The following is a 72,089-nucleotide window of genomic DNA, read 5'->3' as shown; positions in this document are numbered from 1 at the left end:
TTTTTTCTTTTTACATCCACACTAAAAATTATAAAAAAATTCAAAACTAAACAAAAATTACATTAAACAATTTAAAATTTACAAAACAGCCCCTAAAACCATAGGAATTACAGGGAAACTTTCTGGAAATGCAGAAACAGTGGCGAGGAAGGTTTCTAGTCTTGTGAACAGTGGTGGCGCGTGTTCTCCACACGCCACCACCACTGGCGGCGTGTGGATTCATGCGCCGCCATGAAAACAACAGGGAAACAGGGCAGTCGAGATTGGCTTCTTCTCCTCTTCCTTTCTACACCGGTGATGACGTCGTAACCTGCAAAACAACAAAAAACGCAACAACATAGTCGATTCTCTCCTTCTTAGATTTGTTTCTTCCTCTTTTGGATCTGCTTCTCTCTCCTTCTTCTTCATATAGCAAATCCGCTGCAAGGGGGAGGTCGTTGTGTTAGGCCAAGGTGGTGTGTCGCTGCTGCTGAAGGGTTCGGTTCAGTCGGGCAAACTGGTTGATGATGGTGTAGAAGGATGAGTGGCGGATAGATCTGGGGCCGTGGGCGCCACTGTGCTTGGGCTACTGCTGGAGGAAAAAGGCAGAACTATTTAGGATCTGTAGGCGCCACTGTGTCGGGCTGCTACCGGTCGATTATGGTAGAGGCAGGTAGCGGTGCTGAGGGGATAAGGAGATGAAGGAAACGGTCGGGGGGAGGGAGGCAAATCTGTTCTGGGGTTGTAGAGGAAAAGCTGGTGAGGTGAGGGGAGGAGATGCTCGAGCAAAGGGAGAAGGAAATGGCGTTGGGCAGGAGAAATGTGGGGACAAAGAAGAGATGTGTTGGTCTTGGGAGATATGGAAACGATAGGTGTTGTCTGTGAGGGGGAGAAAATAGGGGAGGGAGATCAAGTAGAGGGGCTGCTCTCCGGAGTGAAAATCCCAAGCTGGGGTGGGGGGGAGTAGGGGCGGCGGCTTTGGTTTTAAAAGAGATAGGTTTAGGTTTAGGTTTAGGGTTTGGGTTTTTTTTGTGTTTTTTTTTTCAAAATTACCCCCCTCTTTGTATGAGTTGTGTACCTATATTTATAGGTAAAATGTTGCTTGAGCCTCAAAATTGGTCCTTCAATTTTCTTTTTTTGTAAATTTTATTTTTTCTTAATTTTTTTGTATTTTTATGAAAACAAGCAATATCAACGTCAACTCAATGAGAAAAATCAATGATTTTAAAAATGATGCGTAAAAAGTCGAATAGTTTCGAAAGACTTTTGAAAATTTAAAATTTTTTTAGATGATGTTGAAAATGCTAAAAATGATGCAAATACACTAAAATGACATATTTTTTGGATTTTCGTTGTTTTTTGTTATTTTTGGATTTTTCAAAAATTTTATCAAAAAAATAGGTCAAAAATTGAGTAGAAAAAAGTATTATTAGAGTTTTTTTAGTTTTTTTTCTTTATAAAATGTTGAAATAGCTTTTTAGCAAGAGAGACAGAGATGAATTAATATTAAATATTTTGCTTTTATCTATAGTTGATGTTCTTGGTCTTTAAAAGCTTTGGCTAATAATAAACTTTTTTATCATTCTTCTTAGTTGCGTTATAGGTATTAGAGTCCAACGATTCCTAATGATTTTTATTAATTGTTGTCAAATCACCATGGTTGGAAGTTATAGAGAACATATATTAAAGTCCAACAATTCTTAGTAGCTAATTGTTTTGTGATGTTATTAGAAATTCTTGTACTGGGATCCATGGTGGAACAACATGATCCACATAAAAGATGATATAATTATATCGTGGGACAAAAGTTTACCCTTCATTACTTTTGAAGAAAATATATAATGCAAGAGTTGTTAAGAAAATAACAAAAGATCTTGAAGCTCAGGGAACAATTAAGATACATCTGCTGTAACTATCAAATTAACAAATAAGATAATAACAAAAATTCATAACAGTTGTCATCTGATAAAAAAAAATCTATAATATGCCTCTTCAAGATAGGCCACGAGAAGAGAGGTCAATATTGAGACAATGACTTTGTAAGAGCATCTCCGAAATGATCATCAGATGAGATATGAGCCACACAAAGAGAACCTGTCTAAACTTGAGTGGAACACCGGTTAGAACACAATTGAGTGTCTTCAATATTATCACAAAAGATTATAGGAACCTAAGATGGATCAATACCAAGATTAGTCAAGAGATAACAGACCCATTTAAGTTCAATAGCAAAATAGTTTTTGTATGTAAGCACTAATAAAAGAGAAATCATCTAGATTTTCAGCCCAGCCTGCAAGTAGGCATGAAGAGATAGTGGAAAATCATGATAAATGGTAACACCCTCATCTAAGGTACCATACAAATATCGCAAGAGACACTTGATAAGAGCCTAATGTTCAGTTGATGGTTAATGCATAAATTAAGATAATTTGTTAATCATTTATGAGATAAGTATCGTACACTACTAACAATAGAGTGGTATTTAGTAGGATCTAGAAGAGGTGTACCTGAGTGTAAACTAAATTAGGGGCTAGTAGGAAACTATATGGAAATTAGTTTAACACCTATTATAGTAGTCCAAGTGAGGATATCTATAATGTAACAATGTTATGAAAGTAAAATCCTATGATTGTAACAAATCACTTTAACATTAAGAAAATATGAAAGAGATTTAAGATCTTTAAAGGAAAACTATAAAGCAAGATGATCAATAAACGGATTGATGAGAGTAAGATTGTCATCTATAAAGATGATATCATTAATATATATTAGGAGATGGAGAATATTCGTGCCAATATTTAGAATAAATAATGAAGTATTTGCTACTCTAGAACTAAAGCAACAACAACATCTAAGAGGGATGAATTATGTGTTTTATTAATAATAATAATAAATATTTCAATTAACTCAATTAAACATAATTAACCAACAATATAATTAAAGTGTTTAAAGTAAATAGTATAGGAATAAAAATTGCATTGCAAACTCGATTTTTAATATGGTTTGGCAAGCCTACATCCACATCTCAAGCACCAAACCGTTCTTGAGTATTACATTCTTTACTTGTTGCTACCTAATTTTTGACCCATGTTTTAATAATTTTTCAAAAATAAAAAAATAGAAATAGAAATAAAAAAGGGTTTACATGTGGCGATAACATAGAGCATCATGGCTAATATTAATGAAGCAATATGTCAAGGAGATAATTATTGAATCATATATAATTACTACAAAATAAAATACCATAGATATATGATTTGATTCGTGCTGGTTATGGAAAATAATCAATGCAATATAAAATACCATATATATAGGATTTGTTGGTGCTGATTATAGAAGATAATCTCTGCAATAATTATTGTAATATTTCCTTGAATAGCATGTAGAGATTTATATATAAATGAACCCTTAGAGAGGGGTGAGAAAAAATATTCAGAAAGGGGCAATTTTTCAGAAAAAGGGAGCTAAACAAAAAAACCCTAAAGATAAAAAAACCCTAAACCCGTTTTCTCTCTTGGAGCTCTTCCTTCCCCTCTTAGCCAACCAGAGTTCCCCTGACACTTTTTTTGCCCTGCCGCCAGCCAAACAAACCAAGAGCTAACCTCCAAACCACAGCAGCCGCACACTCTCCCCTCCATCTCCCCGATTGCAACTCCCTTTTACTGTCTTCATGCACTGTCCCCTCTCTCTCGGAATCTTCAGGACTCTTTTAAGAAAAAAAAAACATCACCGTAACTTCCAAAGCAAAGCAAAGACAGTAACTGCAAATTACTTCAAACGCACAGCATTTGACACGTCAGAACACCCTCCTCTCCTGCATAATTCCATCTCTCCGTTTCACTATTCTTGAGCTACTACAAGAAGCGTGTTGCTTGCTGGACATTGTGATGTGGATTTGGTTTATTTTAGAGGCTGAAGGATTCGCAGCTGTCATATAAAGACGATCCTTGTGCTGATCATGGGATGCTTTTTCTTTGGAAAAGATGGTCTTAATCTACATGTGGTTCTGGGCATGATCATAGCCGTAGTTGGGATGATTTGGCATGGCAACGCCTCGTCTAAACCTGGAGGATAAATTAAGCATACAAGGGGAAAATGAGACGTGAGCAGCAACCAGTCGTCGCCCACTTCGCCTCCAGCTGCTGCCTCGCAGGTAAGTCTTTCTTTCTTTGTTTTTGCCTAATTAATTACCCTGCCACTGTAGCATGCATATGCATGTAACTGTGGCAGAACCGGTTACTGGTTTGGGCCAGTAACCGGGTTGGGTTTGTTGTCTTTAATTGGATTAACCGTGATGCTTGTGTTTTCGAAAAAAAATATAAAAAATATTTTTTTGTGTGTTGCATACGGTCAATATTCTAACATGTTTTGAATGTTTTTTTTTTACAAAAAATATTGGAAGTTTTGAAAATGTGTTTTCGTATGGATTTCTTAAACAAAAAAAATTGTTTTCTTGCATTTCTGGATTTTACAACATGTTTGTAAAACTCTAAAGGGTATTGGCCAATATTCCAAAAAATATAAAAATCTTATTTTGGGGGGAATTCATCTATTATTCACCACTAATGTTTGGATAAAGAAATCCTTAAAGGACGAATATTCAAAATATTATTGGGAATAATTTGTTATTATTCACTGTTAATATTTGGATAAAGAAACCCGGAATGGTAAATATCCAAAATAATTTTCTAGGAATAATAAATCCGCACACATCCTTGAAAGAAGCCTTGATTATAATTGAGGACATTTTAATTTTTTTACTCCACGGTTTACGAGCCGTGAGAGTATAAAACACTAAGGCAAAAATAGCCTTTTAAAGCGCCCTAGATTTCTAAATTTTTGTCCCTCCTCCTTGCGATTTACGAGTCGCAAAACTCTTGAAATACTAAGGGAAAAATGAGCTTTTAAAGCACATAGAATCTCCTTGGATTTCTACCTTAATAAATTTAGTCTGAATCAAACACAGATTTCAAGAGATCTGCATTGGTTCTCCTTGACACTTTGTAGACATATCTAAAGGTATGATCTATATTGACCAAGGACTCTTGCTTTTAGACTTTGAACCCAAATCCATTCATCATAGCAAACCTATCATAGGAAAACTAATTAAGAGAACACCAACACCATAGTAATTATAAAGCAAACCAAACACCAAGCAACTTACCTTAGGTAGGGCGTACTAGGGGTGCTAATACCTTCCCTTTACGCAACCAGTCCCTTGCCTTAGAATCTCTGAAAGACCAGTCAGGTTTCTTAGTGACCATAATACTAGGTGGTGACTCTCTTATTCACAATAAAACAAAGACCCCGAAACCAATCGAGGATCGCCGCGACGCCGCGCTCCTCCGCGAGGGTGCGACATTACTAATCCAAGCCAAAGATTACAATGTCCTTTTTCACCGCTTAAAGAAATATTGTCTTCAAGATTTTTCACCTTGGTGATATACCACACTAATAATCAAGATTTTTTCACTTAAACTCTTGAAGAATTTAAAATATAACAACACTCTCTCAAATAGTAGATAATATAATTGAAACTTATATCTCTATTGCTCACTCAATAGCTCTTAGAATGTATGAAGGTGTTTAAGTGTAGTGATTGTGAAAATTTATACTCTTGTGCAAGCATATGAAGGTTTTAATGCACAAATATGAGTATGATTTGAACTTATATGTATGTGTGTGTGTGTGTGTGTGTGTGTGTGTGTGTGTGTGTGTTTATAGTAAAAACTAGCCATTTTATAGTCATTACTGTTCCTTTGACAGATGAAACGGTCGACCAATTCATATTGGTCAAGCCAATTAGTCAACCGATTCACCTTGTATGGACAAACAGTCAACCAATTCAACTTAAAATCTAGTTTTAGTAGTTTTAAGCCAGATGAGTTTCGAACCGACTAAATGCATATCAATCCTATGATGCATGCAATTTGAAGTGTATAAATTCATTTTAATTTGTGTTATCATGTTAGATATAAAAGATTTACATAATTTGTACTAAAATGAATAATTAATAACTAAGTCTTCACTTGTTTTGCATCTTGAACTTGTTGATTAATTTCTTCATTTAAATCTTCATACTCATTGATGATCTTCATATAAACATGTTTAAACTTATTGTTAACAAAGCATATAATTAGTCCAATTTCATTTAATTATTATCATCAAAATACATAAAATATTAATATGTAACCCAAAAGTTAATAGTATCAATATGAGAATTCTTAAAGCTAGTTATAAGAAGAGATTGGCTTAACTCATGGTACTAAGCTCTTGGCACTTATTGAAGGCCATAAATGGCTTTACAAAGCTTGCAAATGTATATTGGATAATTAGAATCAATGAAGGGTAGTGGTTTAGCTCTTCTAATAATCAACAGAAAGGCATTGTTGACACCTAATTTGTTAAAGAGATTAACCACAACTAACATCAATCCTAAGAATGAGCCTCACAATAGTGGATTTAACAATTGGACTGAATGTTTTATAATAGTCAATATTGGATCATTCATGAAAATATTTGGCTATAAGGTAAGTCAAATATTAACCCTATTAGTCAATAGAAATTTTATGATACGTGACTGATTTCGTGAAAGGAAATATACTATCACCCCTTAAGCGTCCTACCTGAGACAAGTTGCATTGCTGATTTTATCTTAAATTGCTAAGAGTTTGTTTTTTTTTATTGGTCTTCCTATAATATTCCTGATTATGGTATCAGTGAATATTCACCTATGAATATTCGCAACTCTAGCGTTGTTAAAAATTGTGTAACCTAAAAAGTACGATATTTCTGACTCTTGCGTCAGAGAATAAAATCCGCAAAATTTGGATTAAAAGAAAAAAAACTATTTTTTTTATTTTTAAATTTTTTTAGAAAAAAAGGGAGACATGGATCACACATCACATTCACATTCACATTCACACTAAAAATCCACAAATCAAATATATAGCAAAGCCAACAAAAGAAAGTGCGAGAAACCCATAAATAAATTCATAAGACGGCTGAATTTTTATGAAATTTTCTGATATTTAAAAGGGATTGTTTCGCTAATCACACTCTTAGCCCAAAAAATTGGGCCGGTTGGGTCTGAGACCCAGGCCCAGGATGACTTCAATTTTATTTTTTTGAGTTGATCCAACCCAGCCATACAGGCTGGGCTGGATCCAGCGGGCTCAGCCTGATAATTGTCCCCAGCCACTGACCTGGCTGTCCGAAACAACTCGCATGCGGTAATTACTCCCGCATGCCTTGCACAGTGAACAGGTAATTAAAGATGGAAGGGGAGGGAAGGAAAAACTTACCTGATCCGCAGGCTCTGCTGGAGGCGAAGACTGGGAATAACGCTGGCTTTGGACGACGCCCCTCTGCTCCTGCCTCTTTTTTTTTTGCTTGCTCCTTCTCTCGTCTTTCTCTGGTTCTTTCTGGGTTCCCTTCTTCTCTGCCTCTCTCCTGTTCCCTCGGTCACTCTGTTTTCTCCCTGGCTCCTCCCCGGTTTCGGTCGCTTATCGCTGTTATGAAAGGAGAATGAAGCTGCTGGCCACGAAATATACACTACTCTAGCTTTGAGAGAGCAGTCAGTGTTGTTGCAGAATGTTGAGCTGGAGGGATAGGCTGGAATGCTACAAGAGCTGAAATGTTGCTGATGGTCGACGGTGCTGCTGATGGTCGGAAGTTCTTATGCAGGGCAGTGTAGATCCTATGTTGGATGTTGAATTAGTTCTAGGTGGAATGACAGCCATCACTTGGCCATGTGTCCTTGAATACCATAAATCTGATAGTGGCTTAAGTAAGGGCGTGGGGATGGGCGATTGCCACAGGGTGTTGTGCGGGGAATATAAAGTCACTGGAGGACATATATTGGACTTGTTAGATGAACGCCAGCCAGTGTTTCCAAGAGGGTTTAGAAGTCAATTATTGTTTTTTTGTGATTGCCAATTTGTGCTGGTCCTGTTTGTTGGGTTGATAGTGGTTGGAAAATGGGCAGCTTCCTTTGTTTTCCCTTGAAAAGAAGCTTCAAATAATGTTATAAGTTTCTCATAAAGCTCATTAAATAAGATCAGTTTATCACATGCTTGAACGACATTAACCAATTCTTTATAATCACCTTCCAGTCCATCTAGAATTTTGTCTGTAAGATCTTTCTCATCCATTGGTGCACCAAGTATAGCAAGTTCAATGCACAAGCTTTAATTGATTAAATGAAGTCAATACTATTTAGAGTACTTTTGGTATCATGTTTGAGAAGGGTTTTGACTTGTTTGATGTGTCCAGCAGATGGTTTAGCACAAGTATTGGTCAATACTAGTCAAACCAGGCTAACCCGTTAAATCCGGGATCCTTGCCATGAAAGTCTGATAACTAAATAAAAAAAAATTTGACATTAACAAACTAAATTAAAAAAAAATTATTAAAAAAAAAATTGACGGGTTAACCCAAAATTAATTGGGTTAACCCGTGAAACCTGAAATATGTGTCATGAAAGTCTAATAACTAAATAGAAAGAAATTTAACATTAACAAACTAAAGTAAATGAAAAAAATTAATTAAAAAGAAAAGAAAAGCAAAGCAAAAAAAAATCGGATTAACTCGTCAAACCATGTTAACCTGTTAAACTCGGAATCCGTGTCATGAAAGTCTGATAACTAAATAAAAAAAATTAACATTAACAAACAAAAAAATTTTATTAAAAGAAAAAAAAAAAAGAAAGAAGCAAAAACAAAAAACCCTAAAGGCATAAAAAACAAAAAAAAATGAAGAAAAAAAACAAAAAAAAAAGAAGCTCATCTTTTACTCAAAAACAAAAAACCCTAAAGACATAAAAAATAAAAAAAACAGATAAAAAATGAAAAAAAAGCTCATCTTTTACTGTGGACTGCACTGTGGAGTCCATAGTAAAAGACTGATCCCTTTTAGTATAGTTTAACTAGTTACATGACCCGCGCGATGCCGCAGGTTAATTATTTTTTATATTTTAAAAAAATTTAATATCTAAAAGTGTTAGGTCTTTCTACAAAGTTATACCTAAGAGTCTTAGGTTTGGTTGCAACGCCTGACCCAAGAGTAATATTAATAATATTAATAATAACATTAAACTTGCATGACCTAAATTTAAGTGGGTTTGGCTGTAATACCAGACTCAATAGAATTGGATGTGAGTCTGGCTGCAAGGTCGTGTCACAAAAGTGTGATAATTAAATAGATTAATTAAAAAGAAAAAAATAAAGAAAAAAAACCAACACGAAGAAAAAAATTAATGAAGAAAAAGAAAAAAAATATGAATTAACTGAGTTAACCCTTCAAACCAGGTTAACCCGTCAAACCTTAGATTCACGTCATAAAAGTTTGATAACTAAATAGGAAAAAAAATTAATGGGTTAACCCATAATTAACCGAGTTAACTCGTTAAATCAGGTTAACCCGTCAAAACCGGAATCTGTATCATAAAAGTTTGATAACTAAATAGAAAAAAAAATTTAACATTAACAATTTAAATTAAACGAAAAAAATTAATTAAAAAGAAAAAAAACTCTAAGTAAAAAAAAACTAAATAGAAAGAAATTTAACATTAACAAACTAAACTAAACAAAAAAAATAATTATAAAGAAAAAAAAGCAAAAAAAAAATTTCAAGTTAAATCGTCAAACCATGTTAACCCGTTAAACTCAGGATCTGTGTCATGAAAGTCTGGTAACTAAATAAAAAAATTAACATTAACAAACTAAATTAAACAAAAAAGATTTATGAAAATAAAAAAACAAAAAAAAATTAACGGGTCAACCTAGAATTAACTGGGTTCACTCGTGAAATCAGGTTAAGCTGTGAAACTCGGGATATGTGTCATGAAAGTCTAATAACTAAATTGAAAGAAATTTAATATTAACAAACTAAACTAAACAAAAAAATTAATTAAAAAGCAAAAAAAAAAAATTTGGGTTAACTTGTCAAACCAGGTTAACCCGTTAAACTCAGAAAACGTGTTATGAAAGTCTGATAACCAAATAAAAAAAATGAACATTAATAAACTAAATTAAACAAAAACATTTTGTTAAAAGAAAAAAAACAAAGAAAGAAGAAAAAAATAATCTCAAAAGGCATAAAAATAGCTAAAAAAAATAAGATAATTTTAAAAAAAAACTTAAAACATCAGTGTTTTATTATATACTATTGTACAGTCCACAATAAAACACTAATTTCTTTTAGTTTATGTTACAATGGTCCATACTTTGTGTGATGTTTTGGCTCTGCCTCTATGTAAATGAGAAGAAATCCATCAATGAATGTTGGAGAGTAGTTGAGTTTCTTGGAAAAGTTGTCGTGATTGTGGGATTGGTCTGAATAGTCATTGTGGCTATGGATGAAAAAAAAAAGAGTTCTCAACATCAAAGAATAATTTTCCGTCAATGTCTATATATTATTCTGAACAACTCTTTCAAACCACTTAATCTCTTCTTCAGAAAGCCTCTATGATATGACCTAAACATAGCGTAAACACACATAGATATAAACACATATGCGTGCAAGTGTCTATATAAGTTTGTTCCAGGAAAACCAAGCACTATTATTAGTTCATCTATATCAAAATTGATTAGGTTATCAAACAAATGAAAAAAATTAAAAATTAATTCATCAAATTAAATATCCAGGTTTCATCTCTTTATATCATCTCTTTATACAAATTTAGCCGAAAGTTGACGGATTGTATCTATTTCAAATTTCCAAATATCCGATATGATTGAATATTTATGGATTTAAAGTCTTTTTTTCTTCTTATTTAGCCTAGTTAGTTAGGGAAGACTATTTAAATTAGTTTTGTTGGTCTATAATCACATTTATTATCGATCAATAAAGTTTCATGCTTTCTAAGTATTTTCCACAAATTTATTTTATTTGTTATCAGATTTAATAAATTTCGTAATTTTTTTTCCCTATACTTTACTCTCACTCAATCCACTTAACATGTATTACTCGTTGGATACGACCCACACGCATTTCAAGCCTGTAGCCTGGGAGGCAAGTCTAGCCAGGGGGTTTGCTCATAAGACTTTAATAGGCTAGGCTCCAATTGTCGGGCTTGGAACAAACATTATCCGAATAGGGTTGAGCACCCCTCAATTATAATCATGCTGCTGCTTATGCTAACAACGTTTACTCATTTTCCATGTATACTTATATGAGCAAAGTATATAAATATCTCACAGAACTAGATAAACATGCAATAATAAAACCATATAATAATCACATACAATATTTACTCTTCTAAACTTTCGCTCTCTTGGTTGCATAATTCATTTTCCATGTATACTATTCCTCTTCTGCATATACTATTATCTCTTGTAATTTATTTACTTAAATATTAAAGCATCCTTCATTTTAATGGAAGACCTATTTTTTCAGGAGAGCATATAACGATAAACCCAGATTTTTCAGTCCAAGATCCAATTGTAAAAAATCTAAATCTAATTGAAAGTTTTTACGACTTAATCGATCATTACTTGTAGTCCTTGATAACATTATAGCTTTTAGTTCCTACTAATTCATTGGCACCTTATTATAGTTTCCTGCGCATTTTTTGATGTCTATGTTTTTCTTTTCTTCGCCCATATAATATTGTTTTTGACTTGTCTTCTGATCGTGTCTACATCTCCCGTCATGTCCGTTTTCATGAGCAGTCTTTTCCCTTTCTTGAAACTGCACATGTTTCTGCCATCTCTGACTCTTACTTGCAGTCGGCCCCTTCCTCCCATCTTCCTGCCTTAACACACTTCCCATCAACCAAAACACCATTAGCCTTGTTTAAACAGGTCCCTTTACCACCAGTTGCCGCTATGTCTATTGATCATTTTGCAGGTTTAGGTTCTGCAGCTCCGAATAGCACAACCCCTGGGTCTGTTGTGCCCTCTGTTATGCCCTCTGTTGTGCCTTCTGCTACATCTTATGGTGAGAAATTTGGCTCACCGTCTAGGCCTTCATCTTCCTCACAATGTCCTGTTGTGTCTCCGCCAGCTTTAGATCTTTGTGTTGATCTCTCCAGCTACTCCCTCCCACAGCAGCCCATGCCAAACCGATCTACTGCACCAGAGGTCTCTCGCCAACACCATATGGTGTTGCTTCCCCGACAGCCCAGGTCTGCCAACTTGAGTTTTGTTTCTCCGCTACAGCGAAACTCATAGGTAACATGTTCCTCTGATCACGAACCTTTAAATTTCAAAGATGCTAACTGGTTTTTGTGCTGGCAATCTGCTATGAGATCTGAAATTCCAGCCTTACATGCCAATAGTACTTGGTCTTTGGTTTTGTTTGAACCTTCCATGAATGTTGTTGGTTGCCGTTGGGTTTACAAAATCAAGCGACAGGCCAATGGTGCTATTGAACGCTACAAGGCATGCTTGGTTGCGTGTGGTTTCACTTAACATGAAGGAATCGACTACTCCAAAGCCTTCAGTCCTGTTGTTAAATCGACTACTGTTCGACTCGTTCTTGTCATTGTTGTATCTAACCATTGACAGATTCGTCAGCTTGATGTATATAATGCCTTCCTCAATGGTTCCCTTTAAGAGGTTGTTTATATGCAACAACCCACAGATTTGTTGACCCTGCTCTGCCTACTCATGTATGTCACCTTCACAAGTCCCTCTATGGTTTAAAACAAGCTCTGCAGGCTTGGTACACACAACTGAGTGACTTTCTTCTATTGATTGGCTTTCGCACTTCCAAGGTTGATACCTCCTTATTTATTCTGACTATGAATCATGATACACTACCAGAAAACTGATAAATACAAACGGAAATACCGAGAGAATATTTCCGTCGGTAAATTTCCGAGGGATTTTACCGACGGACATATTCCCTCGGTATATACGGAGGGAATTACGGAGGGACAAAAAAATTAAAACAAAACAAAAAAAAAATGATAACGTGTCAGGATTTACCAACGGAATTACCGATGGAATAAATTCCATCGGTAAAATCCGTTGGTAAACTTGTTTACACTGTTCATCATGTCAATTACAAAGGGAATCGCCGACGGACAAAATCCGTCGGTATTTTCCAGAGAGCTCCAGAACTGTTCACTTTCCAATTGCACTATTAATTGTTGTTCTTTACGGACAAAATCACCGACGGATTGAAAAGTCGTCGGTGTTATTTGGCGGTTTTCTGAAAAATTTCAATTGATTTAAAATTTTCATTTAAATATTACAGACGGAATCACCGACGGACTGAAAAATCGTCGGTAATTGTTGGCGGTTTCTGAAAACTTTTTACAAAATTGAAAATTTAAATTAAATATTACCGATGGAATTACTGGCGGAATAATTAAAAAATATTAATATTTAATTATCCGTCGGTAAATCCGTCGGTAAAGCGTCCCAATAAAAAGCCCGAATCCTTTATTTCACAAGAGACAGACTTATTTCTTCTTCTACTACTACTTCTTCTTATTCTTCTACTTCTACTTCTACTTCTTCTTCTTCTTCACTATATGTAAAAAACATCAATATCTATTTCTTTCTCTTCTTTTCTCTCCTCATCTCCTTCTCTTTTTCTCCATGCTCGGGTATGTCTTCTTCTTCTTTCTTCTTTTATCCTCTTAGTTTTTTTTAATTAATATGCTTTACGAAATTTTTTTTCTCTTCTTAGCTTCACTTGCAACTACATTAAGGTAAGATTTTTCTTTTTTTTTCATGATTTTTTTCACTATATTTGTTTTTATTTTATTTTTAATTGTTTTTTTTCTTAATAATTGTATAAATGTTGTTGTGAGATTTGTTTTTTCATATGAGATTAATTTTTAGTTGATTTATTTATAGGATTTTTAAATTTTTAGCAATTGCAACTTCATTTTTTTCATATGAATTTTTTTAGTTGAATTTATTTTTTCATTTTATTTATTTGTTGCAAATTTGTTTGAGTTGATTTTCTTCTTTTTTTCAAGCATTTTGAGTATATATTATACAGTGTTGATTTATGTTAATTTAATTATTTTATAATTTTATCAAATGATTTTTTTAATTTTTTTTTAAATAATTACCGATGGAATTTCCATAGGTAATTCCGTTGGTAATAAAAAATATTATTACTGAGGGATATACCGACGAAATGAAGCGGGTAATTTCATTTTTTTATTTACGACGGACAAAAAATTACCGATGAAGGATTCACCGACGGAGCATTTCCGTCGGTGATGTCGTCGGTAAATTAATTACCGATGGAATATGTGTCTTACGCCGACGGAAAAATACCGTCGGTAAAACTGTTAAATCTTGTAGTGATATCTGCTATTTGCTTGTCTATGTAGATGACATTCTATTCACTGGTAATAATTCTACTTTACTTCACCGCCTTATTAGTCTGTTGAGTTTAGAGTTTAAACTTCGGGATCTGGGTCATGCTCACTTTTTTTGGGAATTGAGGTCACTCCTACTAGCATGGGGCTTATGCTTAATCAACATAAGTATGCTCTTGATATTCTTAGTCGGGCTGGTATGCCATCCTGCAAGCCTGTTGATACCCCGACTTCTGTTTCCAAGGTTAGTCTCCAGCCTAGTGGTTTATACTCAAATCCCACTCGATATTGGCAAATTGTCAGGGCTCTTTAGTATCTCACCTTTACTAGACCAGACATCTACTATGCTGTCAACGAAGTCTGCCAGTTTATGCATGCGCCTACTGAGAGTCATTGGGCTGTTATCAAACATATTTTACGGTATTTAAAAGGTAAGTCCTCTTTTGGCCTTCACCTTACTCGAGGCTCCTCCTTATCACTGCATGGTTTTACTGATGCAGACTGGGTGGGGAGTATTGATGATCGAAAATCTACTGGTGGCAACATTGTCTTTTTTGGCACCACTCCCATCTCATGGAAATCTAGTAAGCAACGCACTATTGCTCGCTCCTCCACTGAAGCAGAATATAAGGCCTTAGCTGATGGTACTGCTGAGGTTCTTTGGCTTCATTATCTGCTTTTAGTTTATGCTTCTCTCCCAGTTATGTTACCACCATTTGGTGTGACAACTTGGGTGCTATTTATTTGTCTGCTAATCTGGTGTTTCATACACGTACAAAACATGTTAAGGTTGATTATAACTTTGTTCATGATAGAGTTTCCAAAAAGAAGATACAGATTCGCTCCATACACTCAAAAGACCAATTAGCCGATGTTCTTACTAAGCCGCTCCCTCACACTACATTTTTCTAGTTACAATCCAAGCTTTAAATGGACCACCCACCTTCAGCTTAAGGGAGTGTATTATGGAATGTGTTGTAGTTTAGGAAAAATTGTATTTTCTTTGTATAGAGTTATTTATATTGCGCACTGCACTACACAGTAACTATTGTATTTTACAATACTCATATAAATATAGAAGATGGCTACTGCATTATGTATACCTCTCAAATTATCACAAACCTTGTTTTAACTCTGATAATATAATATACATGTATGAACATTCAATTCAATCACTTGCCTCTTATTTTTATATATAAAAAAGCCACCGTTTAATCAAATTTCTTGCCTCTTATTTAATCAAATTATTACTAGATAATTAATTGTAATAGACTACATTCATATTTCATAAAAACTCTACAAACCCAAAATTCAAATTTCTTATTTAAACCACCTAAGGTCAGTTGTTGAACAAGGGGATATTTCTTCACCAATGCCCTCATTATAACATGAAAAATAATTTGATTGCTCTCCCATTCCAAAGTGGCAACCATGCACACTCTTGAAGCTAGGACTCCTTAAATTCTGACTGAAACTACTATTACTACTGTAGCCAATATTGCCAACACCATTTCCATTGGGTCCACAATCAGGAACTGGGAATGACAGACGTTTCTTTGCAAGTAGTACTGATCCACTACGTTCTCTCTCGGGTGTTGATGGTCTCTGCCTTGGTGCACTCTGTGACCTAACACGAGCCTTTGCTGCCTCAGTTGCAGCCATGTAGTTTGGCAATATTGTAGCACTACCCTCACCATATCGACCAAGACCATTGTTAATGCAATATCTAGAGCTCAAGCTTGGTGTATGTGCTGCTGAGTAGCATTTGTTTCCTTCTTTTAGGCATCTTGGGCTTGCAGAACGTACTTGAAGGTGCTTGGGTTTGCAAGGAGAGGGTGTGATAGGTGATTGGTGAATAGAACGGCTGTAGTATGATCTATGGAGAGGAGAAGCAATAGAGTGTCTGGTGGGTTGTTTTTGTTGGTGATTGTGGCTTTGTGATCTTTGACAAGTTGGAGTTGTACTAGAATATGAAAATGGTCTAGATGTGTCCATCTCTACAGTCTTTATGTTGTTGTCTTTTCTATCTGTTGATGCCCTGTTGCTTGTCTCCCATTGCTTTGTTGCCATCCATCGATCAAGCCACCTTGTTCTGTCTTCTAGTTCCTCTTGATCCCCTGCCGATGGGTTCCTTCTACACCTCCATTTCTTGATGTTGGGTCATGTAGATAGTCGAGAAGTTAAATAACTAGGAAATTCATATAATATAGTTTTTAAACTTACAAATCAAACACATATAGGGAGTGAGAAGACCAACCTGGCTAGAGAAAGCATAAGCCAAGGCTTTTTCGCGTTTTAAAGCAGCTTCCTTCTTACTTTGCACCATGGCTTCAATTTCTTCATTTGTACATCGACGATCATCCCAATCATCTAGAAGAGAGCTTACATCTCTCGACTGCAACACAAAAGCCATTAGCTTACTATATATCAAGAAGGCCTAATGATTTATCCACACTACCATGGTACTATTATGTTATTTCATGCCTCAAATTATGAATTATAAATGCATTGTGTCTCTCTCTTTTCATAGCAATTGTTTGAAAATTGATAAATATATAGTAAGACGTTTGTGATCTACATTTGCATTTGCACTTGTGTTATGTGTAAAAAAAAGCTATATATTAATAATTGCTATGGTATGATAGATTTATTTCACCAATATAGTATTGCCCTTACAAACGAAGGAGCAATATTTAGTGTTGATACTCGAAATTAACTATAACCTAAGAATACCACTTAACATGTATAAGCATAAGGAAAATAGCATGGGTCTAATGATCTCAATGATGGGTTTTAATCAATTAAATGGGTCTAATAATTTCAGAAATAATTATAGTTTGGCTGATGGGCTCATAGTGTTAATTACAAGTTCTTACCGTGGACTTTCTCTCACGAATGTCTTGGAGATATCTAGACTCCCATAAGCTATTGGTCTCAGAAAACATGGACCTTCTGCTCCATTCATGTGAAAGCCTTTCTCGTTGGTCACGGACTCGATCTTGTACTCGAACTAAAGCTTGCATGCATTGAAGTGTTAACTTTGCTTGCTTTCTTACATTATGTCCTCTCACTAAAGCTTGTAACTTCACCAGCCCTTTAAGTGCACGTAGAGCTCCCCTTGCCTTCAATACTCGATCAAGATAACCAAATCATTAACCAAGAAAGACATGAAAATATTGAAGCGCACAATAGCAAGTGATGACTTACTAGGTAGCCTCTAAAGGCCGTTTGAATGATAATAGCAGCCCATATTTCAGCTCTAACAAAGCAGCTGGAAGCTGGTCTAGCGAGTCTAGCAATCTTTACTGCTTCTTGGGCTGTTAGAGATGCAGCTTCAGCTGCCGCAGCTTCTATTGCAGTTCCATGTCTTTTCTCGGCATCCATGGTAGGACTCACGGGTGCAGTAATAGTACTAGTAATTGTGTTTGTTATTGGGATTTTTTCTTCACATTGTTGAACTGGAACATGGTTATTGGACTTCCTAAAAAGCCATCTTCTTTTCTCTCTCTTCTGCAAACAATCAAACCCAAAAATCCATGCACCGAGAAATCAATTCTTTGTTATACACATAAAGTACAAGCTAGTCATTGTTCATGATAAGAGCATCATGAATTACCTTTACTTCCTCTTCTTGGTCATGTTCTTCTCTCCTTCTGCCACTCCTTTTCTCATTCTCTTTACTTGGAAACCTGAATGCTCTTTTCACTATGGTCAAACATGAGGTACCACCCTTCTTTCCCATTCAGAGAGGTAGCCAGAAAGAAAGAAAGAAAGAAAGAAAGAAATTTTACATTACAAAAACCAGCAAGGGCTTAAAAAGAGAGCTGGAGAGGGAGGTGCTAGATATAGGTGCATGGTATTCTAGTGACATTGATTCCTTCAACAATTATTATAACTGTAAAGATGTGGAGTCAGTAAGGGATAGAGCTAGATATTAATTACAAGTCTGTGGATGTGATGTTTGTTTTGTGCAGAATCTAACAGAGAACGAGCTCCAATATATCCGCCAAGTCTTGTGTTGTAGTGTAGTGGCATGAGATAAACAATCTAATGGAGGTGTGTCAGGAATTGTCAATAACATTGTAAATGATGATAATGTGATGGGAGAAGACATGAGAGAGACAGATAGTTTTAATAGTACACACAAGAATCCAAAGTCACATTAAGATAAGCTAGGTAAATAATGTGTCTGGTCCCTCAAGTTTCAAATCTTGACCATTTCTAACTCCTCACCACAATTTTACTTCATTCATTTTCATGGATATATATATAAAAAAACACCTAATACATCTACTTTTAAAACAAAACTTATAATATATATCAGATTAAATAATAATATACTCTCACATTGAAGAGTTGAAGAGTTAATGACGAGACTTATAGTCACCTTGACCCTTTATAATAACCTGTCTATCACACGGTTGGCGCGTGCGCGCGCGTGTATGTGTGTGTCCGTGTGAACGACAAGAGCATGCATATTGATACCTGAAATTGGAATAAAAGGGGTTGAGGTGGCTGAAATCTGAAACTTGAAGGACCGCAAGAACAATCTTAAAGAATAACTGACCGCCCCCTATTGCCTTCACGTGTTATGAGCAGCTAGATAGAAAGAGAGAATGAAAACAGGCCTTGAAGACCACCAACGAAGGACCGAGTTAGCTAGCCATCCAACTATTAAACAATTGAAGAGGAATCGATATATTTTTTGGTCAGTGGGAAGTCATTAGACTGGTCAAACACTTCTGACTCTGTGGTCTACTTTCCAAAAATGTTTCTTGTCTGAATTTGAAAAAATAAGGACAAATAATAGTACATGTAGATCAGTTGCGTCTTCTCCTAATAGTTAATAATGGAGCAAATAAAACCAAGTTATATTAATCTCCCTGGTGTCCGATGCAACAAATGGCTATTGAGAGATTGAGAGGCTTATCTTGGCAGATTGTGGGGCTTCGGCCAAAGGAAGTAATACTTGAGTTGGTTTGGAAAGATAATATCAAGTTTATGGTTTTAATTTTTAAGTGTTTTTTTAAAATAAAATATATATATTAAAATAATTTTTTTTTATTTTTTATATCAATACATCAAAATAATCTAAAAATATCTAAAAATTAATTTACTTCCATGACTAGGTTAGAGTGAATTGAAATTGTAGATGCTGAACAAATTGTGTAGTTTTATAGCTACACTACTATAATATAATATGTTTTGTAGTACTTTGTTATCCATAGAAGAAACTTATGTTGCATTGCTTGCCAAGGTTTATAAAATGATTCGGTTGCTTCTTTTTCAATGGAGAGTGTTGCATGTATATAGCGCCACGATGATTATTTTTTTATATTAGGAATGATTAAGAATGGAGTGGGTGGAAAGGATAAGAAATTTTTTTTTTATCAGTAAAAAAAAAATGAGAATCGCCACCTAGTTTTTATCATTAAGAATCCTAACTAATTTTAGAGTTTGTGTAAGAGAACTAATTGAGTAAATGAAAGTTATTAGCCTCTCTAATATGCCTTACTTGAGTTAAGTTACATAATTTATCTGTCTGATATAAACTAAACGAGTGTTGTATTTTCTAAATGTTGGTCTATTTATGGTCGAAGAAAAGTTTTTCTCAGTAAGGAGGTCCTTCTCTTATCAGGTTAAAAACCTAAATGTTCTAATGCCAATATAAAACAAAAAAAACTATCTTTTTATTTAATATCAGAAATATTTCTTGTATAAGTTCATAATCTCAGATACTAACAGAAAACAATATAATTTTTTTGTATTTTTTAAAATATAGATCAAGTTCTCATGACTTTAATAAATTGGTTATTAAATCCCAAAATGCAAGCAAATAGATATTTTTTAATTTTTATTGATAGAAATTGGTTACACCACACCCCAATATAAACTATGAATTAAAAAAAAAGTCTTAATTTGCGATCACACTCCAAAAAAAATAAACACACCATTCAACAGTACAAATTATCAAATAAAAAATATACAATATTAGTTGAAATCAAATAATATCCAAACAATTCAAATATTATACAAAACCAATAATCATGTTTGAAATTCCATAACATCATAGTAATTTATCAAAAATTAATTTGAGATCTTGAATCAACTTTCTAAAGGCTGGGAATTAATTGGAAAGGCTGACGCAACCAGGGAAACATTTCTGGACGCACTGTGAATATGCCTGATCAAGACCCAACTTCACCATAGAGATTTCTTTAATTCTTTAAGTACCTCAAAACAAAGACTAAAGAGACCTATGCTTGTTCCTCAAGCTTCCATTTTGAACTTCGAAGCAATCACTTCTGATACTAATTGCACAGTACGGCATTCCTTGATTGCCCATTCCATCATGGATAATCTTTTCTCTTCCTGTTGAAATGATATGTTAAAATGTGAACAAGCATCGAAGATTGCAACCATAAGGCGCAAACAATGAATACTCACTCACCAATTTTTTGGCCAAGGTAGCAGATCAAGTTTCAAGACCTCTGTCTCCAGTACTATCCTATTGGCTTTGTAATATGGGACTTTTTTCACAACACCAGGATCATCCCTGGCACGAAAATGATCCATGGAGAGTAGGCCTACAAATGATAGTTTTGGCAAAACAATGAACTATATGCAATTCCACCAAGTACATATTTAAACTCGAAAGAGTTTGATCGATTAACAGGAAAATCTAAGCAATTAGGAAAGAACGTAGAAAAAAGAAAAGGTATAGTTATGTTAATTTACTTGTTTGACGAAAACAATCATTATATTTGATATCATGTTTAAATTTAGACGATTCTACTGCTCTTGTTCTATATTGTTAACTCATTGTATCCGTTCAAGGTTTCAAGGTTGGAAAGGCTTTTAAATTAGGAATTAGAACATATTGTCTCTTTTAATCTTAGTATTTTCCTTTTTAATTTGAATTTTAACTTTTATTTTTCTATTAGGATCCCTTTCTCCTTTTTCTTTAGATGAGATTTTGGCATATTATATTTTGATTGAGAATAAATGAGTTTATCCAGCCCTTCTCGTGAACTTCTATCGTCTCATTCTCTTTTATTCCTAATCTATTTGGTTTAGGCTATTTTAAATGACAGATTCAACCTCGACTTGCTTTAAGCTTATATGGAGACCCACAAAATTGGGAAGTAGGAAAACCAGTTGAAATTTGCTTCATAAATGGGTTGGCTAAAACAAGGTGGCCACAGCACAGAATAAATACAGCAAGAACAATCTTTTCAGTTTACAAGGAAACCCAGAAAGGTAAGTATAGAAAACACAGAAGAGACAATTGGAGGCAAAGACTATATGCTCTTGTTTTGATCTTGAATGCACCAAACGATCTCATCAAGAAGATCACACATTTAAACAACGCAGTTCATGATTAGATTCTTCTAATGGAAGAAGATAATCTTACTTCCTGCAAGTGTTCCCAACCAGGTTTTCTCTTGGCTATCATATCTCCTAGTTGATCATGCCTCATTGATTCCTAAGCCCAACGCAGGAAATCCCAAAGTTTAGACAGAACCACCCGTGACAATAGTGTTTTTGAGGCAGTGAGTATTGCCCAATGATATAATAGCAACTAGAATGCAGAGAGACTGAACTAATTATATAATGCCTATTGTATATTTAATAAGATCAATAAAAAAAAATTCACAAAACTCCATGTGCCCAAGAGGGAACACGCTTGCATTTGATCTGTGTAGAAAAAACCAAGAATCCACAGGCCATCTGAAGAAGACAATGAATGTTCTCAATTGCTAGTAATTCTCGTTAATGGGTATCCTCCCTCCACATAAGAATTGTTTAATTCATGCGAGTCTGGTAGTTGTAAACCCTACCTAGTAATGCTTCAAGAATATTTACCCGGTAAAATAAATATTTTTTTATAATAATTAAAATGATATCGTTTTAATTATTAAAAAAAATACATTAAGAATTGAATTGAGTATATCAAATTTGGATTAATTAGTTTATAGAATTAATCTCTGTTTTTTATTTGGTCAACCAAATTTTTTTATATATTTTTTATTTAACTTGGATTGTTTTTGGATGATCCAGATCTACCCACCTTCCATCTAGATTTTAAAACTATAGTATGAAGTCAAAGGATGACTAATTTGATCCTGGCTTTTATTTTAGTAGCAAATTTAACATTCGAATTAAATAAATAAATAGGCAATTGAATGGCTTATATATTTTTTAATAGTATGATCACCCGTATAATATGATGATCCATGTTTGTAAAATAAATAAATAAATAATGGGATGCGGAAATTGAAATTCAATGCAAAAAATTGATCTTCCTAGCTAGTGTTCAATTTTCGATGAACTCCAAGCATATACTATAAGGATTCGATGCCTTCTATAATTGCATTTTGTGGCCAGTAGGTCCACAAGTATCAGGCGGCTTTGCCAGCATCAAAGGGGTGGTGGTCTGTCTGAAAAAGTGGCATGACATTATTTTAGATGAGGTGCTGGCCCTGCCTAAAAGGTGTTCTTCTAGGTATAGTCTCAGGCACCCACTATTTACCCCCAATAATTCTGATTTCAGACTGTTCTTTTTTGTTGGTTTTGAATTTGTTGCTACTTGTTAATGTCCCATAAACAGGAGTTTTCCTGTAGGCAAAGTTTTTAAAAAATATGGAGATAAACTTTAAAATGATTAAATTAGAGGGACCGATGAAAAAGTATGATATTCTTAGAAAGGCAAAATGCTTAATTACTACAGAAATTTGAAGTTCCGAAAGAAAAACTTAGAATTCAAGCTTGAAGGAGAGCTACATACTTTTTTCACTCAATACAAATAATTTGATTTTTCTAGCTGTAATTAGGTTAAATTGGACAATTATATATCGCTTAAGTGAGAGTACTTTTGAGTGTTACAAATACACATGATATATACCTCTTTTCATCAATAATTATCTAAATGTTATTGTATGTCTCATGACCCAATTTTGAATTTCCTTTAAAATTATCTTTTTTTAAAAAAAAATATTTTAAAAAATAAAAATAAATTAAAAAAAAACTAGTAACTAGGCAAGAGCAAGTTGAGAAGGGTTTTAAACACATGGAGAAACGAACTGGAATTTTGAAAAAAAAAATAAGGAATCCAATTGTAACTCTATTATACCTGAAATTGAAAGGCAATACAGATTAAAAGTCAAATTAAATGATTTATTGAATGAATATGCATAAAACTTAAATATGGGGATTTAATTAGACTTTTAATAAACTAATTTGATTTAATCATGGGCTCAATTAAAAGTTTAATTGTAAACTTTAATATTTGATAAGTAATTTTTTATAAGTTCAGAGATGAGATCCCTTACCTTTCTTGTTGGCGACTAAATTTAATAGAAGGTTATTCCACGACTAGAGGGTGTTTGGTTTGAAGATGACTTTAACTTTTTTTTGTATGATCCACACAAAAAAACATGTCTTTTTAACTTTTAGATATGTGATTTGTGCTTTAAAAGAATTGTACATTTAGAAAAAAGCTATTACACCTCTCACCCAAATACGCTTGTACACTTTTCTCATGACAAAGGTCAAGTTTAAGGGTTGTAATGCTATTTATAGCTCACTCTATAAGTTAACTATGTTATGAAAAGATTTTTAATAGTAAAATAAAAGGCGAGCTTCATTGATTTAGAAAAATATGCTTGTTTGGTCGTGTTGTTCAACTAATAAAAAGTATGTTTAAATTTATTAGATCATGTGATAAAACTTTAAAAGTTGTGCGAAAGAAAAGTAACACATGTAAAAAAAATTACACAGGTTGGGTTTGGACGCACTAGGTGAGCAAGCCATGGGGGCTTTACCTTGCTAGAGCCCAAGTAAGCTGTGGCTTTAGGCCCAAAGCCGAAGGTCTTTTTTTAATATTCTTATTTAACACAGTCTATTAATAAATAAAACTTTAAAGGGGTAGGTTTAAATGATGAAGACAGTATTTAAAAAAAAACATTAAATTAGTAGAAAATAATCTGATATCGACCCAGCCCAAGCTCTATCCTCAGTAAACGGGCTTGGCCTGGTGGTGTTTGTTTTGAAACACTGAGTGGAAGCATGTGAACTGACCTTGGAATGGGTGACGCGGGGAAGAAAGTGCGAGCCCAATTAAATACTCCTTCAGACGTAGTCCTGTAATTTGAATTAAAAATTTAGCGCCCAAAGGCCAAAGCTCGTGCACCACACACTCAGTCCCCACAAAAATTTTCAAATTTGAGTGACTGAAAAGGCTAGATAATAATTGCACTTGCTTTTGCAATTGTTCTCGCATCATTCATGTGATTTCTTTTAAGATACCTTTACATGTTTTTTTTTTATGAGAAATAATGTTTATTATGTTTAATTTACTGTTTTATTAAACCTTATCGTTTTGATTTAATTTATAACGAGAATTAACTATATAAATCATTGGTTTTAATCATGTCATTTGTGAGATTAATAGCATGTGAATTTGAGTTTTACTTAACGTCAAATTTGATGAAAGGTAAGACATTTGTTATTTTCAAACTAAATATCATGAATTTAAATATATGAATGAGTGGTCTGAGATTTTAACAAGATAAAATTAGTGAAAATCTAGTGTTTTTTTTTTTAACACGACACCATTTTATATGTTTTTTTTAGAAAAAATTAGCCTTCAATTCAATCTATTATTTTTTTAAAAAAAAAATTAATTATTTCAGGTTAACTCGTATAATTATTATTAAAGATCTTAATTCCTGAATCAAATATTATAATTAGAATTTTTTATAATTTTATATTTTTTAAATTATAAAACGTGTTATTAAAAATAAACTAAATCTAATAAGAATATTAAATTTTTAATTGATTAAAACAACATATAAAACGAAAATGAATAACTTAAACATTTAAAACCAAATATATTGAAACACAAAATGTTGCAATACTCCATTAATCTATCAAAACCTTGTTTGTTTATAACAATAAATCTAGTTATAATTAATTAATCAACGAAATTACAAAATGTAAATTTTAAGGCAGCAATAAAAGCAGATTTCTCATAATAATAATAATAATAATAATAATAAAATATAGTGAGATGAGATCTAGAAAATTCATTTAAAATTCCCTTCCTAAAAAAGTCATCCCCTGTATCTAACCCTGTGTCTTCACTCCCTGTGACTACTCTTGCTTTCCCTCTCAGTCTACTTCAAATTTCAAACACCAAAACAAGTTGAAGCCATCAACAACACTCTGCAGCTACCAACATCATCATGGGCTGTGTATCTTCTAATCTACTGAACAATGAGGATGAGTTCGCTCAACTAGGCAGCTCAGCGCTAAGTCACCACATAGTTTCACTCACTTCAACCACTTATGGCCTCCTCAATCTTGATCCGTTACCACCACCAACACCACCACCACAAACCACCACAACTCCTCCAACACCATCACCTCGGTTCACTCTTGGCTCCATCTTCCCTACCCCTCTTACAGAACCTAAGTCCAAACCAGAAATCATTGATTCTTGGGAACTTATGTCTGGTCTTGACACCGATAGCTTTCGTTTCTCTCCCATTATCAAGAAAGACCAAGAAAGTTCCCATTTTTCATCCTTTTTCAAGAAACATCAAGAAACTCCTTTATTTAGCAAAGAAAACACCAGTCCAAAACTTCTTTTGAAGGATAGCTCCTTAGTTACCAAGAAGTGCCAAGAAAGTCCTTTATCTAGCCAAGAAAACAAGAACCCAAATTTTCTTTTGAAGGACAGTACAGGTTTGATTGATAAATTTGAGAGACTATGTCCACCCAGTGGAGAAGACAGAGTTGTGATCTACACAACGACTTTGAGAGGCATAAGAAAGACTTTTGAAGCTTGTAATGTAGTACGTGCAGCATTTGAAGGGTTTGGTGTGTTGATTTGTGAGAGAGATGTCTCCATGGACAAAGGGTTTAAAGAGGAGTTAATGGAATTAATGAGAGGGAAAGAGAGAGAGGCAATGGTGCCACCAAGGGTTTTTGTTAAAGGAAGGTACATGGGTGGTGCCGAGGAAGTGATGAGACTAGTTGAGGAAGGGATAATGGGAGATGTTTTAGAAGGGTTGCCTAAGAAGGGAGTAAAGGGTGTGTGTGAAGGGTGCGGAGATGTGAGGTTTTTGCCTTGTTTTTCTTGTAATGGGAGTTGTAAGATGGTGATGGTGGTTAAGGAGGAGCTGGGGCAGAAACAAGGGAGGACTGTTGTGCTTAGATGCCCTGATTGTAATGAGAATGGTTTGGTGCTTTGTCCCATTTGTAGCTGACGCTCCAAGTTACAGTCTGTTGTATCCTGAAGTCCTATGTTGTATCATCATAAGTAAGTTATCTCAATTTACTTGTTTTGAATTTGAGCTGAAATGATAATGTTCTGTATTGAATTGGTGCTAATCCTCCTATTGAATGTGGTCTATGTGCCAATACATGATCAATTTACTTTGCTTAGATTCAATAGTTTTAGATGATTCATACAAGCAACAAATTGTGGAAATGGGATTATCATATTTCTGCTGTTACATTAGGGACAAGGGGGCTAATGAATTGAAATGATCGACTCTAAAACAAAGATGTAAAACTTGTTCAGAATATGGGGAAGAACTTAAATTGATTGGTTTTTGTAGCATTGACTTTTATGTTGTTAAATGTTCTTTTTGATGGTTCGCTTCCTTATGTTAGATCTTGAGCATGATATATACATTGTCTCTTACACAAGATCTGAGACTATTGTTATAGAGGGAGTTGCAAGACTTTTTTTTTATTTTTTATGATGCGCTTAATCATGCTAAAGGTTAAAGTCTAGGTTGATCTAGTGTAGAATTAGAAGGTAATCTTAAAGCACCAAGAGGGAAGCTTCCCATAGTGCTTTCATCTATTTCAATTGTAAAGGAGTTACTGGTTACACTCTAGGAACTCCTTTAGTCTCAGATTGTTTGATGTTATTGTTATTCTTTTTTATGTTTTTCACTATATGCAGAGTCGAGCGATAAATGCTTCAAACTAGGGAAGTGTTAAATTTACCAAATCCTTCTCATAACCACAGTAACATTTTTTTATGGCTTTGATTTTATTTCTGGAAAAATTTCCCAGAGGACTTAACTGATACTGAGCTAGGTGTGATTTACATCTTGGCAATAGCAGCATAGTCTTACATCGTAAAATTTTCCTTCTCTTCATTTTCCTTAGAAGTACTAGGAACGCAGTTATATATCTTTGGTTTTCTATAGCACCGTGTTCTTTGCAAGCTTTAGAATCATTTTGAACCGCAGAATTACCAGTACAACATCATTGTGCAAATGGGAGGTGTTTAAAGGCTAGCACTTAGAGTTCGTTTTGCCAAACTTTTTCGTAGCTTGAAGAGAGAGCATTAAAAACTGAAGTTTCAATGCCATTGCTGTATATTGCATCTTCTTGATTTTGACTGTTGAATTTAACCTTAAAAAAGGTTTTTTCCATAGATTACTGAAAGAAGACAGAAAAAGTGACAGATAATGATTGCATTGGGTTACTTCACATAGGGTTCTTTGCAGTAAGAGCATCAGTTTTCATTGTTATAATTTTTATTGCTTACCACCATTAATTGTAACTGAAAATCTGTTCAAAATTTATGGGGTCTGGTCTTGTGATTCATCCATTCTGTTTGTGGGCCCCAAGCATGGATGTGTGTGTGGCGTTTATAGCAGAAGTGTGCACTGTTTGGTTTGAACTTAAAAGCTGAACCGAACCGCCATGGTTCAGTTTGTTTTGTTTTTACCACAGAACCTAACCGCCATCTAGTAGGGCTGTTACTTGAGTTACTAATTACAATTACAAAAAATAACTAAAAGAGATCTTCCTTTTATTATGCACACATTTGTAGATTTGCACAGTAAAATTATTATTTTGCTCTTGAAAGAAAAATTCATTTAACTTAGTCTTAGAAATATGAAGGTTTTTTCAATGAAATCTATTAATCATTATCATTTTTAATAAAAACAAGAAAGTCTTTTTGCATTTTAAATGAACAATACAATAACTTAAATATTCTTAAAAATAAAATAAAATTTAAAATTAAAGAGAAGGGTTTTATGAACTTTTTATACTTTTGAATGCACATATTTTTACTCTTATAATTAAAAATAATAAAACATACATTTGAGGACACTTAGATCTTTTCAACATATTATTTTGTAATTATGTATTAGGATGATAAGTAATTAGATCTTTGACTATATATAAAAATAATTAAAAAAGAAAAGGAAGTTAATACATGGGCAACATGCACTAACAAATGAGAGGTGTTCATATTGTTTTGACGGCGTGTGCATATCTCTCGATGGTTAAATGTTGTCATCACCAACAACATGAGTCATCCAATGTTGTTTTTATTTTATTTAATTTGATTTTCAATTTAGTCTCATTGTTTTTTTTCATATAATTTTTATGCTAGATTTTGTCCTCAATTTTTTTTATTATTCTTTTTTAATTTTGGTTAATTAAGGATTTTGCTTTGTGATTTTTAAGTCTTTGCCTTCTATAGAATGATCGTAGTCTCATGAACCGAGTCACTAGCTATAAAGATAAGTCGGGTTGACTTAGATATTTTTTTATATTTCTTCTTAAATTGATTTTTTTTCAATTTTATTTTTTAATATTAGATTATTGGACCTTGAACTTTGTGAATTTTTTTTTGTTTTTTTTCTGTAGGGCTCAGCCAGGTCGTGGGTTAGTCAAGTTAACCTGAGTTACTCAAATTTTTTTGATGTTCTCTATTGATTTAACTTCAATCTTTTTTTTTCAGGTTCTTTTTTTTAAAAAAATAATTTTGTTATCCCAGTCTCATATTATTTTTAAAAAATATTTTTTTCAATTCCATCATTTGATATTAGATTTTAGGACTTTAGCTTTATTTTTTTAGGTGAGGTTTTCTCAATTTATTTTCCTGGATCATGGGTTAGTCAAGCTAACTTAACTTGATTCGAGTTATCATCACCTAAACCTTTTTTTATGTTAAGAAAAATTTTACTTGGCCATGACATAGTGTGGGCTACCTATTTCGTGGACACTAAGAGCTTATTTGGTATTGTAGTAGTAATTGTTTTCAAAGTGTTTTTTACTTTGAAATACAACAAATAATATTTTTTTTATTTTTAAAAATTCATTTTTGATATTAGTACATCAAAACGATATGAAAACATAAAAAAAATATTCGAAGGAAAGAAACAAAATAAAAAATTTTAATTTTTTTATGCTCTAATCATGTTATAAAACATAAAAAACATAAAAAATTTCAATAAAAATCAAAATATAAACAATCAGGTTATAATTCTGAAAGATCTCCAATCATGATTTCTGGAGTGCTAATATGCTATCGTAAAGCTTACAAGACTTGAGACTTGGGTTGTACAAGCTACTTTCACTATCATAATTATCGCGCTTGGGTAAGTAGCATTGGGGGTCGTGGGAGTCATCGCTTGGTTATTTGGTTCAGGGTCACTAGGAAACCTGAGTATATTAGTCTTATCAGAAATAGAAAGGGTAAGAAACTAGTTGTGGTTAGGAAAGATATTAGCACCCTGAGGCATCATACCTAAGGTAAGCTGTATTGTATGGTTTGAATGTGGTTTAAAAGTTTTGATGGTTTCTTAGCTAATAGTCTGTCTATAGCTTAGGATGAGGATTTATTCGTGTTAATAAATTTGATTTTTAAAAAAATTCTTATGGAAAAGATCCATGTAGGTGCCCTGATAAGGTTCACCCATTTTGGAAAACGGAAGAGTTTTTCACAACTCAAGTGTTGTGGTGAAAAATACTCCAAATTAAAATTGGTGAATATTGAGAATAACTCTGATAATTTTTTAGTCAGCTCTTGATATTTAAATACCAGTCTCACTTATAGGTTCAACATGTATACCAAAATATTGACCATCAATTCTCATGAATTATTATTTTAGTGATTATTTGAATATCGGTGAAATTCTCATGGATTTAATAAACTGATTATTAAATCTAAAATGCATGCTAAAAAAATAAAACATACAATGGATTTTATTTTTTGAAACTAGATATGATTTTTGTATTTTCAAGAGACTTGGTCGTACGCAACACGTAATTCGTTTTGTTTTATTTATTTATTATATTTTTTTTATATTTTTGTAAGGCCATATTTAGCCAAAAAAAATATTTTTTAGTGAAATCAAACTACCCAAAACAAGCCTAAAGGGTGTTTGCCAAACACATCCTTTAAACAAAAAAAAACCTTAACAAAAAAATCAAACCAAACAGGGCCTAAGGAGTGACCTGATTTTGACCTGACCGGATCGATCTTATTGAGTTAACTCGAAAACAAACCAAAACAAAAACCTAAAACCAAAACAGATTCAACCTAAAAAAACATAAAAACACTAAGAACACTCAAACATAAACCCAACAATATGAACATCAAACCATGCCAGATTTCAAGTAATAAAAGGCAAGGTTTTGATTGCAATCAAGTGTCAATTTGCTTTGATTATTCCTTAAACATCATGATTTTATCAAAATTGAGTTTCAGTTCAAAATTAAAACCCTAAGATTTAAACCCTCAAAAACATGTTATCAACGGCTGAGAACCCTAGATTATTCACTAATAATGGTATGCGAACTTAACGAAACCATACTCGAAATAAAACAAGTCCTAAAACTAGCACCTAAGACAATGTTCATCGGATGAACACGAGGAACACAAACCCAGAACTACCTAAAAAACCCAGCATGCTACTAAACCCAAAAAACACATTTTAAACCTACAAATTAAACCCTTTTAACCTCAGCAACCCACATTATCATAACTAAACATGCTTGAATAAAAAAAACTAATAAAAACAACAAATCTCATAAACATGTTAAAAACTCCAAGTCTCAAAACTGTCAACCTAGAATAGCCTATATTTTTATACAATTTGGATTCAAAACATCTTCTAAAACCCTCAAACAGAACCAAATAAAACTCAACAACCTAGAAACATGCAAGAACTAACAAAAGAATATCATAACATTGCTAACATATTTGCAAAATTCCAAATCAAACTTAGATGCAAACATAACATATTAAAGCAACCAACAACATGTCAACACATTCAAAACATGATATTTAAATAATTAAATCAATCGAACATGCCTTATGGACTCCACTTTCAAGATTTGTAATAATATACCTTTTAAGCTTGAAATCTTGAAATAGGAATGGATTTATGATGTTGTCTTCTTCTTTCTTTTCTCTAAACTCAGTAAAAGCAAGCGAAATCCCTTCCAAAGATCGTGACCTTGATTGAATCACTTGAACCTTAATCAAAATATCTCTTTCCTTTCTTTCTCCCTCCTTTCCTCTTCTAATCACCTCTCATTTTATATGTGGATTCATAACTTCTAAATGAGTTTGTTAGGGTTATAACAAACCAAAACTAGGTTAGTTTCACCCCTGGATCATTGGTTTTGGTTTTGTAACAAACTTGGAGGCTAAGGTGAAGTGTGACGTACCCTCATGGCGAGAGCCTGATGTCACGACGACAATTCCCGGGTGGTGTCTTTTGGAATGATCTTTGGTTTGGTTAGGGAGTCGCCACCTAGTATTACAGCTATTAAGAATCCTAATTAGTTTTTGTTTTCTTAGAAATTCTAGGCAAGAAAATGGTTGCGTAAAGATAATTTACTATAGTCTGATGACGTCTATCTCTACCGACTTACTATAACGGGTATGCTACGATGAACAAATCCTAATTTTTTAGGTCAAGAACTCGGTATGGGAAGGTAAAATTATATTAGAAGTGAATGAGTTGTATTATTCACAATAATATTGTGGATATTAATCTAATACAAGTTTTTTTATCCTTATATTAAAGTGAGTAATAAAATTTTTGTCCCCAATAATATTTTAGATATTAAATCCTTTTAGGTTTTTTTTTTATCTTTATATTAAAAGTAATTAATATTCATTATCCCTAATAATATTTTGGATATTTACCCCCTTTTAGGTTTTTTATCTTTATATTAAAAGTGAATAATATTTTCTTGCAAAAAAAAAACTTTAATGTTTTTTTTAAATACAGGCCAAAAATCCTTTGTAGCAAAGGCAATGTTTTTGAGAAGAATACAAAAAACATTAAAAAAAAAACCCTAAAACCGAACCTAGAAAACATGATATTCAAATTAGACCTAATATGGCAAACCAAAGGTATAAACGTGTTGGGAATCATGCAAGGATTAATAATCTAGCATCTATTTACTTTAATTTTCAACGAATTAACACGATTTGGTCAAAACTAGGTTTCGGTACCAAAACCAAACCAAAGATATTAAATGCATTAAAACATGTTATTGATGCGAATTAACTATAAATTATTGACTAATCAAGTCTATGGAATAATTCTGGGCAAAGAAATGGAGAAAAATTGGTTCAAATCATGTAGTTAAGGTAATGTTCCTTGCAAGAAAACAAAAAACAAAACACAGCCAAAACCTAGCAAAAACCCAGAACCCAGCCGTTGTTAAAACCTTCAAAAATAGCATTTTTGGCTTCTAAAACATGTTTTTTTTAATCTCAACATATCACATTAATATGCACAAACATATTTGAATAAAAAATACTAACAAGAAAAAAACATCAAAACACCTAAAATCAAGTTTAAGGTACCAAATCTAAAACAATAACTTAACACAACTTATATGTTCATGCAACATGGATTCAAAATTGGCGTTTTGAACCCATTTTATGCATGAACATGCATAGCCAAGCTAGGTGAAAACACAAAATAAAACAACATTATGTACCAAAACAAACTTAAAATAGCAACAAATATGTATCAAAACTTCAAAAATAACATTAAAATGTACAACACAATAGCAAAGAGGTGAATGCAACATTATTTGTTAAGCATTCCAAACCTTTTTGCTTTGCTTTTTTTTTTTGTGAAGTTTTATAGATGCGGGACCTAAAAAATAGGTAACAACCATAGTTACAAGGCTTCTTGATCAAGTGTGTCGCACCCTCGCGAGCGGAGCGCGGCGTCGCGGCGATCCTCGATTGATTTCGGAGTCTTTTATTTTGATTGTGGATAAAGGGAGTCGCCACCTAGTATTATGGTCACTAGGAAACCTAACTGGTCTTTCAGAGATTCTAAGGCAAGGGACTGGTTGCGTAAAGGGAAGGTATTAGCACCCCTAGTACGCCCTACCTAAGGTAAGCTGCTTGGTGTTAATTTGGTTTGTCTTATAATTGCTATGGTATTGGTGTTTTCTAATCCCATCAATTTTCCTAGGTTTGATTCAAACTAAATTTATTAAGATAGAAATCCAAGGAGATTCCATGTGCTTTAAAAGCTCATTTTTCCCTTAGTATTTCATACTCTTACGGCTCGTAAACCGCGAAGTAAAAAAATTGAAATGTCCTCGATTACAATCAAGGCTTCTTTCAAGGATGTGTAATGACTTATTATTCCTAGAAAAATATTTTGGATATTAATCACTTTGGGTTTCTTTATCCAAACATTAACAGCTAATAATAACAAATTATTCCCAATAATATTTTGGATATTCATCCATTTGGGGTTTCTTTATCCAAACATTAACGGTGAATAATAACAAGTTATTCCCAATAATATTTTGGATATTCATCCCTTTGGGGTTTCTTTATCCAAACATTAACGGTGAATAATAGATTAATTCCCCCCAAAATAAGATTTTTATATTTTTTGGAATATTGGCCAATACCCTTTGGAGTTTTACAAACATGTTGTAAAATCCAGAAATGCAAGAAAATAATTTTTTTGTTGTGTTTAAGAAATTCATGCGAAAACACATTTTCGAAACTTCCAATATTTTTTTATATAAAAAGAACGTTCAAAACATGTTAGAGTATTGGCCGTATGCAACACATAAAAAAAACATTTTTTTGATATATATGTATATTTGTCACATCGCGTCGAAAAACCAGGTATTCTAAATGCGAGATTGATATATTTTTTATAATAAAAAAAATACAACCTTAAATAAATATGCTAGAAAATCATCAATCTCTCTCTCTTTCTTTTTTGGAGAGAAAAAAAAAAGAAAAGAAAAAAAAAAGGGTGAAACCAGTAGATCCGGCCGGGTCACTTGCTTTGCTGGACAAAAAAAAAAAAAAACTACTGTTCAAGTGAATTATAATTCACTTGAACAGTAAACACAAAAGGCATGCACAGTAGCTATGTAATTAAAATGCAAAGTGAAGAGAATGCATGGAAACTTACCTGGCGCTGAAACGGGCGAAGGCGATGGCGCTGAGACGACTGGACGCTGCTCATGAAGGAAGATCCGGCCTGCTGCTCTTGCTTATTTTTTCTCAAAGTGGCTGAGGAATTGCAACTGGTGATGACCGCGCCCCTGCTGGTTCTTGCTCCTAGTCAGAGAAGAAAACACAGCTACTGCTGGCGATGGGGAAGGGATATGGACGACTGGGATCAGCTGCTGGTGCAGAGACGAGACTGGTCGCCATCCTGGATTGCTGCTGCGGCTAGTACCTGCTCCTGGTGATTGAGGGGCTGCGAGTCAGCGATGGCTTCCGGAGCTGAAGACGACGCCGCTGTTGAAGCTGGAGACGGCTGCGTACTGGTGCAGGACTCAGAGAAGAGCTGTCTGTTTGGAATGTTAAGCAAAGCTCCTGACGCTGCTTGTGGCTCACGGTTTTGGCTGGTCTTAAGAGAAGTTGCTGGACCGTGGGGGAGAATCTGGTGGTGATGGGGAGAAGCTGGTGGTGATGGGGAGAAGCCAAAAAGAAAGAAGGAGAGGACGAGGCTTTGGTTTTCTTGCTGTTCGGGTGATAGAGGGAAGATGTGTTTCGGTTTTGAGAATGGAGATGGAAAGGGTCGTGTGCGGCTGAAGGTGAGTGGTCGAGAGAGTCTGAAAGTTTGTGTTGATGAGCGGCTATGGGCTGTCTTTTTAGACTGACGGGAAGGGAAAACTTTGCTGAGGGAAGGGGAAGGTCTGTGAAAAGAGAGATGGGGCTGTGACTTTAATGGGGTTCTCTGGTTTTGCAAAGGAAGAATGGAGATGGGGAACTAACAGAGAGGGGAGCTGCTGCGTTTTGGAGGAGAGATGGCGATGGTGGAACGGCTGAGAGGGGAATGGGGGTTCTAGTGAAAGGGAGAGGGACAGTGTATGGCCAGAGAGAGATCCTTCGTTTCCTCCGAGGGAGGGGCTGCTTCCTTGTTTTTATTTTTAAAAGATGAGCAGGGGCTAGGGCTCCTTCGCTAGAGAAATAGGGTTAGGTTTTTTCTATGTTTCTCTCTATTTTTGTTTGTCTCTTTGCCCCCTGTAAATTTTTCCTCCTCGTGCATATGGCTGAATGTTCATTTATATAGAAAATCTCTACATGTTCTATTTAAAGAAATATTGCAATAATTATTACAGAGATTGTCTTCTATAACCAACACCAACAAATCCTATATATATGGTATTTTTTTATTGCAGTGATTATTTTCCATAACCAGCACGAATCAAATCATATATCTATGATATTGCAGTAATTATATATGATTCAGTAATTATCTCCTTGACATATTGCTTCCTTAACCCTGATGCTATATGTTCTCGCCACATGTAAATCTTTATTTTTTTTATTTTTTTATTTTTTTTATTTTTATTATTTTAAAAAAAATTATCAAAACATGGGTCAAAATTTGGGTAGCAACAAAGTGGTCTTAAGCTAATTATCACACACAACCCTTTTTCTTTCTAGTGAGTAGGTGGTTGAATGACCATGCTTTATAATCCTCATTAATTTTTCATTTATGCTTTGACTAAAAATGATAATTATTATGTCTTTGGTGTAATAACTCAATTTTTGATGACATAAAATTAAAAAAAAAATGAAAAATGAGATGAATGAAAAAAATTGAGATTCGGGTCAAGACAACACAAGTTGGAAGTCTTGAGGTTTTAATCAAGGTGAAATTATAAATTTAGGATTCAATATTACTAGAATTTTGAAGATTTGATAATATTAGAAACTTAAGTAAACTTTGGATTAATTTAATTAATAAAATCATGAGCTTAAATGAAAATTTGATAAGATTGGAGACTTAATTAAAATTTGATTTGGTTTAAATTAATGATGTCAAGGGTTTAAATTAAAGAATTGATAAGTTGGGGAACTTAATTGAGTTTAGAATTAGTTTAATGAATGAGATCAAAGGGCTCAATTGAAGAAATATTAAAATTCAGGGTTGATTTGGGGTTAAAATTATAAGAGATTAAATTTCAAGGATCGGTTTGTAAAAGGCACCGCAATGCAGGGGTTTAAATACAATTATGGCCAAGGGTCCGATTAAGAAGTGTTAAAGTTTGGAGGACTAGATTAAAAAAACGGCTGCCTTAGTCCAGAAACGGCGTCATTTGTCATTTCTGTTCACTGTCTTCTTCCTCTGAAAAACAGAGGAAAGCTCGCTGCGAAAAAAGAAAAAATACAGGTCACCAGACACATTGCAATGCCCATAACTTCCATCACCAGCTTCTTAGTTCATCTCCGTGTCCTTCTCTGCCACGATGTGCCCACAACGTCGAGGAAACCATCACCAATAGTCCAGCTATGGCAAGATTATTGGTGTCCCAATTCGGCCAAAACACAAACTCCTGAAATTTCATCCTTATCAGGGGAAGGTAAGGAGCAAGAGGGGATGCCTATAAAGGCCCAGAGAATTCACAGAAAAGAGGATGGAAAAAAAATAATGAAGGGGACAGAACACAGAGGAGAGAAAATGAGAGAGGGAGAGAGAGAACCAAAAGGGGCAGAAAGACAAGAGAAAAACAAACAGAGGGGAAGGAACTGAAGACAGAAAGAGAATCCCAGCAACGAGCATCCACACGATTCTCCGCGCAAAACTCCAGCAACAAACTCCGGCAACAGGTAAGCTTTCATTGTTTTCCCTCTCTTGCAGTTTAATTACTAGATATTGTGCCAGGCGTGCGTGGACAATTCACGCACGCTACATATCACTCAGTCGGGTTACTAGTTGAACTAGTACAGGGCCGGGTTGGCTAGATCAGGGCCGGGCCATATGGTTGGGCTAGATCCAGCCCAGTAAAAAAAGAAGAGAAAGAGGAGTGGGTCGGGTCTAGGTCTTAGACCCAGATAGCCCAGTCCATATTTGCTAAGGGTGTGTTTAACATATGCCTTGACCATAATTTTTATGCCCATTCTAGTTTGATATCTGGCCAAATGAGCCTCTTTTTAATATCAAAAAATTTCAAAAATATATGAGGATCTTTTCGTTGATTTATTTATGGGAGCCTCACACTTTGTTTTATTTGTTTTCTTTGTGTTTTGTATTTTTTCTACTATATGCTCAATCTGTGGACCATTACTGTTAAATGCAAAATCTATTGTATAACATTTCTTTTATTTCAGTCTAAAAGGAAAAAAAACAAATATAATAAAAGGAAAGCAAAAAGAAAATGACATTGAAAAATTCTTCTTTAAATTCAATTTTTTACGAAATTATTCACTGACGCTAAAGTTGGGTATATTATATTTTTTGGGGTTTGTGCAATATTTACCAACACCAGAGTTGGAAATATTCGTAGGAAATGTTCACTGATGCCAGAGTCAGGAACATGATAGGAAGAACAAAAAAAATGAAGAACAAATTCTTAGCAATTTTAGACAAAAAGCAATGCATTTTGCCTCAGGTAGGACACTCAAGGGGTGATAGTATCTTTCCTTTCGCGTAACTAGTCTCATATCATAGATTCTCTGTTGATCAGTTAGGGTTCCTAGTGACCATAATACTAGGTGACGACTTCTTGAACTAAGACATATTCCTATAAAGAACAAGATGCTAGATATATGTTATTTTTTCAAGAAAATTTTTAATTGGTTGCCGCGATGTCCGGGTATGACATCTTGCATACTCGTTAGTAGTGGACCTCCATTGTATCATAAGAGATACCATTGTTTTCTTCTCCAAGATCATAATGTTATACCCGTTCCACTTTGTTGTTGAGGCGGCGTCAGGACATGCACACCTTAATGTGATCCTCTTAAGAGGTGGTGTTGGGAAGGAAAGTGTTTTGGGTTTAATTATAAAATTATGATTAAAGTTCAGGAGTCGCCACCTAGTATTAAGGTTACTAGGAAACCTATGGTCTGCGAGAGTTTGAGTAAGGGACTAGTTGTGCAAGGGGAAGACACATCACATCCAGTGCACCCTACCTGAGGTACGCTGTATTGTTGTTTAATTGTTTTTCTAAGTCAAGTTTCTATTCGTTGGTCTTCTTCTAAGGTCTAAGGTAGATTTTCCTTCGTGAGAGAGTCTCAACCTCATTGGGTTCAATTCTAACTGTTCTAAAATCTAAATTTAACCATCATATTTATTTTACACTTTGTATCTTTAATAACTGAGGGTGTATTATAACTGTGTAATTTTACACTCCCAAATATAAAACTTTATATCTACACCCTAATATAAAATAAACAAAATGATTGGTGAAAGATTTTTGACATTTTGTTTTTTATAAAAACATGCTTGTAAAACTTTTAGAATTTAGCCGTATATATGAAAACAAAATATTTTATGTATTTTTTGTTTGTTTGTTTATAGAGGAAAATAATTTAAATAATTTTGAGATTTTGTTGAAAATTTTTAGAAACGTTTTGGAGAAAACTGAGTATTTTAATACCGAATCTTTATCTTATAGTGTAAATATAGAACCTGATATTATGCAAAATTATTGGAAAAACATGCGAGAAAATCACAAATATTTTTTGAAAGGATTTTTTTTTGGATTTTTTTGTTTTTTTGAATAATATTATTATAATATTAAATTTGGTCTCCTAAAATTTCATTCTTCTCAATGAAGCCTAAATTGAGCTCTTAAACTTAATTTTCACTAATTAAGCCCACAATAAAATTAATTTGACCCATTTAAAGTATAATTAAGTCCTTGCATCTAATTAAATCCTTCAATTTGACTCAAATTAATTTTTAAACATAATTAAACTTTTAATTGGTCCATGATTAAATCAAATTTGTCTAATAAATGTGAATTTGGAGAATAACTCAGAAATGGGTTATGACACACTTCATAGATTAACATAAAATCTTTTCAATAATTTATTTTGTGATTATGTATTAGGATGAGGGGCACTTAGGTCTTTGACTATATATAAAAATAATTAGAAAAGGTGGCTCGAGCGTGCATGGCACACGTTAGCAAGTGGGAGGTGTCTGTGCTGTTTGAGCGGCGTGTATTGTGCCTCCCTCATAGTGATAAAATGTCGCCATCAGCAATGGCATTAGAAGCAATGAGTTATCCTTTTCGTGGTGGTGGTGCATATGTTCACGGAGGAAGTTTAGTTGAGCTCAAATGAATCTTTTTTCTTTTCATTTATGGTTTCTCTTTCATGACCTAGAAATTCATGATAGGTCTTTCAAAAATTAATAATCTCATTAGTTTGTGTTTCAATTAATTTTGCTCCTTATTCTTTTAATTGCTATTCAGTTTGCTTTTAATGCTTTTTGAACTTTATTTGTTCCATTTTTTCCCTAAGCATTTTATTTTATTTAATTCTTATATCTAATATGGTCATTATTCTTTTGATTGTTATTTTTTTTCTTGATGTTTTTTTCAATTTTATATTCTTTTTTCTTTTGATTTTTTTTTCTTTTTTAAAAAAATTTATTTTAATTTTCAATTTATTCCATTATTGTTTACTTTCATTTAGTTTTTATGCCTAATTTTATCTTCATTTGTTTTGATTATTATTTGTTTTTCTTTTAATATTGTATGATTAAGGATTTTGCTTAGTGGTTTTTTAGTGTTTTTCTTCTATAGAGTGATCCTGGTCTTATAAACTGGGTCACTCGTTTCGAGGATTAGCTAGGTTGACTTAAGTTTTTTTAAAAAAAATTGATTTTTTTATATTAGATTATTGAGCCTTGATCTTTTTATTTTTTCCTCATTTTTTAGGTTGAGTCGGGTTATTGATTAGTCAAGTTAACTCAATTTTTTTTATATTCTTTTCTATTGATTTAACTTTGATATTTTTTCTAGGTTATTTTTTTAAGAAAAAAAAAACTCCAACCTAATCTCATATTGCGAGTGGTGGGTTGTTAAGTGAGCCTGAGTTGACTCGGGCTTTTTTGTTAAAATTTTTTTTAATTTTTTTATTTGACATAGATTATTGAGCTTTAAGTTTTATTATTTTTTTCTATTGTTTATGTGAGGTTTTGCCGATCTATTATCTTGAGTTTTAGATTAATCAAGCTAACCCCATTTGATTTGGGTTATTATTGCCTGAAATCTTTATATATATATATATATATATATATATATATATATATATATATATATATATATATATATATATATATATATATATATATTAGGAAATGTTTTACCAAACTCATGACATAACACTTGCTACCTATATAATGGACACTAATTCTGGAAGATCTCCGATCACAATTTCTCGAGTGCTGGTATGCTCTCGTTAAGCTTACCTTCTGGTTAGGACTTAAGACTTGGGCTATACAAGCTGCTCTCACTATCCTAGCTACAAGGCTTCCTGGTCCAGTGGTCTTAAGCTCACTATCATAGGCAACCCATTTTCCTTTCTAGTGAGAGAGTGGCTGAATGACCACGCTTCGCCATCCTCATTACATTTTCATGTGGGCTTCGCCCCCACGATTGGAAACTAACGGATTAGCCCTTTTTACAAGGATTTGGGATTAGCTTATAATGATTAAATTATATCTAGAATTGTTTTTATTTTTTCAGTCATTTTCTATAGAATTTTGAAATATTGAATCTTTTATTATTTAAAAATCGTGTATTTTTATCACTTGTGTTGATTTATCATTCAATAAATAACTAAAAAATGATCAATCAATCCAATTACAATTTTATTATTTTATTCATAAGTAAAATAAAATATTCAAAATTTTACATTTTTTTATACACCTAGTTTTTCTATATATCCAAAAGATTCGAATTCCTTCTATATTTTAGTAAAAGAAATTCAATAACTAACAGCATCGTGAATAAGGATCTAATCTAGTAACCTACCTAATTTTATTAAAGAAACTAAACATAATAATAATTAAGTCTCTAGCTTACTTTTTAGTATTGAATCTTCACTTTATATTAAGAGATACCGTTATTTTCTCCTCAATAATCATAATGTTAAACTCAATCCACTTTATATATTAACTTAAAAATTTAAGATTTGAAACTTGATCTATGTCAGGTTTTAAGTTAAACCGAAAAAAATATTAATTCGGTCAATTCTAAAATAATAAGATTTTTTTAAATGGCCAAAACATTTTCGTTTGAATAAAAATGAATAAATGATTGATCCATATTGATTTAATGACTCATGAATTGAACCTGTAAACTAATTGTTTTTCGAATGAATTCTCACATCTATGTTCAAGATGATTTGCTTTAATGATGGCAACAAGTTGGGTATGACAAGAGCAAGTATGGATTGTGTGGATCGATTTTTTAACTGATACGGGGTCGTCGTACGTATAATATATTTTAATGGATAAGACATGAGATTAAATTAGTCCATATATTTTAACAATTAATCATGTTTTAGCTAACTGTTTTATTCCTTAGTTTTATTAAAGTGAGTAATAAAAATATTATTTCTAATAATATTTTGAATATTAATTCTTTTTAAGTTTTTTATTCTTATATTTAAAATAAATAATATTTATTATTCCTAATAATATTTTGGATATTAACCCCTTTTAGGTTTTTTATCCTTATATTAAAAGTGAATAATATTTTCTTGTCAAAAATAATTTTTAAATATAAGCCAAAATTCTTTGGAATTTTACAAACTTGTTGTAAAATCCATAAAATATTTTTTTTTTATAAAACAACATGCAAAAATATTTTAAATTTTCTTTGAAAAAATATACTCAAATAACTTTAGGATTTTTAGCCATATGCAAGGAAAAAAATATATTTATATTTTTTTAGGCTTTGTTTGACAAAAACCTAATTTTTCTTGTAATAAAACTACCCAAAATAGACTAAAGGGGTGTTTATCAAAGACAACTTTAAACCCCAAAAAACCCTTATAAAAAAAATGGCAAACCAGACACAGTATAAACCCTTTGATCTAGATTTTTTTCTCAACCCAACTAGGTTGACCCAAAATATTTGGTTCCACTATAAACCGAATAAAAAATCTGGGTATGACCTAAAAACAATCCAATGCTAAAAAATAGATTAAAAACACAAAAAAAACACACAAAAAATGGAATAAAATGGATCAAACACCACAAAAATAAAGAACACCAAGAACATCGAGAACACCAAACATGAACATAACAACGTGGGTTCCAAAATAGACCGGATTTGGTAAAAATAAAGGCGCGTACATTGTTGCAAATCATGCAAGTATCAATATTTTAGCATCCATTCACTTTGATTATTAATAAATTATCATGATTTGGCTAAATGTGTTTCGTTTCAAAACCAAAACCCTAGGATTAAACATCTTTTAAACTTGTTATTGATGCGAATAAACAGTAGATTATTGGTTAATCATGCATAAGAAAGGTGTATGTGCAAAGAAATTGACTAAAATTGATCCAAATGTAGGGGTTAAGAAAATATTCTTCCTAAGAACACGAAGAACATTGCCTAAAACTTAGAAAAAATGCTCTAAAATGGCAGCTATTGCCAAGCCTAGGAATGGGCATTTTTGGTTTCTAAGACATGCATTTTTACATAAACATGTTTGAATCTAAAAAATTAACAAAAAAATAAAAAATAAAAATATCAAAATCAAGTAAGAAGTATCAAATAAAAAATACATAAACTTAAAACAGGTAATATGTTCACACAACTTGGATTCAAAATTGGTTTTCTGAACTCATTTTGTGCATGAATAAACCTAGCAAACAAAGAATAAAATACCCTTGCTTTAATATGCATAGTTTAAGTTAAACAAAAACTAAAACAACATTATGTATCAGAAACAAACTTAAACAACAACTTTAATATATCAAAAACATAAAACAAATCAAAATAACTTCATTAAATAAAAATCACAGCAACAAAAAGGTAAATACAACATTATTTGTTGAGCATTCAAACCACTTTTCTATGCTTATAAAGATAAATATAAAACAAAAAACAAATAAAAAACAACAAATGCAGGTCACTAAAAACCTCCTTTTGGATTAAAAAAGTATACCTATAAAAACAACTAGTTCTTTGTTTTTTTTTGGAAATTTTTGTCTCTCATAAACTTATAAAGCTAAGAAATCTTTTGTTTTGGCTCATAGACCTCTACACTTATGTTTTTTATTGATATTTCTCTTATTTTTCTTATTCATTCTTTTCTTTTTTTCCTTCTCCTTTGCCTTTTTTTTTCTTTTCTAAACTTGGGAGGTATTTACAGGATTTTGCTAGGGTTTGGGAGGTTTTGAATCCATTTATGACGTCTTGATCTTGAGAGAAGTGTTGTAAACCCTTGATAACGACACATTGAAAAGGCTTTGTGTGTGAACACACGAAAAATATGTTGATTTTTGCATGATAGTTGCATTGTCAAAGCTGACCGGGTTGCCCATTTTGGAGGCCTTGTTGGAGCAATTCTGACGTCATTGTCACCTGAAACCACTTGAAGTTGGTAGAGGGGATGCACATCTTTCATTTGAATCCAACCTTGCTCAATCTGGAGGTTTGTAGCTTCATATTCATGCATTTGAAGTTGTCAACTCGATCACCCAAAACTGTAAAAAACAGAGGTCAATCGACGAATGACATGTCACTCACCTTCTCTTCTTTAAGTCTGAATGACATGTCATTTAGGGTTTTTGATTTGGGATTGATGAATTTCAAGTGAGCTGTTATTCTTCTAATATCTTTTAATTACATCCATAATCGCCTTCAAACTTTTAATTTCATGCATTTTCACCCATGACAAATTCAATTATCAGCCTTTGAGTTGACTACCTTTTTCATTTTAATCCTTGGTTCTGATTTGTGCATTTTAACCTTCAATTGACAAATAAATTTTTAATTTCTTTAATTTGAGCATTCTGATATACTCTGCTTGCTAATAGGGTGTGTGTATATATTATATATATTATATTTTCTTTGTAATTTCTCTTTGTATTTTTTTTTTCTAATTGCTTTGTTTACGTGGGCCTAAAATGAATAACAACAATCTCTATTATTGACATCCTTTGCCCATGATGTAATTGCTCTTACTAATTGCTTTATACCTCTCTGATCTTAAATAAAATAGAATAGAATAAAATAAAGTGCTAGCTGTTTTTTGCATTGGAAAAACATACTTGGATTGATCTGTTTAATGTTTTTCGTCTTCTGTCATCCTGACTGAGATGCTGTGTCAATCCTAGCATACGGTTAATCCCATTGTTTGGTAAAATAGTATGATTTGACACCGAGTGGTTTCCTCTCTTTTGCGAAGAAATATCTCATAATCTTGTTAGCTTCGATGCGCAGCTGCACCATCTAGCCCGCATTTGTGCAAGGCATTGTTTACATCAGCACTAGTAAAGCATGAGAAGATGGAAAAAGGTTGCGAAAAAGAATTATAAATTATTTTTTTTTAAGCTTTTAAGTCACATCAACAAACCATTGAAGAATCTATTCTAATTGTCTTAGTTTTTCACGATGATTAAGCTACAGGACTCAGAACTTATCCTATTTATCTAGAATTTTTTCGTGATTCATGCTGTCTCCATTTCAAGCTCGCTCCTAGATGTTACCTCTCGCCATGTTATCTGACCCTACACACCTAACAATTAAGTCCTTTCGAGCTCTTTTTGTACAATCGAAACACTACCCACATGTTTTTGTTGGATATTATTTGTGTTGTGTCCAATCTCCATTTCAAGCTCAAGGAATCCATTGGCCTACGGCGTGTTATTGATATGAATGATCATCTCGGTTTTGGTTTTCCAATTTTGTTTTTAATCAAGATTTTTGAAATTTATTTTCTTTTATGATAGTCTGGTTCTGAAATCGAATCGAAATTACGTCATATACTATTCATTTTTAAGATGCTTTGCTGACGACATGATGAATATCGAATTATTAGCTAGAACTTACGTTGATTTTTATTTTTTTTAACTAAACCAAGCTTCTCCAGCCCATTTTCTCCGTTCATGATGGAAATCCTCCACCTCCCATAAAAAAGTAAGGGACAAGGAAGGGAGCAATGTCAAAGCTAGGCTTGATCACTAAGACCAGCCCAGGCTTCGTTGGAGGTAAGGTTGAGAAAGTACAATTTTATGTTACATAAATAGTGATTGTGTATGCGATTGAACAATTTAGGCAACCCACTTCCCTACGTAAATGACGAAACATAATATTTGTGTCTTGATCTTGAGAAAAGACCATGACAATTGACACGATTCAATTGGAAGACAGAACCATCATGGCATGCCAATTTGAGTCCGATTTTGCAAGTGATTTCCCATATGGCCATGATTATTAAGGTGACATTAATATATTTTTAACTAAGTATGTGGATAATTGTCCTTGTGATCATGATCACAGCTACTAAATTATTTTTCTACTAAGCATAACAAACATTAGTGTGGTTTGGTGGGATAACAACGGACAATATTCAAGCTTGAAACACCAACACCATTGCATCAGCTAGCTATTGGTCTAATTCTGTTTTGTATTTTCTACGAGGTTGACATGTTTGGTGCTGTGCTACGACTCGTTTGATATTATAATGATAGTTTTTTTTTGAAGTTTTTTTATTTAAAAATATATCAAAATATATTTTTAATATTAGCATGTCAAAATCATATGAAAATATTAAAAAAAATTAATTGGAAGCAAAGAAAATATAATTTTTTTTAAATTTTTTTCAAAAACATTTTTGAAACATAAAACCAAACACATTTGCAGTATTTTTTTCAAAAATAATTTTTACTTAAAAATGCATCAAAATAATTTATATATGTATATATTTTTATTTTTTACATCAATACATTAAAATTAAAAAAAATTAATTTAATATTTTTTTAAAATAAATATTTTTTTAAAATATCCAAAAATAGAAACCGACGCTATCTCTAAAGCAGGGTAGAAGGAGATAACAAAATCAAAGTAAATACCATGACATCAAGATTTGGGCCTACAAGGTAGAATGGAGCTCTCTATTAACCCATCAAGTCCCTTTTTGTGGGGGCAGTAGGTAAATCACAATGTGGGTATTAGGGCCCACTATTTACATGCTAGGTATCCTTAGTGATTATACAATTTAGTATAATTTAAAGTATTTTTTATTTAAAAATATATTAAAATAATATTGTGGCTTATTGAATTAATTTTTTAAATGTTAAACCATATTGTTTTTATTATTCAACGGGAGAATAATACCTTTTGAACCTAAATTACTAAGCGCTAAATTATCAATGACCAAATGTTAAGTACATTTGGACATATACTTGAAATAGACGACAAAGGGATCTTACCAATTCAAAATGGGATGATGTTATGCTCCATTCAAATTCTTTGATAGCTCAGTTCTAACAGAAATAAGATCATTTTTTAGAAAAACAAGACAAAATCTACCACTTGGTGGTAGAAGAGTTACACAAATATATTCACCATCACTAAAGAAAAAATAATTGTTATGTTGATTCCACTGTATACCGTCTCACCATAAACCTGTGGATCGCTGCTACTTTTCTTTTTCTTTTTCTTTTTCTTTTTCCTTTTCTTTTTAGGTGCTGCACGGAAATCAGGAGAAGGGAAAGGAAAAATGGCAATTCCAACACGGTACGAGAAGGTTGTGAACGGAGCTGGTGCAGATGAAGCTTGTTAATTTTATTTTGATAGGTGTTTTGTTGTTTTAATTGAAATGAAATGTTTTAGTTTTAAAGTGTTTTGATGTGTCGTTTTGATGTTATACTGTATTAATATAATTTAAATTTAAAATAAATTGATTATAAATTATGTAATATAAACACAATGCCAAACAAATATAATTTTAAAATTTAAAATATTTCTAAATAGTCAAGATTAAATAGATCTTTCATTTAAAGTAATTCAACTTAAATAAAATATCAAAATATTATGAAAGTAAAATATTTTAACACAAATATTTTAAATATAAAGTTAAGGTCAATGTTATCAAGGCTAATGGAATCTAAAACATCCCTTATTTTGCTCAAATTCCTACAAAATATGAACATGAAAAAAAACAACATGAATATAAACCATATATATTAGTGATAAATCTAATTTTAAAAAATTAATATCATTATTAATTAAAATAGTAATAATAATTTTCAATATTATTATTAATATCATTATTATTGAAAATAGCAATGAAAAAGAGCTTTTTATACTTGGATGGTTTAATTAATTAAATTAAACATGGTTTAATTAATTAAATTAAACATGGTTTAATTTGATTCAATGGCTTTTCAAGAGCGGAACGGAACATGTAGAATGAAACCGGAACATTCTGGATGAAATTTAGCTGAAAAATCCAGAACGAACCGAGATTTAAAATGAGATGAAATTTGTTCTGTTTTGTTCTATTTTTTGAATTGATATGAAATGTTTCGTTTATTTCGAACGAAATAGAACGGAATTAACAACCTTGACATGGAATAAAATCCATAGCAATCATGTTTACCCCTTATTCTCTCATTAGCTTTTACTGTACAAAGTGCCAAATACTTGTTTCATTAGAATTTTAAGAGAATGTTTGTGCAAAAAATAGAATTATTTGAAATGTGCTTTTAATTAACATTTGGAAATGTGATTTTTTTTTATTGTCAGATTTTTATGTTAATTACTATTTTATGACACACATATCTTTGTAAGTTGTTCAGGCATCAACCACGCACCAACTACTGATGTTACCTCATTTATGTTGCCATTTATTCTAGTTTGCGTTCATGCACAGAAAGCTAGGCTTGTAGTGTATTATATATATATATATATATATATATATATATATATATATATATATATATATATATATATATATATAAAGGATGTTTCTTTTCTGTTTTTTTTTGTCAGTTTAGTGCACAAATTAATAATTTTTTTTTTGTTTGTTTAGCCACCAACCATTGATGTAACTTCACTATGCTGGTACTTTATTCGGTTCATTTTCTGGCTATTCTATACACTTTTAATTAAATTTGAACGAAGGAGAGAGTACACACGGAAGGCAAATGTCTAATTGACAAGAAAGAAGAGGAAGAAGAAGAAATAAATATAGGAAAAAACAAATCTTAAATTAGAATTCTGAACTTCCAAATTAAACATTAATCCTTAATTTTGACCATTGCAATGTTTAATTCGAATTATTTAAATCCCATCACAAAAAAAGGCCTACTGGCTATTGGCCCAAGTCTCTTCTTTATCTCATTTATTTACATATTTCCCACTCTTTTCAGTTAAATTATGGGAATATATATATATATATATAAAAGGAATTTTGGGCACGCACGGATGAAATTGGTGGAGTAAAAACAACATCATCCACGTAAATATCAACCTCTACATGCACAGATTTAATTTGTTGCCAATAGGCACGTATCGGCCTTTTTTTAGCAACATATCTCTGTGCCAACAAATCTTGATCACATCTAATAAAACCATCATTACAAAGCATTAGTATTCTTCCCCCCCTGTGTGAACCTTATCCTCCAATAACTCCTTGATGCTATTTGATCAGCAACCTAGCTCCTGCTGATCAACTATATATCAAGATTAAATACGACAGTACTCTCTGTTATCAATTATAATTAGTGCATAATTTTACTATGCTAAAGTTACAGTCCAATTGCCAATGAGTGTGCTAGGAGAATTGCAAATTAATGGGGTTAGATGCATGATACCGAACTTATATTAAGTCCTACATGATAGATTAACCTTACCAACATACAAAGACTTGTTTGGTTACCAAATGATATTGTCAATGATCTTAATCAAAGCCTCTTCACATTAATTGTTTTCGATCTTATTTGTACAAAATTGACGGATCAGAGACTTATTTGTGATCGCTAATGGAAACCAATCGCGATGGTCAATTACCTGCACCGAAAAAGTAGTTGTTGGGTCCTTCCATGTTAGCTTGATTAGCTATAAAAAAAATACGTACGAACAGAAAATTGGCCCATACAAAAGAAATTATTGATGAAGCTTAGCATCTGTTTCGAATGTAAATAGAATCAATTAATGATTAGTCATCATCGGATGGTAAAAAACAAGTTAAAGTTCAGTGAACGGAGAATTGTACCTTTGATTTTCCATTTCTCTGTCTAATCTTGTTTAAAGGCTACAAAATATTCTTCAGGAAGCTGCTTCGAAGCAAATGTGTCCTGCCCTAATCAATCGTCATATATGCATCATGTATATGTGTGTGTGTGTCTCTCTCTCTCTTCTTTTCATTTATATAATTAATATTTTGATCATGGGCAAACCATTAGCGACCAAAACCTCATTTTCTAGGGCCATGAAAATACCTTTATGAAATGGTCTTATTATCATGAGAAGCCAAAAGGGATTCCAAATTTCCAATAACTTTTTACAAAAAAACAATCCACGATTTCCTCATGTAAAGCAAGTTGGAGGACAGGAGAGCAGGCTTTCCTACCATTTTGTGTATCTGGCATGCAAACTTTCAATATTTATTGAAACCTGTTCAAGTCTTGGTAATTTTGGTCTCTTTGATTATTATGTTATGCACGAGAGAGGATCACCTAATAAACCCAGAACCAAAAAAAACAGAGTGAAAAAAGTATCATGAAAATTCAGGTTATTTGATTCTCCCCGTCGTCCTCGTCGTCCTAGAGAAATTTCGTGTTGACTTTTCACGAAGTTTAAATTAAGGAAAAAAAAAGCAACAAATATGGTGCATGCTAACTCATGCCTTTCGGGTTCATTTTTCCAAAATTGCCCCACGTTCTTTGGATGAGAAACAGCTATCATTACAAAAAAATTACCCTTTGAGGATTAATAGGTATAATACATTTAAGATCTTAAGTTAGATTTATCCATCACATATATTTTCTTTTTTAAAATACATTTTCTTCATTAATATTGCAACCCAGCACTGAATGACAGGCGGAAAATAAATAGATTGTGCAAGAGAAGACTAAGCAAACAAAGCCAGATGCTAGTGAAAATTGATAGAGGGACTATGCCTCTCAATTTCTTGGATTTCATGATCACAAATAAACCACTGCATGTATATGCTGATTACTATGGAAATATAGTAGTGTATGACATAACATGTGCCTCCCTATAATTTATTGTTCTTCTAGGTGTATCTAACTTGGTCAAGGTATCAGTAATCTATACAAAAATGTCTTTTCGAAGTAGATATCTTGAGAGATTCCTAATAAATGAACGATAAATATAGATTGATGGCATTGTCAGAGAATGATGGTCAGTCCCCATATATTCATCCAAAGCTGTTAGAGATAAGGGAAATCATTAGGCTTAGCTCATCTTGCTTTGAAATTCAAATATTGAATATTGGAGCATTACAGCACTTCAGAATTTATAGAAATTACACATATAATTGATTGATATTTTTTCAACACCATGGTTATATTAATTATCGAGTTCGTGGAATACCCAAAGAACGTACTATCACTTCGATCCTTTCATATTTTACATGGGTCCCAAGATGGATCACAAATTAAACCTTTTGTTCTTTTTTCTTGTATCGCTATATAATTCAAAAATCATCATTCAACAATTTATTAGAAAACTTAAAAGGAGGCATTAAATAATTTCCAAAATTTAAATAAATCAGGAAAGTATATATTTATATCTACAAAAAACATCAACTTAGAAGTCTTATGTCTAGGACAAGACCAAGGCACTACTCTTTGCTCCCTATTGTTAATGATTTTCGAGTGGTAAGGTAACTCATCTTTCTCTCTTTGTTATCTTACCTCGGCTGTAGCATAAAGATAACTCATCTTTCTCTCTTTGCTATCATCTTTATTGGTACGTAGATTAGGTTTTGAGACCCCATGACCTCACTATTCTTCGACAAAACAATAACCAATCGATCAATCTTGGATTATTGGCATCTTTACAATATCACCATGCCATGTGGGTAATATCATTTGTGTATGTGCCGACCCCAATACCACATTAAAGTCAGCTTTGTGCTATAATTGGCTTGTCAAGCTTTTTCAATATGGTTAACGAATTTAGGTAAGACCTCAATCACCTTTGGATATGATTACAAGTAGGAAGAGCAAATCACTCAGAAAGTTAAAATGAAACTGTAGATGTAATATTCTTAGATAACAATTTTTGAATAAAATGGATGACATATATCGTTATTTAGGATATTTACAAAATGGTGTGAATTGACTATGCCATCCCATCGCAAATATTTCTAAAAACTATATATCACCCAAATTTAAGCTTATTTATGCAATACATGCATGCACTAGATACATAAAGACTACTAAATAACGTATACGTACCTAGACTCTTAGGGTTTCTAGATTACTCGTTAGGGTATACAATATTGAGCACTTTTGTTATACCGATAAGTGGCATAATGGGTCCGATGATGATGATGGAGACGAAGATTTAGTGAAGCCCCATAGGTCATTCTCGTTGGTATACACATGAGAAGTATTTGCTTGAATGTTTGATGATGATCTATGAGAATTTTGCAAGTGTGATAATTGCATGTCATCATCAGGAGAAAGACCAAAACTCGCATTTGGGCCGGTAGTAAAGCAAGATAAATGCTTGGATGTCTCTGCTTCATGTCCATTAAGTTGTGATGCCACTAGACGATCAAGAGTTACCCAATCGTTAAGTTGCCCGGATTTGGAGCCATGAATTACGGATGATGAGATCATGTCGAAAGTGCCATTACCAATTTGGTTTGAAGAGGAAGGTTCATTCTCTGTCAGCATCTCATCGTACGATTGGTGATAACAAGATTTGAAACTTCGATCTTGATCAAAAGATGGACTGCTTATTGGAATAGAAGGGAGTGGTGGGCTGTCTAGCCGAGGAAGGTGCATGAATCTTTCATGGAGCCCATCACCGATGCTATTGTCTGAGAGAAACCTTAAACTACTGTTGTTGTTGGAGATATTCATGTTGCTAAAAGTTTCATTCTCCATCTTGCAAGTCCTTCCCATATAGAGAAGTATTTGATCAAGAACTCCATCATTTCCTGAACCAAGAATCTGATGAGCCTTTGAATCCAATGAGCTTGATGAGCTTTTGGGACTCTCAAGGGTTTTTTGATAGTTCTTCTTTCTAAATACCCGGCAAACCACCCACCCTTCTTCAGGGATTGCCTCTCCTATAGGATTTGAGACCTGCAGGATTCAGAGAGTGAACAAATCAATACCAATAGTTTCCTTCAAGTCAAAATACACGAAATATTGTATGAGATCTCAAATTTGAATCCTGTTTAAAAAACAGTATAATTTTTATTTTTGTTTAATTTTCATCTTTGAAATCAACTTCACTTTCAATTATAAAGAATGGTCCAGGTATTTTTTTTTTCATAGAAAAAACAAAAAGAAAAAAAAAAGAGACAAGACAAGAAAAGGTAAGAGTATGGGATATTCAAGCATATAAAATAAAATTAAGTATAGGGAAGATACGGCTTACATTAGTGTCGTTGGTGCTGTCATCAAGCCTATATTCATGCATGATCCAATCGGATTTCTGTCCATGTGGAGCTCTTCCTCTGTAAAACACAAGAGTCTTTCTCAATCCAATTCTTTTAAACCCACTATAGATGATCTTATCACGGCCAGTGGCTTTCCAAAACCCAGCAGCCGTAGCTCGATTTGTTCTAGTCCCTGTGGGATATTTCTTGTCTTTGTGACTAAAGAAATACCAATCATTCTGTGGTGTAGATCCTATTTTGCACTTCTCTACAGTCCCAACAAAGGATAATTTCGTTAGTCAACATGTTTGGAAAATAGAGAGAAGTTATGTAGAGAAAGATATAAATGGAGATCACACTAGCTTAATTATTACCTTGGATGTCCCATGGCTCAAGCTTATTAAGATCAACCTCGCGAATTACATCAAGGTCTATCTTCTCATTAGCAACTTTCTTCCTGAGGTAGTAGTGAAGAAGCTCTTCTTCTGTTGGGTGAAATCTAAAGCCTGGAGGGACCTGAGACTGACCATTTATTGATAGATTCATCATATCCTCAGGCATTATAGGTAGTGAGGCTTGAAAATATATGATCAATGTACATGTAAGAGAAAAGGAGAGTAGCTAGAGATCAATATGAAAGAGAAACGGAAATGAGAGACAACATTTACAAAGTTTGTTGAGGAGAGAGGGTGCGTAAAGGGTAATGCAGTCACGATAATTTATAATGGTTTGTAGGGCATGTGAGGGAAGGGTCCAAAAATGCATGAAAAGTTTTGGAATCAATGCTATTAATGTACTTAGTGTGGATTCTAAGCCTTGGAGAAGAGCTAACCTAGAAGCTGATGCTAAAGAGAGAAAGAGGGTATGGTTTTATAGGCCCACAATATAGGTACTAACAATTGGGTCCATCAAAGAAAAAAATAAAATAAATTCAGACTGCGTTAGAGGTAACTATTTGTATTTGTGTGAGCAGGAGGAAAGCCCCATCTCAACTACGACCCATGACCTTAATATCTATTTGAAAGGCACCTCTAAAACCTCCACTATCCTAAAAAAATCTCTCTCTTTTTTTCTCACTCTAAACATCACTCGTTTTACTTGTGCAACCACCTCAACGACAAGAAGGCAAGTGAGAGATGATGGGGTCGGGAGGCACTTAGCTTTCATGCATGGTCCCTGAAGGAAGAAAGACATGATGTGCTTTGTGGAGACTCAGCAACTTAATTTCCATATTTCTTTCTTCCTTACCTTTCTCTTTTTTATTCACATTTTATCATTGCAGTCACCAACTATGTACATCATGGCAGTAGCACAAGAATAAGATGAGAGCGATCACTTCTCGGGGGGAGGGGAGTAAAAATTAATACAGTGTCTTAAAAAATTCATTGAGTAGTGCAAATACTGCTATATATTTCAAGAATTTTGGTATAATTTACAACCACGTGCCTTGAAAACCTTAAGAACGGCTACTAGAGTCCAAGGGGAGTCCTACATAATGGTCATGTACCTACGAAATCGTGAGAGAGGACTCTCTCGTAGACGTGCATTTTCCTTTCTTGAACTTATTATATTTTCCCTTTCCATGATTTTACATGACAACTGCTGAATCTTTCTTTCAAAAAAGAAAACACTTCCTCTAGAGTCAAAATGGCAACCACTAAGAAACCAGTGGTGAGAAAGGCATCTAATAATGCGTTCCCATTTTGTTTCTTCTCTTTCTTTGTTTTTTACCGAATGGGAGACAGAAATGGTCTATCCGAACTCATGTAGTAGTATTCTTTAAGTTCCTTTTTGACGCCACGGTAGGATCATTGTTTTGCTATTTTTTTGAATTTTTTTTTATTTTATATTATTTTTTGTGTTTTTGAGTTATTTTGATTTATTAGTGTCAAAAAAAAAATTAAAAAAAATTATTTTGATGTATTTTCAAGTAAAAAACATTTTGAAAAACAACATTTACCACAATTTCAAACAAATTTTAAATTATCCTAGCTAGCACAAGTCTAGCATAACCCTTTTACATTAATTTATTGCTTTCATTAGTGACTTTAGGATTAGAAACATCATTTAGGGAAGAGATATATAACATTGTTTAGCTGGTACACTGCTAAAAATTAGACAAAGAAATGAAAAAACTGAAGAAAAATATTTTATCATGGTTTAACAATCGAAAATACAATGCTAAAATAATCGACAAAAATTCCATTGATGATTTTAAAAGAAAAACACGAGCAACTCAATTTCAAACCCAATCTCTCTCTTTTAATTTTTCCTTCTTTCTTTCCTCTCTTTCTCTCAAACAAAACCGACTAAGCCTTTCCAAACCATTAATTTCCAAAATTAGTTCAACTTGTGCTTAATTTATGTGCTAAGTTTTGTTCAATTCTTTGATTTCTCACTCAGATATTGCAAATTTAACTTTAATTTCTCATTTTCTTTTCTCTCATTTCATCATTATTTTTCAAAACCCTAGTTTTGTTTGGATGTTAAAAATTAGGAAAAATCTTAAAGGTAAAAAAATTCATTAATTTTAGAGTGTTTTTGTATGGTGATTTTAATGATCGATTAACTTGACTTTTTTTTTATTAGTTGGGTTCATTGTTGTTATCTTAAGACCTGGTAATTTGGATCTTAAGAAATTGAAAAGGTTGAGATTTTCACTTTTAATCTATTTTATTCTATTGTATTTTCAATGGGTATCTTTACTGTAGTTTCTTAGCTTAGATGCTTGTTTAGTTTGCTTAATTCCATTGATTATTACTATTTTATTTTTTTAATTATATTTGTAATCCCCTATCAAAAATAGATAAATATGGATTAAATAGGGTAACTATTAATTAAAAAATGATAAATTAGAGAGAAAATAAAGTAATAAAATAATATGTGAAATAGTAACTAACAATAAATCATAAAAATTTCTTGATCAGGTAAAAATAATGATTTAAAGTTGGCAATCAAATGAGCTTCTCAGATTTATTAGCATCTAAGAAGGGATAACCAAATTGTTTAGCATTCATGAGGAGATGGTTAGATTTGTTGGCAACCAAATAGGTTTGCCAAACTTACTAGTATCCGTGAAGGGATGACTAGATTGATTGGCATTCATGAGGAAATAGCTGAATTTGTTGGCAACCAAATGGGTTTACCAAATTTGTTAGCATATACGAGGGAATGACCTAATTAATTGATTGGCATCCATGGAAGATGGCCAAATTTGTTGGTAATTAAATGGGTTTGCCATATTTATTGGCATCCACGAAGGGATGGTCGGATTATACTTAGTAGTCATAGTATCAATGACTAAGAATGAGAAATGAATTATACTTAGTGGTTGTCGTTTCAGTTACTAAGTATAAGATATAAAATGATATTTAGTGACCGTTGTATTAGTGATTAAGGATGAGAAAAAAATGATACTTAGTGTTTATAATGTCAGCTACTAAGAATAAGATATGAAATAATACTTAGTGACCGTAATATTGATGACTAAGAGTTGAGAAGAAGACCTGGCTTAACCTATTGGTTAGCCAACCCTTTTTTTTTATATGTGTAGGGTAATATACAATAGTAAGAATAGATATTACAACACTATAGTAGTGCCTATAATATTTTCTATATATATACATCCTATAATATGCCCCCTCAAGCCAGAGGTGGAGGATCGATCCGAAACTTAAAGTGAAAAGCAGTGAAAGAAGCAGTAAGAAGTAGCTTAGTAAAGACATCTACAAGTTGATCCTGAAAGGAAATAAAATAAATCTGAATATCTTTCTTCATAACCATATCTCATACAAAATGATAGTCAACCTCAATATATTTAGTACGAGCATAAAAGATAGGATTCGTAGATAAATAAGCCATAACCTCAACAATGTTGTCTGTTAATGATTTATACTCAGCTTTAGTAGAGGAGCGAGCAATAGTGCGTTGTTTGCCTGATTTCCAAGAAATTTATGTCTAATGAAAGAGAATAAGGTAACGACCCGTAGATTTATGATAATCAATACTGTTTGCTCAATCTGTATTCGTAAAGCCATGTAACGCAAAGGAGAAACTGCGAGTGATATATAAGCCATAGGTTGTCGCACCCTAAAGATAACGCAAAATGCATAGTATGATAGCTTTGGAGGTAGAGATAAGAGTATCAACTAGTGTATATTTATATTGTCGTAGCATTAGATCCATACTGGTGGATTGAACCTCAATGCCCAAAAAATAATGAGTAGTGCCTAAGTCACGAAACTTAAACTCTGAACGTAGTAACTGTATTAAGCGGCAAAGCACAGTAAAGTTGCTACCAATAAGCAAAATATCATCAACATAAACCCAGAGATAAAAGATATCATCACCAACAAATAAGATAAATAAGGAGGTGTCAACCGTGGAAGCACGAAAGCCAATAAAGAGTATAAAATCACTCAAATGAATGTACCGAGCCCGCGGGGCCTGTTTTAAACCATATAGAAACTTATACAATCGGCATACATGAGAGGGAAGGGCAGAGTAAAAAAAGCCTTTGTTGAGCTCTAGGTTGTTTCATGTTGACCTCTTCATAAAAAAAGGCTATTGTTGAAGGCATTATGGATATCAAGTTGATAAATCTTTTAATCACACAAAACCACAATGGAGAAAACTAATCTGACGGTCGCCTACTTATAACAGGACTGAAAGTTTCAGAGTAATCAATGCCTTCTTGTTGAGTAGAACCTCTAGCAATCAAGCGTGTCTTATACCTCTCAATGTTGCCATCAATACAACACTTTATTTTGTACACTCATCGACTGCCAATAACATTCATTGAATGATGAAAAGGAATCAAGGACCAAGTGTTGTTAAAGCACAATACCTGAATTGCCTCGCACATAGCATCATGTCAAGCCTCATATCTAACAACGTCAGAAAATGCAATGGGTTTATAGTTAGGAGGAGACAATACCCGATAAATCAGAGAAGCAGAGGTGGTTGTAGATGTTGTTAGCAGGACAGTTTTTAGCAGTTAAGGACGAAGGACCATGGGATTGCTGACACGCAGCAAGTTAAGAGGGAGAAGAACCTGAATTTGTGAGCTGCTGGAGAGGATAAGAAAAAAGATCAGCACAATTATATAATGACTAGAGAACCTGTTGAAGGGGAGAAGCTTGTAGCAGCAGAGATTGGAGAACCTGTAACAGAACTAGTCTTCTCTATAACAACAGACCTGGAAACATGCAACTTTAAAGAAGGAGAATTTATTCTTGCATAATGATCATTAGAAAAACAAGCAGATGGTGATAGAGTGGTAGAGCTAGGTGGTGATGGGATGGTGGCAAACATGGTGGGGAGTGACGGGTCTGAAAGGGTTTGGTTGGTGGCAGGACAAAACGACTGGTTTGGTGGATTGGTGGGGCTGTGGGGTGAAAATTTAGGAAAGGATTCAAGGTTGGTAGATGTGTAGGTTGGGAGGAGATGACTAGTTGTTGTGCTATTTATTCAAAATTTGCAAAAGGAAACATATTTTTATGAAAACGAACATAACGAGAGACATAAATACATTGAGACGTTAAATCAAGACGACAATAAAAAAGATGAGAGGAACTATATCCTAAGAACACATATGGAGATGAATGAAAATCCAACTTATGAGCATGATATGGATGCAGAAAAGGAAAACAAAGACACATAAAAGTATGCAGAAAATCATAATCAAGAGTTCGATGAAACAAACACTCAAATGGAGATTTATTTTGGAGGACAAGAGTAGGCATGCAATTAATAAGATATACTGATGATTCAAACGCATAGTTTTAAAATCATAATGGAGCACTACTTTGTCCTAGAAAGGTAAGACCAATTTTGACAATATATTTGTCTCATGTATGTGGTGTCGTGGTGAATCGTCCACCCTCAGGTGTATGGTGTATCTATCGACATGAAAAATATAGGGAGACAAGTAATTCTTGTCTCGTATTAGTGGAAAATAGAATAAGAGTTGCCACTTAGTATTCTGGTCATTAAAAACCCTAACTAGTCTTAGAGATCAGGTACAGAGACTGGTTGCATAAAGGGAAGGTATTACTACCCCCAACTACGCCCTACCTAAGGTAAGCTGCATTGTTTTGTTGTCTGATAAAATCTAAGGTCTTGTTGTGGTTTCTAATTATCGGTCTGTCCATGGTTTAGAAAAAGTCCTCCTCTGTAAAGAGATCCTTATCTTATCGGGTAAAAACCTAATTATTCCATGTCGTCAAAAGAAATACATTTTTAATATCAGGAATACATTCTACGTAAAAATTTGTAATCCTTGATACTAAAACAAAAAAAAATATTTTTTTTGTAATTTTAGAAATATTGGCCAAATTCTCGTAACTTTAATAAACTGGTAATTAAAGCCAAAATGCATGCTAAAACGTATTTTTTGAAGTTTTCTTTGTTGTATGAAAATACAATATGATTTTTAGCTTTGAGAGACTTGGCCATATGCATGAAAACAAAAATATATATTTTTAAATTTTTCAATGTTTTGACAAAAATTGGGTATTTTAATACCGGATTTGTATCTTTACAGTATAAAAATACAAACCAATATTAAGCAAAATTTAGTAGGAAAAAAAACATGAAAAAACTATAATTTTTGAATTTTTTTTTGAATTAGGCCGAACCCGGCCCAACTATTTTAGGTTGGGTCGGCGCTACCAGCCCATTAAACATTGGGCCTCTCCACTGTTCACATGCAACGTGAACAATGGAGAAGAAGACGCAGAAGAAAAAGAAGGAGGTGGAGGAGGAGAGTGAAGAAGGCTAACCTGCGGTGGCTCACGGTCGTTGGCAACGCTGCTGGAGGTGACAAGTAGCAGCGTTGGTGGTTCACGATGGTTCTTCTCCTCTTTGTTTTCCTTCTCTTCTTCGTCTTTTCTTTCTCTGCTTTTTTATGTTCTTCTTTTTGTGCTCCCTCTCTTTTTTTCTTGCTACTGCCCCTCTCTGTATTTATAGGTAAAAACATGGGGGGGAAGACCCCTACTACCCCTGCCAAAGAGGTAAGGTGGCCGGGGCGGCCATTGTGCAGCTGCCTCAGAACCGCCCTAGGGGTGCATCCCCTCTTCTTCCACCATGTGGCAGGCACATGGGGAGTTTTGTCGGCGTCTTTTTAGTGGTTTCGGAGAAAAAAGGAGCGGGCAAAGTAGGGGAGAAAAGTCTTCTTCTTCCCCTGTTCTATACGCGTCCAAAGGAAGAAGAACACATATGGTGCCATTCAAAACGACACCGTTTTTAATTCTTTTTTTTTTGAAATGTATGAAACGACGTCGTTTTTCCCAAAACATGTTGTTTTATTTTGTTTTATTCAAAATCAGGCCTTCAATTTGCGCGCTTTTGCATTTTAGTCCTTGGTTTTGGATTTCTTCAATTAAGTCCTTCATTGGCCATCAAACTTCAATATTTATGCAATTAAGCCCTTGATTTGACCAAATCAACTCTCAAAAATCACAATTTGACCCTGGAACTTTAATTTCTCCCAATTAAAACCTAAATTGACTTCAAAATAAATTTTTCTTCAATCAAACCCTCTATAAATTCAATTAAACCTTCAATAAAATTTAATTGAGTTCATAAACATCTGATTTTGAATTTGTCTTCCTCAAATTGAATTTTTTTTGTCAACATGACTCTCATCAATCAATAAAATACTGTCAAATTTTAATCTTTTTATTTTGTCACATCCTTAACAAATTTTAAGTCATTTTCTGTGCGCTTTGGCATCCTCTTCTCTCTTCTATTATTTTTTGATTTTTTGGAACATATAATTTGATTTTTTTTTGTATTTTCTCCTTTTTTGTGCGTGGACCCAAAAATGGATTACAAGAATATTAATGGCGACGCTCAACAGTGCCATTTTGCTCATGTGTATGAGGATAAATTAACTTGTGATGAATACCAATAGTCCAAAAGAACTTGTTTAACTTATGAAGTGGGGCATTAGTTTTGTGACCTATAGGTCTCAATGACAAACACGACGACTTGTCTAGTGGACAAGCTTGATATTAGCAAGAGAGCGTCTAGAAGTATAAACTATTTTATTTTTGGAAACTAACAAATTTAAAGTGTAAGTAGGATAACCCAATCGACGATGCCACAGATCAGCAGTCGTAGAGACGCAAAGAGACCAATAAACTTGAGGGATGGACATGACAAAAGACTTAGATAGAACATAAAAACCATCATTACTCTGACCAGAAATGAGCACTTCCTTGGTTATGAGATCCTTTACATAAAACACAAATGCATGAAATTCAAAATAAACATTATGATCATAATAAAATTTCTAAACAGAAAGTAGTGGTTTGGTAATATGAGGCAGATAAAGAATATTAGATAATTTAAAAGTGTGTTTTGGGAAAGGTAATATGATATGTCCAATATAGGATATGGCAAGGCCCTTACCATCACCAACATACAAATGATCATTACCAAGATAGGATGCATAATCTGTCAGAGTTGCAAGATCAAGCGTAACGTGTTGGTTTGCACCAGTGTCCATGAACCAAGTAAAGGCAGAAACATTACCAACAACAAGGTGGGCACATGAAGGTTGGTTACCAAGTCTTTGAACTTACCATGAAGGCCACGAAACACATAGAGGTTGAAGTCTTCAAGAGAGATAGGCCGACCAATAGCAGCCAATTCATCAAATAGCAATTTTGCTTGCTACATGTATATAGCAACCAAAGCATGACCTTGTCAAAGGTCTTGAAAAGACCTATGGAGTTGCATAATGCAAGAATTAGACGGAGAGATGAGAGCTTGGTCAAGAGTACACCAAACATAATGAGAGGTCTGACAATCTACCACAAGATGCAGTACATCCATTGAAATAGAAGACAGTAACGCACTCAAAATAAATTGATCTTGTTGCTTCCAACGAAGAAAAGAGGGGTTGATTGCCGAAGAAGAACCAACAGAACTGTCAGAAACAAGAGAGGGAGGACATGACATTGAGCCATCAAGCACAATCCAAATCAGGATATTTGGTTTAAAACATTTTTTTTTAACTATGTTTACTTATATGTTTACTTATTTATACAATAATAAAAATAAACACTCGTAAAATCAAGTACAAATCAAATATCAGGATATTTATTTGAAATTATGATAATCTCATAAAAAATAAATTGAAACAATTTATGAAAACAAATTCAAAATCAAGCAAATATTAAAAAAAAAAAGATGAGAAAATAATGGTGAAAAATGAAAGAAAAAAAGGGGAATGCAAAAAAAAAAAAACTGTCTCCTTCACAGTTTTTCTGAAGGAGGTAACTTCAGTATGAAGGTGAGTGAGTTGAAACCAACTCTTTTAGATAATCCTATGATTTAAGGCTCTTGTGTAATTAGCCCTTACAATCTAAATAGTTGAAAATTATTGGCAAGTTAAATCCTTGCCGTAAGAATATAAAAAGCTACTAATGGCCCATAATAGGGAAAACTCATGCATGGCAAAGATCTTTACGCTATGCTCAGGCTTATCCAAAAAAATCATGATAAAAATGGTAATGGTATTATTAACTTGACATTCCTTCTACAAGGACATCAAAGTGCCAGGCAACATCCACAATAAACCCAGAGAAATCTACATCATTCAACAGAAAAAGAGGAAAATTATCAATTAGAAGCCATCCCCACACAATTTGGGCGGTTGGGTCACTCTTTTTTATGACAGCAGACTGGAATAAAGGTAGACAATGTGTTTCTCTCTCGAAGACTATAATGGTGCCGATATAGATGCATATTGTTGCTTCTATGATTGCATGCCTAGAGACAACTGTTTTGCTTGTGCTTGCTTGCTTGCTTTTTGCCTTCATACACTACTTGATTATATGTGCTAGCCTGTCATACGTATCCACTTACACACAGTTATTTACCACCCAATTTCGTTACAAAGATTTCAATAGAAATCGACTTTGGTCTCGTAAGTTGATTTTTACCTTCTATTTCGATTAAATTTTAAAAAAATACAAATTATAAAATTTTCAAGAAAATCTGTTTTTTTTTTATGTAATTGGACTGTTTTTGGGTTTTTTTTTTATGATAATCAATAAATATATTTAGATAGCCATTTAGAGGATGGCCAAAGGAGAAGAACAAGAAGATATTTGTTACAAATCTGGTGATTGCTAAAAACCGAGTAAAAGTTGGGAAAAAACATTAAAAACACCTGAGTATAGTTGTGAAATAGCCAACCACTAAAAATCTAAACAGTGTCAATCTATTTGACTTTAATTCGTCAACTGATAGTGTTTTTTAACCTCTGAATACAACCAGATTTAACAGTTTTATCGATAAAAATTTATTTTGGTATTTACAATAATATTTCTTCTGTGATTATTTTATTGATGAAATCACGAACGGAAAACGTCCACTAAAAAAATGGTTGTTGGTAAATTCTGGTTTGTCGGTAAGTTCGTCGTTAATAAATTTAACGATAGCTTTACAGACAAACCATGCACGACAAAAAAAAATTACCCACTCCAGTTCGTCAATAATTCTCTCTTTACTATTTAGCATACCGCCGACATGAGAACCGTATGTAATTTTGTTGGTGAATTGTAGTGGCATTTGCAATAATTCTTTTTCAACTCTCTGGAATATACCGACTGACTGATTTCATTGGTGAGTTGTATTGGCATTTGTTATAATTCATTTCCAAATCTCTGGAATATACTGATGGAATAATTATATCGGTAACCTCACTGATAATAATTTAAAAATATTTTTTAAAAAACAAATCTATTAAACAAAAATTAAAAAATAAATTAAAAAAATTAAATTAATATAAAATTAAAATATTTAAAAATCAATTATCTTGATATAAAAATCAAATATTTTCTATAAATTTATATGTTCAAATACAATGAAACTAGAATAGAGGCAACGTTGGAGGAGAAGGCTGATCGTTCCCCGAACCGTGAGGTCAATAAAGAAGTGCACATGTACCACTCATATATGATCTCATATTCATTACCATTCGGCAGAATTCTTCATAATCCATAGAGAGTCATTTATATTTTCCTTTGAGATGAGTCATATGTTTTTATACTTCTTGATCTATCAAGGTCGTAAATTTCAAAGACTAAGTGCTCGAGACCGATTGCGAGCCTCCAAAAAGTAAGAACATTAAATAAGATTCCATTAAAGAGCAAAACTAAGCAGGATAATACAATATAAATATTATATAACTTATCTATTTAAATATAAATTTTGCGCCAACACAATTGATGGCACAATATAGTCAAAGTCACTTTGCGTGTTTATTTTTTGATGGCCAGAAATTTAGGTTTATATCGTTGCAGGTCAGATAATTCTAGACAAGTACATTGCTGGTTTGGCTCAAATGTCAATTAAAATGAAAGCCATGGATCTGGCTAGTGACCTATGAATGTAGAAATTTGAACAACGATATTTCAACAACTTATCTCACTCCTCTTAGCTAACCAGCAGTTTCAGATTTTAAAAAACAATAGCACAGTAAATTAAAAATATTAATGAAATAATATAAATTAAAAAAATTAATGAAATAATACAATTTTAACCTTTCATGATTCAAAATCATGACATGCCGTGAAATAAAATCTTAGCCTCCTTAATATTGTGTTTTATAAAAAAATTATATTTTATAAACGTTATATTTTATTTAGGATTGAGTTTTTTAATCATAATTTCTTCACTTAATCAAGTTTTGAAACATAACAAGCATAAATTTTACTATTTTACCCAAAGTTTTTGTAGTTAAGTTTTTTCATCAAACTTTAAAATTTTCTTAGATATTAGACCAAAATAAGGATGCAGGTGATGTACACCATTTCAAGTTTAAATTAAAAATAACAAGAGAAAAAAACTTAAAAATGGTTTGTGCATAGCATATGATATATAATTAAGTACTAATTTAACAATAATCTAATCAAGAGAATCTGTCTAAAAATTAAATTAAAGTAAAAAAGATATAAAGTGGGGCTCGATGACGTGATCACTTGTGTTATATAATTGAAGTCAAGTCAATCCCACGTTTAACTAACTATATAGCTAGGTTACCAGAACAATATTAATTTATTTATTTTCATATACTCCCTTATAAATATTACCATTGATGATGACATGAATTGAGTAAGCAAAGAGACTAAAACACTTCTTATTCTATTCCCCAACACTTTAGCCACCTGCTAACACAATATATATATATATATATCAGTGGTGATTATGAGCTAAGATTAATGGACATCTCTCTATCTCTCATATAACGGTGCCACTACACTAGCTAGCACTGCATCAAAAATATTCTGTTAGAAGGTCCTTGTACTTCTCATTTCTAATCATGATCGTTACTCCTCCAAATTCTATCCCTAATCATGATTCTGGCCAGCAATTGACGGCACAACCACCTCTTTTATCCTCCACTCCCCCTGTCACCACCTTGTATGCTGTTGTGGTTGGTTGTAGTTGGGGGAAAAACTCTATATATATAAGCTTGAATTTACTTTCCATTTCTCTAATAATACTTTAAAACCCATGTTGAAAATAAATTCATCGCCTTTCAAATGACGTGGGTTGTGACGAACACCCTCCAATTCAATTCTAGAAAAAGGCACAGATGGTGCGAGAATGTCAAATAAAATAAAGAACGTATACAAGAGAGTACTCCCGAATGTGCATGGTACGAATTAGGAGGTATAAGATTCTTAAGTTTGCATGAGACGCTATGTAAAGAAACATTTCTTTTGTCAAAAAAAGGTCTTGGTGTAACTTGTGATGAAATATATGTATTTGGGAACTCATATAGATTATACAAGCTATAAATAATTTGTTTATTGAAGGAAAACTTTACTTTGGATATGAGAAAGAATTTTTTTTAATAACACGCTAATCTTAGATAAATTGTCTCATAAAACTTGAGAATTTTTTTTTTGATTTTGATATAAAAAACTTGGTAAAAAATATATTTATCCTAATGAAAAAAAAAATATATATATATACACACACACACATTCAAAATGGGAATTAGTCTCTTAAGAAGGCCTGGTGCTAGTGCTTCATTGCAGGCTGAATGAAAAGCCAATTATTGTATTAAAAAGATGTGAGTTCTATTTTTTTAATTCATTTTATAAAATATTTAATATAAGGATAAAAAACTTGACCAAAATATCAGATCAAATTAATTAACCACCATATCTGTTAAAATGTACAAAAAAATTGGTGTGACTTATTTGACCTTATAGCCAAAAGCAAACTGGTAATCTAATTAAATACAAATTCAGGCCGTTATCATTTTAACCTCAACCTAGCCTCAAGTTAAATATGAAATAATAGATTGTTAAATGATTAAATCATAAAAAATATTTTAGATAGTGAAATAAAAAGACAACAACATATTATACTAACCCAGGTTAATACATGAAATCTATAACCCGGGCAATGGACATAGCCATAGCCACAATAAGCTAACTCGGTTGGACAATTTGTGTCTTTATTTTTCCTTCCCTTATACTCTTCTTGGTTAGGCCTTGTTTAACGTCTTGCATGTTCTAAAAATTAAAAAAAAAAACTCTTATTTGTTCAATAATTCTACCATGAAAACTGTCTTCTTTGAATTTCACTATTCTGTTTTCTATGTTAAGGATTTCATAACCAAGGAGGTTCTACTTTTCGGTTAGAGTAAAGATGGCCTTTACATCCTTGCAGAGTCTTCCGCCACGTTTATGCCCCAAGCTTTTCTATCTGCTAGTTTATCCATCTTTGTTGATATTTGGCATCGTCGACTCGATCACCCAAGCTCCCGAGTTCTAAGTTTCTTAGTATCACATAAAAAGGTTACTTGTAGCCTTCTGACTCTCCTGCTGCAGTGGTTTTCCGATAGCACCCCGTGGTGCTGCATCCCCGATAGCGCAAGTTGACACGACCAAAAGATTGGTGTCTTTTCTCAAGTGCAGGAGTGTCGAAATAATAAATAACCCGGCAAGACCGGGGTCGAACCACATGGAGGTTACTTGTATAAATTATAAGCAACAATAATACTACAACAATAGTAACAACAACAACAACAACAACAACAATAATAATAATGATAGTAGTAGTAGTAATACTAATAATAGTAATAGTAATAATAATAATAATTCCAATAATAGTAATAATAATAATAATACCAATAATACTATTAATAATGATAATAATAAAGATGATGAAGAAGAACAAATTGATGAGAACTTTGAGATGAAAGATTAACGTAAGGATTAAACAATGATAACAACAAATGTCAAGGTTAGAGGATCCACTAATGGTATTTCAAACAAGTATAGTATAAACCCTTATTATTCAATTGGAAACCACACACAAGGAGGTTCCAATCAGATTATAAATTGTTAACATGATTACATTAGCTATCTTATTCGAATAATGCTAATACTTGTAAATGTTTTCAGGCATTCATGATTATAACTTATGTTAACAACAAATCAAGTTCCTTTCATAGCTCAGGTGTCGGTTATACCATACAGTATGGGCTATGAAAATGTCAAGTATTTGTTGTACCAAGTGTTATACAACATAAATCTAGATTAACCATTTAACAAGCAAAGTATTAAAAGTGAATAAGATAACAAATATAAAGCATGTTAGTATCCAACATTAAAGTCCATGCTGAGTTTATATTATACTTATCCTTACACCATTAGTGTAACCTTTTCACCTTGACATAATTAACTTAGCTAGACATAATGAAAGAAAGAAACATAAATAAACAAGATAAGAACATAAGTAAGATAAAAGTTAACTAAGTAAAGGAAAGGAAATGAAAGGCATAAACTTAATATTAATGAAAGCAAGGCATAAGCAATACAAAGAGAGAAAGCAAGAGCATGATCTTGATCTGAACACCAAGATGCCTAAATACATGGAAAATGCCTCCTTTTATAGGCCAAAATTCGAAACTATTGATTTGTTGACTAATTGATGAGTGGGTGGCCACATCTTGACTTGGTGACAATTCTTATCTTCTTGGCTGCTAAAAACATCATTGATGACGTCATAATTTGAACAAACTTAAATCATGAAAGTTCTAGGAAATTGTCTCATCTTTCCAGGGTAAAAATTTGAGATCATTTGGACTTCTAAAACTTGAGATATGGGCTGAACAGTGTCTGGGCTGCAGGACAGATTCGGACTTCTTTGTTGTTGCTATAATTTGGACTTGAAAACAGCCTTTTTAAATCTTGGGCTCCACATGAATGTTGTAGGCCTATGTCTTATCTTTCCATCCATATAAAATGGACCTAAATCCAAGATCTACAGCTCCAGATATGACCCAATTACCGAACAGTGTTCCAGTTTGGACTGCACCAGCCTCTCTTTGGCCATTTTTTTGTCCTTTCAATTTCAATACTTCAACTCATCAATCAATTCTTTTATTTATGTGATAGGCCTGAATTTAAGATGAACATTTACCATAAATTAAAGTTATCTTATATAATTAGATATGTTATTATAAAACATGCTTTAGTTAAGGAGTTATTAATACTTCAAATGCAAAATGATGATATAAAACCTTGATAAAAATATACTTTTAAGTACTAATCACAAGTCTGTCAACTTGAGCTCGGTGTCTGCCTCTTCACTACCTCCCACCTCATGGGTAACCTATTCATGTGCTCGTGAACCTTTGTCTTTCAAAGAAGCTGACCGTTTTTTGTGTTGGCATTCTGCTATGAAATCTGAAATTACAACTTTACATGCCGATGGTACTTGGTCCTTGGTTCCATATAAGCCTTCTATGAATGTTGTTGGTTGTTGATGGGTTTACAAAATCAAGTGTCAAGCTGATGGTACTGTTGAACGCTACAAGGAACGCTTGGTTGCACAAGGGTTTACTCAACAAGAAGGTATTGACTACTCAGAAACCTTCAGTCCTATTGTCAAACCAACCATTGTCCATCTAGTCCTCGTCATTGTTGTCTCTAACTGTTGGTAGATTCGCCAACTTGATGTTCATAATGCCATTCTTAATGGTTCACTTCAGGAGGTTGTTTATATGCAACAACCCACAAGGTTTGTCGACCCTGTCCTGCCAACTCATGTGTATCGCCTTCACAAGTCTCTTTATGGTTTAAAACAAGCTCTGCGAGCTTGGTACAAATGACTGAGTGACTTTCTTCTATCAATTGGCTTCCGCGCTTTCAAGGTTGATACTTTCTTATTCATTCTGAATTTGAATCATAATATATGTTATTTGCTTGTCTATGTGGATGATATTCTGCTCACCAGTAGTAACTCCACTTTGATTCAACGCCTTATTACCCTGCTGAGTTCAAAATTCAAACTCTGAAATCTAGGTACTGCTCACTATTTCTTAGGGATTAAGGTCACTCCCGCCAATATGGGTCTCATGCTTAATCAGCACAAATATGCTCTTGACATCCTAAGTCATGCTGGTATGTCATCCTGCAAGCATATTGATACACCGGTTTTTGCCTTCAAGAGTGGCCTCCTGACTAGTAAGCCATTCTCGAACCCCACTCGTTTTTGATAAATTGTTGGTGCTCTTCAGTATCTCATATTTACTAGACCAGACATATATTACGTTGTCAATAAGGTTTGTCAATTTATGCATGCTCTTACTGAGAGTCATTGGGCGGTTGCCAAACGTATACTACGATACTTGAAAGGTACGTCTTCTTTCAGTCTTCACCTTACTCGTGGTTTCTCATTATCCCTTTATGGTTTTACTAATGCTGATTGGGCAGGGAGTTTCGATGATCGGAAGTCTACAGGTGGCTACATTGTCTTTCTCGGCACCACTCCCATTTCATGGAAATCTGGCAAACAACGCACTGCTGCTTACTCCTCCACTAAAGCAGAATATAATGCATTAGCTGATGGTACTGTTGAGGTTCTTTGGCTTTGTTATCTTCCAATATATTTGTGTTTTTCTCCCAGTTCTGTTACCACCATTTGGTGCAACAATTTAGGTGCTACGTATTTGTCTGCTAATTCTATTTTTCATGCACGTACAAAGCATGTTGAGGTTGATTATCACTTTGTTCGTGATAGAGTGGTTAAAAACGAGATATAGATTCGCTTTATATCTTCCAAAGACTAATTAATTAATGTTCTTACTAAACTACTTCCCCACTTTGCTTTTGCTTCTTTATGGTTCAAGCTTCATGTGGTTAACCCACCTTCAGCTTCAGAGGGTGTATTATGGGATGTGTTGTAATATAGAAAATATTGTACTTTCCTTGTATATATTTATCCTGCATGGTGCACTATACAGTAACTACTGTATGTTGCCCTAATCATATATATATAAGAGATGGCTACTAATTATGTTTGTCCTTCAATCAATTACAGCTTGTGCTTCAACTGCGATGCAAAGTGTTTTTTGAAATTAATTTTTAATTAAAAATACATTAAAATAATATTTTTTATATAAATTTTAACTTTTATTTTGTACATCAACCCATTATAATCATAAAAAAACACTTATAAAATATTAATTTATTATTTTTTTAGAAAAAAATATAGTTTAAAATATATTTTAAAAAATAAGTTAAACCACATTATCAAACACACATTAAAACTATACTAGAAAACAACTAGGTTGGTAATGATGTGGCCCTCTCATAGGAAAAATAAAGCAAAATGTGCATAAAAAATAAAATAGACGTGGGCCTTATAGTTTAATTTCATGATAAATTAGAATCTGACAATAGTGAAAAGAGCATGATTTATAAAAAGAGAGAATCAAATCTTGCAGAAAAAATGCAATCTTATATTGTTTTCCCATTCTCTTCTTTGGAGTTATTAATTAATTTAATAGCACTCCATTAAACTCTCTGATCTTATCCATTAATCATTTATAATTAAGTAATTAGTTTTGTAAATTTTATATCCTATCGTTTTGCATGCAACCTAATTGGTATTCACTTTTCTTAAGAAAAAAAAGATTAAATTCAACCATCTAATTATAATTATATATAAAAAAAACTATATATGTGTATCTTGATTTACCATTAATGCAGGTTTAATTTTTCTTTTTAATAGACATCCATGGATGTTTTTCTTCAACTTTGGTTATAGAGTTGATGATCTCCTTCATCACTAAATTTCACTTCATCTTGTAAAAGATTTGGAATATAAGACATTAAACTTTACACATTGGAATGTTCCTTACGAACTACAAAAAATAAAAAAATAAAAAAAAAATGGGAAAAGGAAATATTTGTCTTCCATTATACGTTATTCCCAACTTGGTCCCAAAACAAAAACAATACACATTGGATCCTTCATTTATCAAACATTATACAATTGCCCACCACCATTAATATTTATGAAAGCAATTGTTTGTTTGGGGACCCAATTGAAATTGGGTGATAGTTGAAAGATAATTATTATGTCATTTGCCCAAGAAAAAAACTATTTTTTGTAAAATATTATTTTCACATAGTTTTCATTAACATATAACATAAGAATGATGCAATTATATTGTATAACTTTGTGGTTTTTCTTTTTGTATATTGCTGAATTCTTATTCGTTATATCTATCTATCTTTCTTCTTCTTTTTTCTTGAAACTACGTTATAATCAAATAAATTAATTTTGTCAAATCCTAAGGATCAAAATGGTTCAATTTTTTATTCTTGATCAAATAATCAACTATTATATAGTTTGTTTTTAGATAATCATAAAAAATATATTGAAAAGATTATAAAACCAAAAGCAAAGCTATTACACGGTTTGAAAGGAAACAATTTTATTTTTTTATAAAGAAGATAGAAGAATATAGCTAATAATTAAGAAGTCTAGAGTGTGGCTAATTCTTATAAATTAGGGCTCTCTGCATGACTAGAGTCCTTGTATGGTAGAGGCTAGCTATATTTGTACTAATTACACAACAACTTATGATTAATTATAGTGAGGGTTGAAGTCTTAAGCTGGGATCGTGGAGGTTAACGTTCGTGTGAAAAACATCTTGGGATAATCGAGGGGGAATGTCCCTTTGACATTGAAGAAAGGAACATAAAAGCAGATTTATTTTTCTTGTCGATTGCCATTGTTAATTAATGATAGTCGTAGGTGTCGCAGGCAAGGGTACTGTAAGGCCCCAGTTTGCCAGCTAAAGAGTTTGATTGAAGAAGATGATTTAACATCAACAACCACCGACTTAATCGATGA

At 33.0% G+C, this 72,089-nt stretch overlaps 3 protein-coding genes across 3 annotated transcripts; 1 reads left to right on the top strand and 2 right to left on the bottom strand.

The window, feature by feature from the left end:
- Positions 1–15,549: 15,549 nt before the first annotated feature.
- LOC133680822 (protein IQ-DOMAIN 17-like) lies at positions 15,550–18,244 on the bottom strand. The gene is made up of 5 exons (XM_062103825.1): positions 17,883–18,244; positions 17,474–17,776; positions 17,143–17,388; positions 16,524–16,661; positions 15,550–16,414 (listed from the first exon to the last, which is right to left on the bottom strand). The coding sequence occupies exons 1-5, from the start codon at positions 18,006–18,008 to the stop codon at positions 15,587–15,589; spliced, it is 1,641 nt and encodes a 546-aa protein (XP_061959809.1). The 5' UTR covers positions 18,009–18,244; the 3' UTR covers positions 15,550–15,586.
- A 7,135-nt stretch (positions 18,245–25,379) lies between these two features.
- LOC133701627 (uncharacterized protein At5g39865) lies at positions 25,380–26,725 on the top strand. Its single transcript, XM_062125620.1, has one exon. The coding sequence runs from the start codon at positions 25,513–25,515 to the stop codon at positions 26,536–26,538; it is 1,026 nt and encodes a 341-aa protein (XP_061981604.1). The 5' UTR covers positions 25,380–25,512; the 3' UTR covers positions 26,539–26,725.
- Positions 26,726–51,529: 24,804 nt separating this feature from the next.
- Positions 51,530–53,745, bottom strand: LOC133695142 (NAC domain-containing protein 43-like). Its single transcript, XM_062116986.1, has 3 exons — positions 53,279–53,745; positions 52,904–53,172; positions 51,530–52,605 (listed from the first exon to the last, which is right to left on the bottom strand). Exons 1-3 carry the CDS (start codon positions 53,463–53,465, stop codon positions 51,805–51,807), a joined length of 1,257 nt encoding a protein of 418 aa, XP_061972970.1. The 5' UTR covers positions 53,466–53,745; the 3' UTR covers positions 51,530–51,804.
- Between the last annotated feature and the right edge of the window lie 18,344 nt (positions 53,746–72,089).

The sequence above is a fragment of the Populus nigra genome, chromosome 1, assembly GCF_951802175.1.
Source record: "Populus nigra chromosome 1, ddPopNigr1.1, whole genome shotgun sequence".
Classification (NCBI taxonomy): domain Eukaryota; kingdom Viridiplantae; phylum Streptophyta; class Magnoliopsida; order Malpighiales; family Salicaceae; genus Populus; species Populus nigra.
This window is presented reverse-complemented; position numbering and strand designations above follow the sequence as displayed.

Coding starts and splice junctions, on each gene's coding strand:
- LOC133680822 (XM_062103825.1), bottom strand. CDS start 18,008: ATGGGAAAGAAGGGTGGTACCTCATGTTTGACCATAGTGAAAAGAGCA. Junction 17,777..17,882: donor ACCAAGAAGAGGAAGTAAAG/GTAATTCATGAT, acceptor GATTGTTTGCAG/AAGAGAGAGAAAAGAAGATG. Junction 16,662..17,142: donor TTCGTGAGAGAAAGTCCACG/GTAAGAACTTGT, acceptor TTTGTGTTGCAG/TCGAGAGATGTAAGCTCTCT.
- LOC133701627 (XM_062125620.1), top strand. CDS start 25,513: ATGGGCTGTGTATCTTCTAATCTACTGAACAATGAGGATGAGTTCGCT.
- LOC133695142 (XM_062116986.1), bottom strand. CDS start 53,465: ATGCCTGAGGATATGATGAATCTATCAATAAATGGTCAGTCTCAGGTC. Junction 53,173..53,278: donor TGAGCCATGGGACATCCAAG/GTAATAATTAAG, acceptor TTGGGACTGTAG/AGAAGTGCAAAATAGGATCT. Junction 52,606..52,903: donor ACAGCACCAACGACACTAAT/GTAAGCCGTATC, acceptor TGAATCCTGCAG/GTCTCAAATCCTATAGGAGA.